Genomic DNA, 72,089 nt, shown 5'->3' on the forward strand with positions numbered 1-72,089 from the left:
GCTCTGTTTTTGCTTATGTTTTTGATAGCCGTTTGTTTGGAGGCTGAGAAATAGTGTTCCCCTTTGTTTCTGTATGTTAGTTCTACCTGGTTGGGCGAGTATGAACATTTTCCCTATTTTTTGAGATGAGGGTTTGGGGTTTTGGGCTGTTATGCTGGCCATTTTTGTATACAGTGTCCGATTCCTTTTATTTTTTGATTTTTGGGGTTTTTGAAATGAAAGGCCAAATGGGTTTTAATTTTGGAATTTTTCTAAAATTTGGAGTTTTTACCTCATTTTATGTGCCGCCCTATTTTCTCGAGTTTTCTTGGCACAATGTGGGTCGTGGACTTGGATGATCCATTTGGATATCAGTCAAACCACTTCTGCACTTTTATGTTGCATTGGGATGCATGTTGCATCCGTACTCCTGACGTTGTGTTTAGTTGAGTGATTTTGTACCTGTTGTTATTATTTCTTTTAGACCTTTCCTTTGTTTCATGGATGCTAGGATTCGTGTAGAATCCATACTCTCAGATTGAGGCCGGTTGAGTAAGTTCATGACTTTTGGTCTTGTTACATCATTGGGATTCATGTAGAATCCATACTCGAAGATTGAGGCTAATTGAGTGATTTTATGATATATGATTTTATTGGCTTTGGAATTTGTGTAGAATCTATTGCTTTCAGTTGGGTGTTTTGTTTTACATTGTGTTCTCATTCCTGTCCTTTTGTTATGATCTTCGTGATGGTGGTGCACCACACAAGAGTACGTGCGTGTACATTTGTTGGGTGACTTGCGAGGCCCGATCTTTTGTGGATTTTCCGAAAGTTATGATCATTAGGGTTGGGATGGGAGTATGCATGCCCACAGCCACTTTTTGTAGGATAAGCATGGGTAGGGTAGGGTAGCATATGGAAGGGGCTTCTATCTCGCAACCCAATGATCATGATGCCATGCGTATGGCTAAGAGGAGCTTGATTAAGTGATAACTAAAGAAAACATGTGAATGGTAATAAAACTTAAGATAATAAAACTTCGTGTGATAGTTCCAAGGGAGTACCTCGAGAGGGAAGTACCTTGTGAGAGTTTTCACACGTGATCCAAGATTGGGGTTGTTGATGCCAATTGACTCTCCATGATGTCAGCCCCTACTTAGTAGCCTTTTGAGTGTTTGACTAGGACTTGTACTGCTTGCATTATCTTAGGTTCTTGGCTACAACCATCATACTGTTTGGCGTAAGTGTTAGCCATGGATGTTGTTTTGTGTTTTTTGTGGTTGGATCTTTATCTCCATCAACACAATGGGTGTGGACCTATGGGTGCCACATGGTTGGGAGGCATAGCTACCTACACCACTACTAGGGACCAGTGTATAGAGATGGTCTTTTGTCCTAGTGCAACCATTGCTAGATGTTTTCACTTGGTACTTCGGGTTCCAGAGTATGATTTCTTGTGATTTATGCTTTCATTGGAATTCTTGGATATCATGTTTAGATGATGTTAGTTTATTTGATGCATTCCCATATTATGATGTTTAGCATATGATTAGATGATGTGAATTGTTGTAGTAGCATATCTATTGCTTATTGATGTTTAGCATGCGATAAGTGATGTTATCTACTATAGGATTATCTTATGCTTTCCTACTAGCATGTTAGATTTCCTTATACTTTTGGTTATTTGCATGTTTAGTAGTGACATCCCTATTATGACAGTACCGATGATCTAATCGGTGACTTGGGATGTTACGCATGGGCGATGGCTAGGATCCATGTTGGTCTTATGATTCTATTGGCGGTTGGGAGGAACCATGCACTTAGTTAGTTTGTTTAGTTCATTGCGATGTTTCTTATGTTCATTGTGATGTTCCTTCCACTCTTTTGTGCTATAGTTTTAGATGGATAGATGTATCTCCTTCTAGGCATCTTGTTGTTTATGCACTCGAGTGTTTGATCCTCGAATTGTGGTTCTAGTACTCCCTGGTGTGGAGGTTCTAACTCTATTTGGCTTAATGTTCTTCCTTTGTAGTCTTCTTGTCTTTTCTTGGGTGACAATGTGTCAGCATGGTGCAATACAATAAAGTGTCACACGCCCATTTAAACTGTGTTGTGCACACTCTGTTTGTGTTGCATGCCTCTTGGAGTTTTTTCGTGTGATACTTCACAATATTGCACTCCCTTTGAAGAAATATTATATGATACACTTCTAGTATCGCATGCCCTTTGGAGAAGTATCACCCAACCCTTGATTTTGTCACCCTCCTTTTGGAGAAATGTCACACGACACTGGTAAAGTATCGCATAATGCTGATAAAGTTTTGCACAATTTTTATGAAACCTGCACGGGTGGGTAGTAGGCACTTATCGGTCTGATCTAAACTTTTCAGGGATGGTTTGGGGTACCCTCTTAGGTGTTCTTCTATCCCTTGGTGTTGCTTTTTGATTTCCATTGTGTGTATTTCTGTAGTTAGTTTGTTGGGGTTTAAAATATATCATTTAAGTATAAGTTGATGTATATTTAATTTCTTATACTTAAGATATATTATAATATATGTGACAAATCTTTTGAGATAGGTTTCAGACCTCTTGGAGACAAGTTAAGGATTCTAGGAAATTTTAGGGCTTCGAAAATCTAGACTTAGCCAATTTTTAGGGCTTCAGGATTTCAAGCTTAGCTAGATTTCAAGATTCTACATTTTACCCCAGCTTGGTGTTTTGTCGATAAGTGGTCATTTCTTGAGCCCTCATCTTGTTTGTGGTGGTTTTTGGCTTTCGTTCGTGTGTGTCAGTTTGGTAGTGGCATTTGGAGATCTGTTGGTTGCCAAGATTGTGGCGAAGTCTTCCATTGTGATCTTTGTGATCCCTGTATGATTTTGTCATGTGCATTTAAATATCTTGGCTTGATTTGAATCCTTGTTTCCAAGGATCTTCGAGTGGGGCATTACATCTGGTATCAGAGCCCATGTTCAAAAATTAGGATCTCTTTGTTTATGTTGCCCTTGTAGTTTTTACTACGTTGGTTGAGTGCGAGTGTCCTAGTGAGAACTCGTGATCTTTATTGCTTTGGTATCTACTTGGGATGGATTTTCTTGTCCAGTAGATGTGACTAGAGCAGTATATGGAGAAGGAAGTGAGACTTCCTAGGTTGGTAAGCAAAATCAATGTGCCTTGGTTGGTTGGTTTCTTGTGTGACCCTTTGGATGGAACCACTAATTTTTGTCCATATGTTGGCTTTGAGTGCCTCTTTTTGTTTCTCCTTGTGGAGTAGGTGCATTATTTCCCTATTTTCTTCTAATTGCAAGTAAATAGATTAATCTTATTGTGATTCTTTATTTTGTTATAATAATGAAATGGTTCTTTTCATTGAAAATGAGTATTATTGTGAATCATTACAAAGTAGTAGTTTTGCATTATATCCTTGGGTTAATGACTTAAGTCCCCAATCTGATTGCTTCTTAAGCTTATGTAAAATTGTATTAATTTGATGGATATCTAAATATTGAATTTCATGGAAAATAATTAAGGAAATTATTGTTGTTTGGATATGCATGAGGTTACTGATGGTATATTCTTGATGTATGTGAGTGTGTTCTCTAACATTGCTAGGATGATGTATCCCTTAGCATTGTATGGTGATTTATACCTTTTGTGTGACTGTTCTTAGTCATCACCTGTAATGTGATTTTTTTGATGCCTTATTTTATTTGGCTAGAGGTATTTTCCTCATGTTGTTGGGCTAGCATTGGTTTTCTGTATTTTCCTCTCTTGGGATAGTCATCCTATTTTATCTATCATTCTCTTTGTGGCAGTTGTCACACTTGGATTATTGTTGAAATGAGCTCATTTTTGTTATTTATTGTTGGAATTGAAAATTCCCCAATTTGGGCTTTTAATTTTGGTTCATGATGACTATTTTGAATGTGTTTTAACTACTGCCTAGTTGTGTGTTGTGACTCTATCATGTTCATCTCAAACCTCTGGTAGTACATATAAGGGATAATATCACAGACAACATGCTATTGTGCATGTAGTAAATGTAAAGTTAAAGTAATTAAATGGTTTAAATGGTGATTAAACTTAATGTTAATTCTTGAAAGGTATGTACTTGTATTATGATGAGTCTTGGACCCTTGCTTGAAAATCTTTCAGTTTCATTATGCATTAGTGCTTATATTATGTTTAATTAATGAAATTATGAAAGAAGAGTAATGATGGTTTCAATTTGTGAACTACCTTTCATTCCATGTCTTATGTTGGTTGGGCATGTGTACTCTTGTGTGGATTTGGATGTTTTATCCATCGCTTGTCTTGGTGGCCAAGACTGTTATTTTTTCCTTTGTGGTTTTGTTTTGAGTAGTGACTCAATCATAGGTCTTGGGTCTCTCTTAGTTTCTTCTTGTTGTAGTCCTTGTCGATATATTTTTGATGCTTTTCAAATGGATTCAATCCGAGTCCAAACGTGAAAGCTATGGCTTTTAGAGTTGCTGATCAATGTCTCGAGTACCTTTTTGAGTAGAGGCCAATTCAATCATGACATATCATATTTATGGCCATTGGATAAGTTTAACTCTTCATGTTATTCATAATGGAAGAGTTATCTTGTCTTCATAATCTACTAGGTACTTGTTGGGGTTCATGCTTAGGTTTTTGTGTTTCCTATTGCACTAACCCACCCTTGTGAGGTGTAGTGTGGTTGTGAGCATTCCTTTCTCTTGGATGATGTTGCCTTGTCATTTGGGAGTGACTCAGTTCTTTGATGAGTCTAGATTCTCCCTTTTTGGATTTTTTCTTTGGTGCATCTCCGTAATCTTTCTCTCTTGAGAGAGTAGGCTAGTGTGGTTATGCCACTAGCTCAGTTAGTGTTTTCTATTGAGTATGTTGATGGTTGGTGGAATTGTGAGGTTCCCTAATGTGTCTTGGGCTGATTTTGTGCAAAGGTTGAGAGTTACTCCTTCTCAATCCTAATACTCTATAGTATCCTTCTCTCCAAGCTTATATCTTCATGTGGACTGTCTCAGTAAGGCTTTCTCTTAAACCATTGACTTGAGGCGGGAGATTGAGTTTAGCGGTAAGTTGGGTGTAGTTTTTCTAGCATGGTGCTGGAGGGACATGGTATTGATGGGCACATGTTACCATCCTTTGAGTTGGTATGCAGGGTATGTGCAGGATCATGGTGTGCCAAAAAGTGGCAATGTGAAAAAAATAAAGTTTGAACACGTCTAAAAGTGCTTCAAAATCCGCTCTGACTTTTTTTCAGCTATCCAGGTACCAAACCTGGAAAGTAAGGCCCAAGCCTTATCGGATATCCGATATGAGATCAGATATCGGATCTCATATCGGATATCTAATATGAGATCCGATATCCGATATCGGTGGCATAAAAATTGGAGGGAAAAGGGACAAAAGTTAGAGGGAAAAACAAATTTGTAAGTGATATAACTAATTTGAGTTATGAAATATGTAAAGATATAATATATAATCTATAAATATATAATATAATAACATAACTATTATATATAAAATAATATATAATCTATATATTATATAATAATATAAGATAATATTATATATATATAACGTAATGTAAAGATATAATATATAATCTATTAATATATAATAATATATAATCTATTAATATATAATAATATATTATGTTATTATTATTATTATTATCTATAAATATAATATATATTATTATAATATATTATTATAATATATTATTATAATATATTATTATTATATTTACTATATTTTTATTATATATAATAACGTAATATATTATATATATGTTATTAATACATATTATTATTATTATCATATATAAATTATAATCTATGATATATTATTATTATTATTATCATATGTAAATTATAATATATAATATATTATGTTATTATTATTATAATCTATAAATTATATATATATATATATGATTGTTATACTATATTATTATTATTTTTACTATATTATTTCTAGTGGAGTCATTTATATGGGTCAAAAGGGCTCACATGATGACCTATGACCTCTTTCAACACATTCCATGATGACATATGTCCCTAAGGGATCCTAGGACCCCTAGGGACATATTAGAATAGTTTATATGGGTCGAAGGGGGTCACAGGATGACCTATGAACCCTTTCGACATATTACAAGATGACATTTGTCCCTAGGGGTCCTAGGACCCTTAGGGACATATTAGAATCATTCATATGGGTCAAAGGGGGTCATAGGGTGACCAATGACCACCTTCAACACATTCCACGATGACATATGTCCTTAGGGGTCCTAAGACCCCTAGGGACATATTAGAATCATTCATATGGGTCGAAGGGAATCATAGGGTGACATATGACCCCCTTCGACACATTCCACGATGACATATGTCCCTAAGGGTCCTAAGACCCCTAGGGACATATTAGAATCTTTCATATGGTTTGAAGGGGGTCATAGGGTGAACTATGACCCCCTTTGACACATTACATGATGACATATGTCCCTAGGGGTCCTAGGACACCTAGGGACATATTAGAATACTTCATGTGGGTCAAAGGGGGTCATAGGTTGACCTATGACCCTCTTTGACCCATTAAATAATGACATATGTCTGTAGGGGTCCTAGGACCCCTAGCGACATATTAGAATCATTCTTATGGGTCAAAGGGGCTCATAGGGTGACCTATGACCCCCTTCGACCCATTAGATGACGACAAATGTCCCTAGGGGTCCTAGGACCCCTAAGGACATATTAGAATCGTTCTTATGGGTCAAATGGGGTCATATGTTGATATATGACCCTCTTTGACACATTACATGATGACATATGTCCCTAGAGGTCCTAGGACACCTAGGGACATATTAGAATGCTTCATTTGGGTCAAACGGTGTCATAGGTTAACCTATGACCCCCTTCGACCCATTAAATGATGACATATATAGCTAGGGGTCCTAGGACCCCTAGGGACATATTACAATCATTCTTATGGGTCACAGGGGGTCATAGGTTGACCTCTAACCCCCTCTGACCCATTACATGATGACATATGTACCTAGGGGTCCTAGGACCCCTAGGGACATATTAGAATGTTTCATATGGGTCAAAGGGGGTCATAGGTTGACCTATGACCCCCTTCGACCCATTAAATGACAACATATATCCCTAGGGGTCCTAGGACCCTTAGGGATATATTAGAATCTTCAACCCATTACATGATGACATATGTCCCTAGGGGTCCATTCATATGGGTTAAAGGGGGTCATAGATTGACCTATGATCCTGTTCGACCCATTACATGATGACATATGTCCCCAGGGGTCCTAGGATCCCTCAGGACATATTAGAATCGTTCATATGGGTCAAAGGAGGTCATAGGTTTACCAATGACCCCCTTTGACCTACTAAATGACAACATATGTCCGTACCGATCCTAGAACCCCTAGGGACATATTAGAACTGTTCTTATGGATCAACGGGACCCATTAAATGATGACATTTGTCCCTGGGGGTGCTAGCACCCCTAAGGACATATTACAATCATTCTTATGGGTCAAAGGGGGTCATAGGTTGACCTATAACACCCTTTGACCCATTACATGACTACATATGTCCCTAGGGGTCCTAAGACCCCTAGGGACATATTAGAATCCTTCTAATCGGTCAAAGGGAGTCATAGGGTGACCTATGACCCCCTTCGACCCATTACCTGATGACATATGTCCATAGGGGTCCCAGGACCCCTAGGGACATATTAGAATACTTCATATGGGTCAAAGCAGGTCATAGGTTGACATATGACCCTCTTCAACCCATCAAATGACGACATATCTCCCTAGGGGTCCTAGGACCCCTAGGGACATATTAGAATCATTTTTATGGCTCAAAGGAGGTCACAGGTTAATCTCTAACCTCCTTCGACATATTACATGACGACGTATGTCTCTAGGGGTCTTAGGACCCCTAAGAACATATTAGATTCATTCATATGGGTCAAAGGGGGTCATAGGTTGACCTATGACCCCCTTCGAACCATTAAATGATGACATATGTCCCTAGGGGTCCTAGGAGCCCTAGGGACATATTATAATCATTCTTATGAGTCAAAGGGGGTCATAGGTTGACCTATGACCCCCTTTGACCAATTACATGATGACTAGGACCCCTAAGAACGTCTTAGAATTGTTCACGACCCATTACATGATGACATAGTCCCTAGGGGTCCTAGGACCCCTAGGGACATATTAGAATCTTTCATATGGGTGTAAGGGGGTCATAGGTTGACCTATGACCCCCTTCGACCCATTATATGATGACATATGTCCCTAGGGGTCCTAGGACCCGTAGGGACATATTAGAATCATTCATATGGATCAAAGGGGGTCATAGGTTGACCTATGACCCCCTTCGACCCATTAAATGATGATATATGTTCTTAGGGGTCTTAGGACCCGTAGGGACATATTAGAATCGTTCATATGGGTCAAAAGGAGTCATAGGTTGACCTATGACCACCTTCGACATATTACATGATGACATATGTCTCTAGGGGTCCTAAGACCCTTAGGGACATATTAGAATGCTTCATATGGGTCAAATGGGGTCATATGATGACCTATGACCCCCTTTTACCCATTAAATGAAAAGATATGTCCCTAGGGGTCGTAGGGGTCCTAGGGACATATTAGAATTGTTTTTATGGGTCAAAGGGGGTCATAGGGTGACCTATGACCCCCCTCAAACCATTACATGATGACATATGTCCTTAGGGATCCTAGGACCCCTACGAACATATTAGAATGCTTCATATGGGTCAAAGGGAGTCATAGGTTGACCTATGACCCCCTTCGACCCATTAAATGATGACATATGTCCCTAGGGATCCTAGGACCCCTAGGGACATATTAGAATCATTCTTATGGGTCAAAGGGGGTCATAGGTTGACCTATGACCCCCTTCGACCAATTACATGATGACATATGTCCCTAGGGGTCCTAGGACCCCCAAGGAGATATTAGAATCGTTCTTATGGGTCAAAGGGGGTCATAGTTCACCCTATGACCCCCATCAATCCATTAAATGATGACATATGTCCCTAAGGGTCCTAGGACACCTAGGGACATATTAGAATCCTTCATATAGGTCAAAGGGTGTCATAGGTTGACCTATGACCCCCTTCGACCCATTAAATGATGACATATATTCCTAAGAACATATTAGAATCATTCTTATGGGTCAAAGGGGGTCATAGGTTGACCTATGACCACCTTCGACACATTACATAATGACATATGTCCCTAGGGGTCCTAAGACCCTTAGGGACATATTAGAATGCTTCATATGGGTCAAACGGGGTCATATGATGACCTATGACCCCTTTTTACCCATTAAATGACAAGATATGTCCCTAGGAGTCCTAGGACCCCTAGGGACATATTAGAATTGTTCTTATGGGTCAAAGGGGGTCATAGGGTGACCTATGACCGCCTTTGAACCATTAAATGATGACATATGTCCTTAGGGATCCTAGGACCCCTACGAACATATTAGAAGGCTTCATATGGGTCAAAGGGGGTCATATGTTGACCTATGATTCCCTTTGACCCATTAAATGATGACATATGTACCTAGCGGTCCTAGGACCCCTAGAGACATATTAGAATCATTCTTATAGGTCAAAGGGGGTCATACGTTGTCCTATGACTGCCTTTGACCCTTTAAATGATGACATATGTCCCTAGCGGTCCTAGGACCCCTAGAGACATATTAGAATCATTCTTATGGGTTCAAGGGCTTCATAGGTTGAACTATGACCCCTATGATCCCCTTCGACAAATTACATGATGACATATGTCCCTAGGTGTCCTAGGACCCCTAGGGACATATTAGAATTGTTCATATGGGTCAAATGGAGTCATAGTTTGACCTATGACCCCCTTCGACCCATTACATGATGACATATGTCCCTAGGGGTCTTACGATCCCTAGGGACATATTAGAATCGTTCATATGGGTCAAAGTGGCTCATAGGTTGATTTATGACCCTCTTCAACCCATAAAAATGATTCTAATATCTACTTAGGGGTCCTAGGACCCCTAAGAACATATGTCATCATTTAATAGGTCGAAAGGTATCATAGGTACCCCTATGGGCCCCATTGACCCATAAGAACGATTCTAATATGTCCCTAGGGTTCCTAGGACCCCTTAGGGACATATGTCATCATGTAATGGATCGAAGGGGGTCATAGCTCAACCTATGACCCCCTTAGACCCATAAGAACGATTCTTATATGTCCCTAGGGGTCGTAGGAACCCTAGGGACATATGTCGTCATGTAATTGGTTGAAGGGGGCGATAGGTCACCCTATGACCCCTTTTGACCCATATGAACGATTCTAATACGTCCCTAGGGGTCCTAGGACCCCTTGCTATATATGTCATCATTTAAGGGGTCGAAGGAGGTCATAGGTCAACCTATGACACCCTTTGACCCATATGAAGCATTCTAATATGTCCCTAGGTGTCCTAGGAACCCTAGGGACATATGTCATCATGTAATGTGCCAAAGAGGGTCATAAGTCAACCTATGACCCCCTTTGACCGATAAGGACATATGTCATCATCTAATGGGTCGAAGGGGGTCATAGGTCACCCTATGAGCCCCTTTGACCCATAAGAACGATTCTAATATGTCCCTAGGGGTCCTAGGACCCCTAGGGACATATGTGGTCATGTAATTGGTCGAAGGGGGTCATAGGTCAACCTATGACCCCCTTTGACCCATAAAAATGATTCTAATATGTCCTTGGGGGTCCTAGGACCTCTAGGAACATATGTTATCATTATTGGGTCAAAGAGGATCATAGGTCAACCTATGACCGCCTTTGACCCATAAGAATGATTGCAATATGTCCCTAGGTGTTCTGGGACTCCTATGTACATATGTCATCTTTTAATGGGTTGAAGAGCGTCATAGGTAAACCTATGACACCCTTTGATCCATATGATGCATTCTTACATGTTCTTAGGGGTCCTAGGACCCCTATGGACATATGTCATCATGTAATGTGTCGAACTGGGTCAATTATCAACCTATGACCCCCTTTGACCCATAAGAATAATTCTAATATGTCCCTAGGGTTTCGAGGACCCCTAGAGACATATGTCATCATGTAATGTGTCGAAGCGGGTCATAGGTCAACCTATGACCCCCTTCGACCCATAAGAATGATTTTAATATGTCCCTAGGGGTCCTAGGACCTCTAGTGACATATGTCATTATGTAATGGGTCGAAGGGGATCATAAGTCAACCTATGAGCCCCTTCAACCCATATGAATGATTCTAATATGTCCCTAGGGGTGCTAGGACCCCTAGGGACATATGTCATCATGTAATGGGTCAAAGGGGGTCATAAGTCAACCTATGATGCCCTTTGACCCATATGGACAGGACATATGTCATCATTTAATGGGTCAAAGGGGGTCATAGGTCAACCTATAACCCCCTTTGACCCATAAGAACGATTCTAATATGTCCCTATGGGTCCTAGACCCCTAGGGACATATGTCATCATTTAATGGGTTGAATGAGGTCATAGGTCAACCTATGACCCCCTTTGACCCATAAGAACGATTCTAATATGTCCTTAGGGGTCCTAGGACCCCTAGGGACATATGTCGTAATTTAATGCATTGAAAGGGTTCATAGGTCAACCTATGACCTCCTTCGACCCATAAGAACGATTCTAATATGTCACTAGGGTCCCTAGGACCCCTAGGGACATATGTTGTTATGTAATGGGTCGAAGAGGGTCATAGGTCAACCTATGACCCCCTTTGACTCATATATATTAATAATATACATATATATTAATAGCATACATATTAATATAATAATATATATTAATAACACACACACACACACACACATATATATCTATATATTTATGGTTATTATATTTAATAAAAATATTACGTTATTATCTTTAGTAAGAATAATAATAATATAAATTATATTTATAGATTATAATGAGAATAACATAATATATTATTATATATTAATATATTATATGTTATATCTTTACATTACGTTATTATATATATATATATATATATATATATATATATATTATAATACATATTTACATAGTAATATAAATTTTTTTTTTTTAAAATTATAAGCTATAAAATATTATGTTATAATATATATTACGTTATTATATATATTAATAACACACACACACACACACACACACACACACACACACACACATATAACTTTATTATATTTAATAAAAATATTACGTTATTATATATATATTAATAACATACTTTATATATATATATATATATATATATATATATATATATATATATATATATATTACGTTATTATATATATTAATAACATATATATATATATATAAGGTTATTATATTTAATAAAAATATTATGTTATAATATATATATATATATATATATATATTACTTTATTATATTTAATAAAAATATTACGTTATTATATATATATTACATTATTATATTTAGTAAAAGTAATAATAATATAAATTATATTTATAGATTATAATGAGAATAACATAATATATTATTATATATTAATATATTATATGTTATATCTTTACATTACGTTATAATATATATATATAATATTATAATACATATTTACATAGTAATATAACAAAAATATTTTATAAATCATAAGCTATAAGTCTTAAATCCGGTTTTCCTTCCAAAATGTGTTGGGATTTCAAATTTCCCACCAAAATTCACCTAGCCATATCGGATATCCGATTTGAAATCCGATATCGGATTTCAAATCTGATATCCGATTAGGCTTGGTATTTACCAAGCCTACCTGGTCAACCCAAAAGACGTGTTTGAAGAGGGTTTTAGTGATACTCAGACTTCGGGTAGTCGTCTGACAATGTTATTTTGATTGAAATTGAATGAAATGAAAAGGGTTTTTTAATATCGCTCTGAAGATTCCATCAATATAATTTTTTTCAAATTCTGAGATCGATAACTATTTATTAGTTAATTATCAATGAAGATTATTGTAAAGTGCTAATTGACATACTGATTGAAAAACAGCTATAATTTTCAAACGGTATAACATTTTTTAAATCTAAAAGTTGCGTCACATTCTATGCTTCGCCTAGTATAAGAAAAAATTAAATTAAATTAAATTCGATAAAATTTTCTATTAATTAAGGTGGTTAGACACGGGAATTTTTTTTTTCAAAAATGTTTTGGTAAAAAATTCATATTTAATTATTTATTTGGAATAAAAATACCAAAAAATATGCGTCACATCCGGGCATGAGTCTACTTTTCATATCTATAATTATATTAAAAAAATATTATCATTTGATTTTGATTAAGGTGGTCAGACATACACCTACTTTTTATTTTTGCCCTGAAATTTTTGTAGTACTGCATTAAAATTCAACCTTTTGACCAATCAATTATTTTTTTCTCCTGATAAGGCCTAGTAGTTTAGAAACTACATTCAATTTATTACAGATTATTTTCTTACAACTTTTTGATATAAAGTCCATAACCACTTTAAAATTATGTGTCAAGTTGACATAACCTTGATTTTTTGATTTTTCACTGCCACTTAAGGCCATAGTTTGGTACACCATGATCCTGCACATAACCTGCATATAAATTGCATGATTGTGTCCACTGACAAAAGTCTTTGAACCTTGTGAGAAGGTGATATCTTGTCTGGTTGGGTTATGTTACCCTAGTTTCCAGTGGTATTGAGCTTTTGTGCCATGGTGAGGAATCGTGCTCCTACCCTTGGTGGTGAGTAGTCTTTTGGAGTGTGTCCTTTTGTTGGTAAACTTTCTTTCGCTTTGTTCTAAGGGTGAGTTGATGTGGACTCCAGAATGATCATGTGTAACATGATAGTATTCTTGGGAATTTGGGATGGTTATTCCCCACGATTCCAACTCTTGTTGGAAGTGTGTTATGTTTTGACCTTGTTTTGTGGTCATGTGGTAGGTGCATGTCATAGTTGGGCACCTGTTGACGAGGTAGAGAGGGTTTTTCCTTACCTAGTATTGTTGACTTTATTGCTATATGGGTTTTTCCTAGCACATAGAAGGTTCCTTGTTGGAGGACCTTGTGTTTGTGTGACACCCATTCTCTTGTGGTTAACTTATTTGGGGGTTAACGTGATTGTTTGAGAATGCTGGAGTGATTTGGTTTGACTTGTGGAGAGTTTCTTGAGTCATTCCTATTGCTTGCTTTGTAATTTTGGTTCTTGTGTGTTTTGGTTTCTATTCTTGGATTGCGGGTTTCCAGGAGTAAGCCTAGTCTATGGGGGGGATGATGTAGTGCCTCTCCCATTTGACTTTTGTAAGTCATCCTGATAGATGCAACCTTGCTGATATTTTGTTGTGATGGGATTAGGATTGTTACCCTGAGTGGTCTACACCGTCGAGGTGTTTGGATTTATGTTTCTGTATCAGTTGCTTTGATTATACTTTTGATTGATCTATGAGATTATATTGAGATTTTTGGTTCACTGAGGTTTTTGTCAGTGGTTACTAGGATCAATGTGGTATCATGAGGTTATTCTGTGATTACCCTGAGATGTGTGCAGAGATTGTGCTATGTTCTATTACCATGCTACGCTAGACTAGGTTCCTGTAGCAGTGGTTAGTCATGTTTTTTACTGTGTTTGCTTATGTGTTTTAAGTGATTTTTTGTTGATTCTTTAAATAATCATTATTAAATGCTTAAGTAATTTAAATGGATTGTCCATGTTGGATTATTTGGTTATGTGCTGCAGACATTTACCTTGTTATATTTTGATCTGAGAGATATATGTTCTCATGTGATGATTTACATTTGAGATGACCCGAGGGTCAGATGTTATACTTTGATTTCAGTATCATAGATATTACACTACTATGTTGTTCAATTAATCATATTGCATGATGATGCCATTTTGAGATGACAGTGTGTTTTATGATGATATTTGGTTATTTGGTATTTGGACATACCTCTAATTATGTTAGGTGATGGATTTAATGCTATGGTTATTTACTTCATTCTTGACATGTTGTTATGCTTTATGCGAACATGAGTGATGTAAATAGATTATTTTAATATAATTAAATAAATGGTTAAATTAGGTGATTTAATACATTTATTGCTTTGGCTATGTTATTATATGCAATTGCGCTTGATCGTGTTGTCTAGTGTGCAGGATTTATATCCCTGGCAATGGCACATGGAGTTAGTGATTCAACCATTCATATTTTACCAATGTCATCTTTATATGGTTGACGTATCCTTTAATTCAATGTTTAAGTTACACCTTTTAGTGATTATTAAATTTGAACTCATTTGCATTATGTGATTAGACTAGTGAGCGTGTCTATGCATTTAGAGTTTTGCATTGTCATGAAAGTGGTTAAGGAGATTTCTATGTTTTTGAGTTTTTGGGCTTTTAAATTATTTTATTTTATTTTTGGTAGTTTTTCCATAGATGAATTTCTATTTATAGGAATAGCCTATTTTCATTTGGGTCGATTTGGGTTTTAATTAGGTTGGCTAGTTATTTGCCCTAATCGATTATTTATTCAAAAAGTGAATAAGTATCCAAAAAGGAATTTAATTCCTCACTTTTCACTTTTGAATTGGAAAGTTGGAGAATAAAACCCAAAATCCTCTTCATGAGGATTTACTATTTTGTTCATTGTGGGAGCTATGGGTGTTGGATCGTCACGAGGTTGGGCTCGTTGGATCCAGCTCGGGGAAACCTTGGATTGTCATGATTTTCAGCGACTTCTATGAGATATTTATTTTATGGTTCAAATTTCTGTTTTGCCCTTTTTGCTGTGAGGTAGGGCTTTCCTGTTTTATTATTTCTGCTTCTATTTTTGGTAGCCATTTGTTTAGAGGCTGAGAACTAGTGTTCCCCTCCATTTCTGTATGTTAGTAATACCCAGTTGGGCGGGTATGAAAATTTCCCTATTTTTCGAGATGAGGGTTTGGGGTTTTGCACCGTTATGCTAGCCATTTTTGCATACGGTGTCCAATTCTTTTTATTTTTGGATTTTTGGGGTTTTTGAACCCAAAGGTCAAATGGGTTTTAATTTTGGAATTTTTTTTTAAATTTGGAGTTTTTACCTTATTTTGTGTGTCACCCTGTTTTTTCAAGTTTTCTTGGCACAATGTGGGTCATGGACTTGAATGATCCATTTGGATATTAGTCAGACCACTTCTGCACTTTTATGTTGCATCCATACTCCCAATGTTGTGTTTGGTTGAGTGATTTTATACCTATTATTATTGTTTCTTTTAGACGTTTGCTTTGTTTCATGGACACTAGGATTCGTGTAGAATCCATACTCTCGGATTGAGGCCGATTGAGTAAGTCCTTGACTTTTGGTCTTGTTACATCATTGGGATTTTTTTAGAATCCATACTCTCAGATTGAGGCCGATTGAGTGATTTTATGATATATGATTTTATTGGCTTTGGGATTCGTGTAGAATTCGTCCTCTTGAGTTGCTTTCAATTGGGTGTTTTGTTTTGCATTGTGTTCTCATTCATGTCCTTGTGTTATGATCTTTGTGATGGTGGTGCGCCACACATGAGTACGTGCTCGTACATTTGTTGGGTGACTTGTGAGGCTCGATCTTTCATAGATTTGTCAGAAGTTATGATTATTGGAGTTGGGATGGGATTATGCATGCCCACGGGAACTTGTCATAGGATGAGCATGGGTAGGGTAGGGTAGCATATGAAGGGGGCTTCTATCTTGCAGCCCGGTGATCATGATGCCATGGGTATGGCTGAGAGGAGCTTGATTAAGTGATAACTAAAGAAAATGTGTGAATGGTAATAAAACTTCATATGATGGTTTCAAGGGAGTACCTCGATAGGGAAGTATCTTGCGAGAGTTTCCACACATGATTTGAGCTTGGGCTTGTTGATGCCAAGTGACTCTCCATGATGTCAGCCCCTACTTAGTAGCCTTTTGAGTGTCTGACTAGGACCTATACTCCTTGCATTGTCTTAGGTTCTTGGTTATAGCCATCATACTATTTGGCATGAGTGTTAGCCATGGATGTTGTTTTGTGTGTTTTGTGGTTGGATCTTTATCTCCATCAACACGGTGGGTGTGGACCTATGGGTGTCATGTGGTTGGGAGGTGTAGCTACCTACACCACTACTAGGGACTAGTGTAAAGAGATGATCTTTTGTCCTAGTATGACTGTTGCTGGAAGTTTTCACTTGGTACTTCGAGTTTCAGAGTATGTTTTCATTGGAATGTTTGGATATCATGCTTAGATGATGTTAGTTTATTTGATGCATTCTTGTATTATGATGTTTAGCATATGATTAGATGATGTGAATTGTTGTAGTGGCATATCTATTTTTATTGATGTTTAGCATGTAATAGGTGATGTTATCTACTGTAGGATTATCTTATGCTTTTCTACTAGCATGTTAGATTCCTTATGCTCTTGGTTATTTGCATCTTTAGTAGTGACGTCCCTATTATGATAGTACTAATGATCCGATCGGTGACATGGGATGTTATGTGCAGGAGATGCCTAGGATGCATGATGGTCTTATGATGCTATTGACAGTTGGGAGGAACCATGTACTTTGTTTGTTTAGTTCATTGCAATGTTTCTTATGTTCATTGTGATGTTCCTTCCACTCTTTTTTGCTGTAGTTTTAGATGGATAGATGTATCTCCTGCTTAGCATCTTGTTGTTTATGCACTCGAGTGTTTGCTCCTTGAATTATGGTTTTGGTACTCCCCAGTGTGGAGGTTCTAACTCTATTTGCTTAACATTCTTCCTTTTTAGTCTTCTTGTCTTTTCCTAGGTGACCATGTGTCAGCATGGTGCAATAAAATAAAGTGTCGCACACCCATTTGAACTCTGTCGTGCACACCCTGTTTGTGTCGTACGCCTCTTGGAGTTTTGTTGTGCAATACTTCACAGTATCACACTCCCTTTGAAGAAATGTCGTACGATACACTTCTAGTATCACATGCCCTTTGGAGAAGTATCAGCCAACCCCTGATTGTGTCACCCTCCTTCTAGAGAAATATCGCATGACACTGGTAAAGTATTGCACAGTGCTAATAAAGTGTTGCATGGTTTTTATGAAAACTGCGCAGGTAGGCAGCGGGCACTTTTCGATCTGATCTAAACTTTTCAAGGATGGTTTGAGGTACCCTCTTAAGTGTTCTTCTATCCCTTGGTGTTACTTTTTTATTTTTGTTGTGTGTGTTTTTGTAGTTAGTCTCTTGGGGTTTAAAATATATCGTTCAAGTATATATACATCAACTTATACCTAAGATATATTTTAATATATGCAAAAAATCTTTTGAGATAGGTTTCAGATCTCTTGGAGACAAGTTAAGGATTTTAAGAAATTTTAAGGCTTTAGAAATCTAGACTTAGCCAATTTTTAGGGTTTCAAGATTTTAGGATTCTACATTTTACCCCAGCTTGGTGTTTTGTTGATGAGTGGTCATTTCTTGAGCCCTCATCTTGTTTGTGGTGGTTTTTGGCTTTCGTTCATGTGTGTCAATTTGGTAGTGGCATTTGGAAATCTATTGGTTGCAGAGATTGTGGTGAAGTCTTCTGTTGCGATCTTTATGATCCCTGTATGATGTTGTCATGTGCATTCATACTTGTAAAAAAAAAAATCTTGACTTGATTTGAATCTTTGTTTCCAAAGATCTCTAAATGGGACATTATATATGTGTGTGTGTGTGTGTGTGTGTGTGTGTGTGTGTATGTATGTATGTATATATATGTATGTATATATATATATGTATACATATATGTATGTATGTATATATATGTATGTATATATATATATATGTATACATATATGTATATATGTATACATATATGTATATATGTATATATATATGTATATATATGTATACATACACACATATATATAGAAACACACATATACATACATATATATATATATACATATACATACATATATATACATATATGTATACATATCCACACACACACACACACACACACACACACATATATATATATATATATACACATATATATATACACACAAACACACACATACACATATATATATATATATATATATGCATCTATACATATATACATCTATACATATATACATATGTATCAATGTATATATCTATATATATATGTGTGTGTGTGTGTGTGTGTGTGTGTGTGTGTGTGTGTGTGTGTGTGTGTACACACACACACAGACACACACACACATATAAATTTAAACAATTATTAAAGTTTTTGTTAGTTGTGTCTTAACATTTTTGGTAACTTTAATCTCATATGTAATTTTGTTTTTGAATTTGATTGTGTGTTGTTTTCATTGATCTAAATAATAATAAAATAATTAGCTGTGTGTGTGTGTGTGTGTGTGTGTGTGTGTGTGTGTGTGTGTGTGTACATACATACAAAAAGTCTATATATATCGAGGCTTTAATGTAAGTTATTAAAAAATGTGAATTCATTCATTATATACTATAATCTTATTTTATTAAATAGTATTAGTCTCTATCAATTTGTTTTAACAATTGTGTTATGATAAGATTTGGGTAATGGTTAGGGTGTAAAAGGAATTTTTTAATGTTTTATTTGATGCAATGGTTAGGTTTAGATTATAGTTTGTCTGAATATTTACTTGTGAAAAGGGTAGATTACATTCACATTTTCATGTTCATATTTTGATAAGATTTGGTTTACCATTATGGTACAATTTGGTATTTTTGTAATGCTACATTTGAGTTGATGGTTAGGTTTAGGTTATAATTTAGCTTATTATTCAATTATAAATAGAAATATAATTTATTTTCATTTACAATTATGATTTTAAGTCAAAATTTATGTACAACTATGTTGATTTAAGTTCAAAATGTTGGGATTTACAAGTGGGAAGATTTACTTCTTGGGAGGGGAGGGTGAATTAGAAGTAACAAACTTTAACCTCTAAAATTTTTAACTTTGATCAATAACATGCATCTAATATCTCTAATAAACATGAAATTAAAGATATGCATGAGAATAAATAACATGAGATTTTGATCACCCAAAAACCCTCCAAAATGAGAAAGGCCTACCCTGTTAAAGGCTTTACACCTTATTAAAAGTGACCTAGTTAAAAGATTTACAAACACTCACTTGGAATGTTACCTTACTAAGGATCTACAATATGGATGCTAAACCAACCTATCATCATAGGATTTTCATTCTTCGAATACAATGGTTAGAAAGTATAGTAGAATGTCTTGACTTGATAACTTATAATCTTTAATTGTTGATTCCAGATCCTTGTTCTACTCAATCTGATTTGATCCTTCTTGATCTGATATAACTCTATTCATAGTGTTGATACTCTATTCTGATCAACTGAATTTTGTAGTGCTACTCTTCCTCTAAGTCCTTACACCCCTTTTTCTCCCTTCAATACTTTGCTAGCATTCTCTTGTGCATTCCCACACAACCTCTTTTTCATTTATGAATTAAGGGGTTTTGACCTCCTTATAAAGGCTTTGAGACTTAGGGTTAGGTATGAATCTACGATCGAGATTCATCCTTCTTTTCCTGCTCAATTCTTTACACTTTTCCTATTAGTTGCATGCTTTCTCCATTTTTCTAATTGGTTTCATGCTGATTTCATAGAAAATGTAATAGATTTGATCTTATCTTTTAGATCTTTTGATATTCATCTTGAGTCATCTCAAAAATAGTTTACATCTGAGTTTTTGAAGGCACAAACTCATATGTTGATTCTGTGTTACTCGACACTTATTGATTATTGATGCTGGACACATATAGGATTTTGTCTTGCTCAAATCCTATAGTAACTTTGTCTCACTCGACATCTATACTTTTCTTGGCACCTATTATCACTCAGCACTTGAAACTTGCTCAACACCTGAAGTTCACTCGGCACCTTTTGAATTTTTGGCTCAGCACATACTATAGCTTAGCATCTATATCATACTCAGCATCAACCTTAGAATTTTCTTAAGTGTGTTGACACTCAATTGTCGAAACCAACTTGAGACCAACAATATCCCCCTTTGACATGAGTGTAAAAAGAACTTAACTAAGCATTATGAATTTGATCTTTATGAGTATAATACACATCTTGTTCGGCATATGTACAAAACTTCAAAAACTTGTTCAAAATTTTGTAGAAGACTATATACCTCAAATACTTGTAACTCCCCCTGAGTTGATGTGCCATTTCTCTATTCAAAATCCCTTATGCTGGATTTGTCTCATGCTAATTATTCCAATACTCTTTATCTTTTCCTTATCATTCCTTTCCTTTTCTGCTTTGTTTCTATCCACTTTATTTTTGCTCACCCCTTTTACACATCTTCCCTTCTAGTTTTTGTATCCTTTTGGCTTTATCTCCTTAGCTCTCTTTAGCTCTCCTCAAAATTTTATAATCTCTCCCTTTGGGTTATTATCTCCCCCAATTTATTAAATCTCCTTGGAATTATTAAATATCCTTGGGTATCTCCCCCTTTTTGACACTTATGTCAAAGGTTTCTATGAATGAATTGAATATTTATCCAAAAAGAGTTATTTACCTCCATAATAATCTTCAGAGCAGCATCCCAATTGTCTAATGCAATTTCTAGTGCTTTATGCTGGATGGTTGTCTCTGATGCAAGGTGTACTAGGCCTTCCAATGTAGATAGATTGGGATCTTTCTTCAAGACATTCTCTACATAAGTCATCTCTTTGTGCAAAACTTCCATGTGAGGGGTTATGGTAGACTGTATTTGTATTAATTTGACCTTGGTGTTAGCCTCATCTGCTGTAAGTACAACTAATTCCTTTTGTGTGTGAAGCATTGTGGAAAAATTCTTCTCACTTTGAGCTAGATGTTTTGGTAGCTATGTGCTAGATACCTTGAGGTTCCTTTCCAAGATAAATATCCTTTGGCTTGTTTCTTGTGTGAAGTATGAGGAATCACACAATTTGGAGTATAATGAGAATATGTTCTCAACTACTACTTTTACTTTTTTAACCATTTTAGCCAGTTCTACTTGTGATAGTGCTATCTCACCAGATATTTTCTCATTTACCTTCATCTAGAACATCTTCTCAAACCATTCAAGCAATTTAGCATTGGTATCTAGGTCTTCATTCTGTGTCTGATCCACTATGTTGGATAGTTGCTCCATGATGGGCTTTGTTTCATTAGGTACTTTCAAGATGAAAGCATCTAAAAAGATGTTTTTGATTTCAATTAGTGCTTGCCTTTTCCTATACTCATTCCTCAGTATCTCTTGCTTTTTCTTCTTCTCCAATGCCTCTTGCACTTCATTAATCTATTCTATGTTCATTGTTTCGTAGTCATAGCTTGGTATGACTATCTCCTCATCAAGTGCAAGGTCTCGATAGTGAATTACCCTTGGTACCTTGGTAGAACTTGAGCTTGGTGTTAATATTTGCAGTGGTACTACATCAGTGCTCAACCACTCTATAGTTCCAGTAAGAGTCCTTGTAGTAGGAAAATTGACTAATGTTTGGATTTCCTCTTGTTCCTTCTCCTTAGGGCTCTCCTCCTTGGCTTCTTCAGTTTTCCCTTGATCAATTATTATAATTAGAGGAGGTGTACCTTGACTTTGTGCTATAGGAGTAGAGGCATCCTTTTGTCCTATTTTCTCCTTTTCTTACTCCTTAGCAGTCAAAGTTACTATAAATATGGAATTAACCTTAGCAAATACATCTTGTGAGTGTTTCTCTTGTGGTTGTCCATTTGTAGTTGTTGGATTTTGTGAAGGTGGTTCTTATGAATTCAACTTCTCCTTGGTTATCTCAACTATTTCCTTCTAAAGTTATTCTACACTCACCAAGATTGGATTTGTACATAATTGTGCTTGTAGTGTATTCTGGTGAAGGATCTTTTTGAGATCCTCTACAGTCAATGGGTTTTTGTTCTGACCAAAGGTTTTAGCAACATCCTTCACAATAATTGTCTCTACAGATGTAGGTATTGCATGTGGAGGACTAGGTGGTGGCAGTTCTGTGTCTTGCACACTTTGTTCCTATTGTTGCTCTTTAGTTGTTGCTATATCACCTTTCTGTGTTTCCTTCTCCATTGTAACTTCTTCCTTTTCTTTCTCTCCTTCTTCCCCCTTTTCATTTTCCTCTTCTTCCTTATCATTATTTCTTTCCTTAAAGGGATCTTCTTGTCCTTCCTTCACTATAGTCAGCCCATAAATCAATTTCCACATTTTCATGGAACTTTTTACAACATCTTAAATTTTATTTTCCAAAATGTTGAAGGCTCTATAATGGAGTATAACTCTTTAGGCATAGTATTATCAAGTTCAAGTGGAGTATTCTTGAACTTGGCCATCATAGTGTAGACTGATTCTTCCACTATGTTTTTCTCCTCTCTACTTAACTTATTGAAATCAATAGTTTTCAATCCAGAAAAGTCTGCACTATCCCTAATATTGTCACAAATATTTTCTAAATCAGATTTAGTGGTGTGACTAACCACTCTAAATTGTTCATTATTATCAAACTCTATCCTCTCCTCATCTGATTCTAGGGGTGACATATATTTTCTTCTCTTTTTCTCTATTAGCCCTTCTTGTTGTGTATCTTTCTTCTTTTCATGTTCCTTGGCTACCTTTGTTGTAGCCCTTCTAACTGCCCTTGTGGTAGGCTTGGCTTGGCTATTTTCTTCTTGCCTTTAGGCTGTGTAGCAGGCTACTTTTATGCTTTCCTCTTTTTGGGCTCTACCTTAGGTTCTTCTTATTTTTGCTTCTTCTTTTTGCTCGGTACCTTCTTTTTCTTCAGCATCCTCACCCATTCCTTGAGTGAATGCTAGTGGTCCTTGCCCCTATTCCTCTTCATCATCATCTTCTTCCTCCTTTGCAACCCCTTCTCCAAATTTTGCTTTGAGTTTCTTTAATAATTTGTCCTTTTTCTTCAATGTGGAGGCAGTTTTTAGCCCCATATTCACTTTGGATCTCACCACATCATATGTGCCAAAATGTGGGGCACTCTTATCTACTTCCTCTACTAATAATGTTGTTATTGCTATAGATGCCTCATAAATATGTATCTCATATCCAAGAGGTCTAAGCCATCTTACCCTTGGTATGGCTACTTGGATGTAGGTGTAATGAATGTCAACAAGAAAAAAAATCTCATTTGTATGCTACTCCACAAGTGAGACTGGAATCCTAAGTCTCTGCTTCATTGAATTCTTGAAATCTTCAAAATAGCTAGTCATTAATGTCTCAAAATTTTCCCCCATTTGCTCAATATATTCATTCACTTGGGCTACTATAGACCTGTTTTTCTTCTAGCTAACCTTTCCAAAATATGGGAATTCATTCTGTATATAGAAAAATATACATATCAAAATTGCACCAAATTTACATTGTGCTCCCTTTGTTCTTCTTATAGCTCTAATATTTTCATTGATTTGTTGTAGTTGCAGTTTAGCTAGATCATAAGTATGATCCTTTTTAACAAGTTTGTAGCCAACATCTACTGTAATGCATGCAACATTGTTGAGTCTGCTAGATTGATAAAACTTGTGGGATATGACTCTAATAAAAAAATCAACAAGAGGATCCCGAATGGTATCTATGGTCATGCCTCTCTTGTTCCACTTGGCTCTTGTATTCTTCTCAATCACTTCCTTGGAGTCACTCCCTAGGGTTTTAGGCCAATCTAGGGTTGGACACCCTATTACCTTGTGAACAATCCTTTTTGATATTTTGACTAGGTCATCTTCTAACCACAAACTACCATCATGTATCCTACTCAACACAATTCTAATCCATTCGGTCTTAAAGATAGTAGGGAACTCTAGGACACGAGTTAAGCCCTTTCTCTCAATGATTTGGAATTCTTCCTTCAAAACTCTATTTTCATACAACTTATCATATGCTTTCCCAATTTTCATGTCTCTAATAGAATCTATTTTGCAGTCGTAACATCTCCTAACATCTTGCACAAATTACTACCTTAGGAGGAATTACACATAGAGCTCCGCTTGGGTCATTCTTGTAAGAAACTTCAGGGATAGGTCAAAAATCAAGTTGCTTACTTCATTTGGGATAGGTCAAAAATCAAGTTGCTTAACTTCATTTGATACTAGTTGAAATTCAAATGGATATTTCTCCTAAGGTTTCATAGAATTGGAGGCCATTTGTGCAATCTAAGGTTTCAACACAAAGAAATTTCAAAACTGTGTAGCTCAACACAAGTATAAATACCTTGATATTGATGAAACTATGTTGAATCTTTGTAGAAATCTACTTAAATGCTTCAAACTCTGCTTGGAAATTATTTTTCTCTCTTCTCATTTTTTCCCTTTTTCTCATGATGGTGAAAAATGATTCAAAATGTGAACATATACCCTTATTTCATAGAATTTAATGATTAGTGCATTTATAGTTGCCCACTCAGCTACTTAAGCAATTCTACTTTACTCAGCCTCCATTGTCTTTCCACCACTGAGCATATACTGGAGTTTCCTTTACTTGGCTTCAACTAGAATTTCCCTTCACTCAGCATCCATTACTAACTTGGTTGCAACTAACCACTTGGCTTCTACTGATTTTGGTAGACAATTTGGCATGTACTAGGATTTTACTCGACATCTGAAGGCAAGTCAACAACACTTGCAAAAACTTGACATTTTAACTTTGCATCTCTATTCATGCTAATCTTTCCTCTTCAATACTTACTTGTCTTAGAACTGATGTATGATAAAATATTGTATATCAATTCCACATGCCTGCTTTTGCATAGTTGGATGAAGTGTGACCACTTGACCTTTTGGGTGAAGTTATCCCTTCATTGGATATGCTACTTCCATCTTTCTTCTTCCATGTCTTATTCATTTATCCTCTGATGTGTTCAACATCTACCTTCTCTTTTCCTTTGTTGAACTCTAAGTTGGGTGCCTTTGACCTTGTTGGACAATTTCTACTGATATGACCAGTCTTCAAACAACTAAAGCATGTAGTTTGTCTCAACCATCTACTCTAGTTTCCATTGAAATGTGTTCTTATGCAATTTTTAGGGATGTGTTCATATTCTTGACAGTAGTGACAACTATGTCTGGTATTGTAGCCCCAATTGTAGTGATGTCCATAATTATTTCCCCTTGCTAGTTGATTAGATGTCCACATAGGCTTTGCTCTACACTCAAAAGCTCTATCTCCATACTTCTTGCAATTGTAGTAGTGACCTTCAAATCTTGGTGTCCTGATAGTTCTAGTCCTACAATCATGTGCTTGATGCCCTTTCTTATTGCACTTCTAACAATGAACCATATTCTTAGGTTTGTCATGCTAATGGGTGTTCTTGCTCCTACACACATTAGAGGCATGTCCTTTTTTGCCACAAAAATGACAAGTAGGTTTAGTGTTCTTACATTTTTCACTTCTTTCTTCTACAGTCTTGGATGAATCACCTTTTTTAGTGTTGGTGTATCTTAGTGCTGAAGTATCATTGCTAGCTCTTGGTGATTCCAATAGCTATTCAAAGTACTTGATAGCCTCATTGGGTTTGTTGAAGCTCTTTGCAATCTCCTTCTCTCTTTTCAAGTCATTTTGTAGTTGTTCATTTTTCATCTTCAATGTGGAAATCTCAATGTCCTTGACATTCAGTTCATGATGTGCATTCATCATCCGGCTTATGGTGTGTAGTTGCATGTTGGAAATTCTTGCAAGCTCAATTAACTTTTCTTCCAACTGGTTAGCAAGGTTTCTCTTGTCTTCTTCTAACATAGCCTTATCTTCAATAGCTCTTTTCTTCTATTCAGTCACTTCACAAAGCATCATGGCTTGAGATTCTTGTTCAATCTTGAGAGTTCTAATCTCTTCTTCTTGGCCTCTATTGTTTTCCATCAGGTCTTCTATTGCTACATTAAACTCCTTGGAATCTCCATTTGCAAATACTTTTGAGCTATCAATCTTCTTGTATTGTGTATCATTCTTAGCTATGGCAATCTCTCTTCTTCTCTTTAAGGATTTCCTCAATTTTTCCCCCTGGCTTCCTCCAAATAATCCAAAATGAGATGTATCTCAATTCCTCACTTTCTATGATCTTCCCAAGTTTTTAGACTTCCATTTTCATATCTTTTTCTCCAAGCTATAAGGCTTCTTCTTGTGATAACTTGGCTCTAATACTAATTTTTGAAATCTACAAGTGGTAAGATTTACTTCTAAGTGGGGGGGTTGAATCAAAAGTAACAAATTTTAACCTCTAAAACTTTTAACTATGATCAATAAAATGCATCTAATATCTCTAATAAACATGAAAGTAAAGACATGCATGAGAATACACAACAGAAGATTTTGATCATCTAGAAACCCTCTAAAATGAGAAGGTAAAACTGGGGTGGGGATGACACCCACAAATTATAATTACAAAAATATGTAATTGGTTAAGGTTACAAAGTTTGACCACTATCAATGGTCTACCCTGTTAAAGGCTTTACACCCTATTAAAAGTGACCTGGTTAAAGGATTTACAAATACTCACTTGGAATGTTACCCTATTAAAGAATTTACAACCTTGTTAAGGATCTACAATATGAATACTAAACCAACCTATCATCATAGGATTTTCGTTCTCCTAATACAATGGTTAAAAAGTATAGTAGAGTGTCTTGACTTGATAACTTACAATCTTCAATTGTTGATTCTAGATCCTTGTTCTACTCAATCTGATCTGATCCTTCTTGATTTGATATAACTCTGTTCATAGTGTTGATACTCTATTTTGATCAACTTGATTCTGTAGTGTTTCTCATCCTCTAAGTCCTTACACTCCTTTTGATTCCTTCAATACTTTGCTAGCATTCTCTTGTGCATTCCCACACAATCTCTTTTTCATTTATGAATTAAGGGGTTTCAACCTCCTTATAAAGGCTTTGAGACTTAGGGTTAGGTATGAATCCACGATCAAGATTCATCCTTCTTTTCTCGCTCAATTCTTTACACTTTTCCTATGGGTTGCATGCTTTCTCCATTTTTTTGATTGGTTGCATGTTGATTTCATAGAAAATGAAATAGATAAAATCTTATCTTTTAGATCCTTCGAGATTCATCTTGAGTCAGCTCAAAAAAAGTTTACATTTTAGTTTGTGAAGGCAAAAACTCATATGTTGATTCTGTGTTACTCGATACTTACTAATTACTGATGCTCGACACATATAGGATTTTGTTTTGGTTGGCTCCTATAGTAACTCAGTCTCGCTTGGCACCTATACTTTGCTCAACACCTGTTATCACTCAACATCACTTGTCACTCGGCACTTGAAACTTGCTTGGCAGCTGAAGTTCACTTGACACCTATTGAATTTTTGTCTCAACACATACTATAGCATGACATCTGTATTATACTTGGCACCAACCTTAGAATTTTCTTAAGTGTGTTAACACTCAATTATCAAAACCAGCTTGAGACCAACACAAAATTAGGGTACAATAGGATTTATGGCCAGTTTTCACATTTATTTAATATTAGGGACTCTTAATGGATTTAGTCTAGCTCATTTATTGCCCTTTATTTACCTTTTGACTATATATGACATGTGTGTCTTTGTCTCCCCCTTTTCCTACTCCTTTATAGATGTCCCCTACCTACTCTCACCATGCCCACTCTCACCATCTCTTCTGCCAATTTACCCTCTATATGTACCTCATGCCTCTCTCTCTCACACTCTCTCATTTCCTTTAGTTATTTTATGTTTGACTTGAGTATCTTCCATTTAATTAAAATTTTCATGTATTTTTTAATATGGTTTGCTATTTTGAAAAATATTGCATTCGGTATATGATATAGGGTAATTTAGTTTAGTGTAAAGTTAATGTTAACATAATGTGTGTGTGTGTGTGTGTGTGTGTGTGTGTGTGTGTGTGTGTGTGTGTGTGTGTGTGTGCACGCACACACACACACATGTATGCATATATGTGCATTTATACATCTCTCTCTCTCTCTCTCTCTCTCTCTCACACACACACACACACACACACACACACACACACACACACACACACACACCCCACTATATAAGCCTATATTTCAAGCTCTAATTATCCCCTATCTTTAGCTATATGTAATCTCTCTAGCCCATTTTTTCTCTAGCCCATCTATCCCCTCTCACTTTACCCTTTATCATGAGGTTATGAGAAAAGTGTAAGAATCTCTCTCTCTCTCTCTCTCTCTCTCTCTCTCTCTCTCTCTCTCTCTCTCTCTCTCTCTCTCTCTCTCTCACACACACACACACACACACACACACACACACACACACACACACACACACACACACACACACACGCGTGCGCGCGCGTCCTTTATGTTATATTCTCAATATGGTATCTAGTATTCAATTAAATTTATAATTGCAGATTCATATTAAATATTATAAGGAATAATATTTTATTTAATTTCATATAAATAGTAAACATGCTTAGTGTAGATTCAGTTTAACATGAGAGCTAAAATTTGGTATATTGTATTTATTAAACATACAAATTAATAACCAAATTCAATTTTTGAAATATAGTTATATAATATATTTTGATACTACATATATTAACATTAAAAGTTATAAATATACAAAAAATTAGAATAAATTTATGTAATAATATTCTTGTATCAAATATTTTAAAATAGCTTATCTTACATAATAATATTTTATCTATTTCTCAATGGCTAAAAAATATTGAACCTTTTTTAAAAAAATTTAATAATTTAAATTACTTTTTATATTTATTTATATTTAATAAAAATATAGTTTAATTATTAAAACATTTTAAAAAAATATTAATCATATATTATTAAATATTTTTGATTATTTTAAAGTTACAAAGTAAATTTTTTTTTAGATAGTAGTGTGATGTGAAACATTGATGAAAAAACTAGAACAAAATCTACCCAAAAAGTACAACAAAAAATAAACATAATGAGGTTAAATCAATAAATAAATATATTTATAATAAAACTTAATTGTAGATCTGATTATATTAGCAAACAATTATTTTTAGTCAAAAATAATGAGGTATAACTAATAAAACACATATATTAAAGAAAAGGGATACAATTTACAATTGAAAGAATAAGGAAAAACATATTGTGCTTGGTATAATAAAAGTCTATAATAGTTTATATAATGTCAATAAAGTTTTTGTGCATGAATAAAATCATATTTTTATTAACAATGACTAATTTTATTGATGCAAAGGCCTTATAAAATTATCACTGATGAGATAAGTATTGTGACCTCCATTTTCTTCATGGTCAGATTTGGCTTCTTCCAGAACATCTGGAAAATAAGTTATTCTATTAAATGTCTCCCTTACTTTTTCTATACCATTTCCCATTCTCAAAAAATTTATATCAAAGACAAAATCAATTCCTCTTATTGCATTTTCAAAATGTAGAAGCAATTTATAACAACTCATCGATGTAGATTTTTTGCATTTACCAATAATGGTTTGAGGGGATCCATTAGAGTTCATTGAGCCAACTAGGCTTGGCATAATGATTTCAGACTAATTGTTAGAGTGGTCTAGTATATTAATTTTATATCCTATAAAAAACACAAAAGGTTGTAAATAAACAATTATTACATGTAATTTATCATATATGGTGTCCATGAAATATATAGAACATGTATATGGAAGAAAATATGACTTGTGATAAGGGTAAGTGCACAAAGTTGTGGTGCCAAATGGGGGGTATAAGTGGACACCTTTTTCCTAAAATCTGCAAATTTTGAACTTAAACAAGAATTTGAAGATAGTTACACTCAAAATTTTCAGATATGACAAAAAAAAAAGTCATAGTCCTTTGAATCTAGTTTCTAAACTATTAATTTTTTTTCAAAATGGTTTAGTTTTAGGTCCTCAAAAAAGGGGGCCACAAAAAGTGGTATTGTTTATTCCAAAAAAATATAACATAGTACAAAGTGTGGCCCCGCAAAAATTTTAACTTTTTTTTTGAAATTTTTTAATCACTCTAGTCAAAAGTTACTTAACACTATGTAGTTTATCCCAGATTTTTTGGGTAATTTTATAATGTGTATTTTTTTTTTTAATGAATTTTTTAACTAGACACATCCCAAAAACATGAAATATCTGTGTGCTCCCCCTAGAAATAATTGAAAACTAATCTAAAATCAAAACTTCTTTTTTTCAAAGTGTGTAGAATGGAGTCTAGTTTCCAAAAAACTAAGTTGTTACAAAATTCGATCAATGAGCTAAAATCTATAGCCCAATTAGTACATGGAAGTTTTTGACAAAAAATGAAAATACATTCAAAAGAAATTACAGATGAAAGGCTTGAAATAGTTCTAATTAAAAATAAATTATATGGTTAGATAGGTAACACAGAGACCTATAATGCTATGTAACTTGATCTTATCGATACCCAACCACAAGAAATCTTGAAGGGGAGCATAGAAGAAAAAACAATCATTTTTTGTATGTTTTCTAGAAAACACATCTCAGGCATGTTCATCAAATCCAAACCTTTGGGTTGGATCTCCAAGGCAAAACCAAGCCTTAGGCTTGGGTTTGATTAAGGTTTAAATAGCACGTGCGCCCTATAGCGCGCATGTGCTATAGCGTGCATGTGCTATTTAAACTTCAGTTCTAAATAGCATGTGCGCGCTATAGGGCGCACACACTATAGTGCACACACACTATTAAGATGTAAGTTGCAAAAGAGAACTAGTTGAGGGGGGATAGGGGAATGGCTATGTGTGTGCATGAAAGAGATAGAGAGAAAGTAGGGGATAGGAGAGGGGAGAGAGTACAGGATGGGAGAGAGAAAGTGAGAAAGAGTAGGAGTGGCAAAGAGAGTATAGGATGAGAGAGAGAGAGAGAGAGAGAGTAGTGGTGGCAAAGAGAGGAAGTGTGAGAGAGAATAAGGGTGGAAAAGAGAGAGTGCAGGATGGGGGAAAGAGATTTAAAGTAGGGGATGGGAGAGAGAGGAAGTGTGAGAGAGAGTACAGGTTGGGAGAGAGAGTAAGAGTAGGGGATGGGGGAGAGAGAGAGTAGGCAATGGGAGATGAAGTGGGAGAGGAAGAACTTGAGAGAGAGGAGGATGGGAGTGCATGTGTGTGAAAGAGAGAGAGTATGGAATGGGAGAGGGGGAAGAAAAAGTATCTCAAGAGAGAATAGGGGATGGAAGAGAGAGTAGGCAATGGGAGAGTGAGTGGGAGAGGGGGAGACAGGGGGGAATAGAAATGTGTGTGTGTGTGTGTGTCTGTGAGAGAGAGAGAGAGAGAGAGTAGGGGATAGGAGAGAGTGTGAAAATTTATGAGAGACTAGAGGGTAGTGGGAGAGGGAGAGAAAGTGAGAGAAAAAGTAGGGGATGGAAGAGGAGAGAGGGGGGATGGGTGTGTGTGTGTGTGAAAGAGAGAGAGTCAAGAATGAGAGAGGGGAGAAAGAGATAGAGAGAGTAGGCAATGGTAGAGGGATGGGAGAGAGAGGGAGAGAGAGAGAGAGAGAGAGAGAGAGAGAGAGAGAGAGAGAGAGAGAGAGATAGTAGGTGGTGGGAGAGGGAGTAGGAGGGAGATAGAGGTGGAATGGAAGCATTTAAGAGAGATAGAGTAGGGGATGGGAGAGAGTAGGTAGTGGGACAAGGATTGCAAGAGAGAGAGAGGGGGGAATGGGAATGTGTATCTGTTTATAAGAGAGATAGAGTAAAGGAAGGGAGAGAGTGTGAGAGTTTGAGAGAAAGTAGTAGGGGATGGGAGAGAGAGTGAGAGTAAGGGATGGGAGAGAGAGAGAGAGAGAGTAGAGAGGAATAAAGAGAACTTGAGAGAGATAGATAGTAGGCGGTAGGAGAGGGAGTAGGAGAGGGAGAGGGAGAGGAAGAGGAAGAGGGGAATGGGAGTGTGTGTGACAAATGTAGAGAGTAGGGGATGGGAGAGAAGAAGAAGAGTGGGGGGATAAGAGTGTGTGTATCTATGAAAGTGAGAGAGTAGGGGATGGGAGAGAGTGTGAAAGTGTGAAAGTAGGGGGTGGTAGAGAGAGAGTACAATGATAGGGGAGAGAAAGTAGGCGGTGGGAGAGGAAAAGAGAGAGGGGGGATGGGAGTGTGTGTGTAAGAAAGATAGAGCAGGGGATGGAAGAGAGTGTGAGAGTAGGTGGTGGTAGAGAGAGATAGTACAATGATGGGGGAAAGAAAGTAGGCGGTGGGAGAGGGAAAGAGAGAGGGGGGATGGGGGTGTATGCGAAAAAGAGATAGAGTAGGGGATGGGAGAGAGTGAGAGTGTAAGAGTAGGGGATGGGAGAGGAGAGAGAGAGTAGGGGATGGGGGAGAGTGTGAGAGTGTGAGAGAGTAGGGGATGGGAGACGAGAGAGAGAGAGAGCAGGGGATGGGGGAGAGAAAGTAGGCAATGGGAGAGAGAGTGGGAGAGGTAGAGAGAGCTTATATAAGATGGGGGAGAGAGAGTAGAGAGGGAGAGAGAGAACTTGAGAGAGAGAGAGATAGTAGGTAGTAGTACTATAAGTGTGAGAGAGAGTAGGGGTGGTAGAGAGAGTACGACGATGGGGGAGAGAAAGTAGGTGGTGGGAGAGGGAGAGAGAGGGGGAATGGGAATGTGTCAAAGAAAGACAAAGTAGGGGATGGGAGAGAAGAGAGAGAGTAGGGGATGGGGGAGAGAAATTAGGTGGTAGGAGAGGGAGAGGGAGAGAGATAGGGGGGATAAGAGTGTGTGTGAGAGATCTAAAGAGCCAGGGATTAGAGAGGAGGGGGGTGAGAGAGATAGAGAGAGTAGGTGGTGGGAGAGGGAGAGTGAGAGAGAGGGAGGGGATGGGAGAGAGAGTAGGGAGGATGGGGAGTGATGTGTTTTGAGAAAGTAGGGGGTGGAAGAGAGAGAGTACAATGATGGGGGAGAGAAAGTAGGCAGTGGGAGAGGAAAAGAGAGAGGGGGGATGGGAGTGTGTGTAAGAGAGATAGAGCAGGGGATGAGAGAGAGTGTGAGAGTGTGAGAGTAGGGGGTGGCAGAGAGAGAGAGTACAACGATGGGAGAGAGAAAGTAGGCAGTGGGAGAGGGAAAGAGAGAGGGGGGATGGGGGTGTATGTGTAAGAGAGATAGAGTAGGGGATGGGAGAGAGTGAGAGTGTGAGAGAGTAGGGGATGGGAGAGGAGAGAGAGTAGGGGATGGGGGAGAGTGTGAGAGTGTGAGAGAGTAGGGGATGGGAGACAAGAGAGAGAGCAGGGGATGGGGGAGAGAAAGTAGGCAATGGGAGAGAGAGTGGGAGAAGCAGAGAGAGCTTGTACAAGATGGGAGAGAGAGAGTAGAGAGGGAGAGAGAGAACTTGAGAGAGAGAGATAGTAGGTAGTAGTAGTGTGAGTGTGAGAGAGAGTAGGGGTGGTAGAGAGAGTACAATAATGGGGAAGAGAAAGTAGGCGGTGGGAGAGGGAGAGAGAGGGGGAATGGGAATGTGTGTAAGAGAGACAAAGTAGGGGATGGGAGAGAAGAGAGAGAGTAGGGGATGGGGGAGAGAAATTAGGTGGTAGGAGAGGGAGAGGGAGAGAGATAGGGGGGATAAGAGTGTGTGTGAGAGATCTAAAGAGTTGGGGATGGGAGAGGAGAGGGGGTGAGAGAGGTAGAGAGAGTAGGTGGTGGGAGAGGGAGAGTGAGAGAGAGTAAAGGATGGGAGAGAGTAGGAAGAGAGAGAGGGAGGGGATGGGAGAGAGAGTAGGGAGGATGGGGAGTGATGTGTTTTGAGATAGTGCATATGCACTATAGTGTGTATGCGCTTTATAGTGCATACGCGCTATAGTGCATATGCACTATCTCAAATCACCAAAAAATGGTCAAAAACCAACCTTATGGAATCAACTTTGATTTTTTGTTATCACATTGGTTTGATGCTTGTATTACTGGATTAGTTGATTGGATGCTAAGATTTGATGATTGTGAATTTTAAGATATAATATTTTTTAAAATCAAGAAATTTCATAATGCATATTACCTTAGACCCATACAAATCTTTTTATATTTAAAGATCAATAGTTATCCATAGCTCACAAAGTTTATCACCTTTATGTTGGTTGAATTCTTTGTTGAAATTTGTGACTATGGCTACATGAATGGTTTGAACGTATGATTTTATCACATGTTCTAGATGTTTTTTCATGTGAATGGTTTTATGCCACTTTAATTTTATGCCTATAAAACACTATATACAATGATGCTTCTTGTTAGCTTCAATAAGACCCTATCTTGCGCAACATGCTAAAACCTCAATAATGATGTTTTTTTTGTTCATAGTTTGAATACCCATGTTTGTAGATTTTGATTCTATTAGTTTGATTTTATTAATAGCCCCATGATATATTTTTAAATATTCCACATGTTTGGTTTTATATTCAATCAATCAACATATTTTCCTTTTAATTCTTCCACATTTGGCATATCCATCTAACAATGAACTTATGATACTCCCATCAAGAAGTGCATGATTGCATGGTTTTATGGTGGATTTCCCTCTCTTATTTAAATTCCAATTTTATATATCTACATGAGTAAGGGAGATTAATTCCATTTCTTTCAATTTTATTTAAAGGTCATTAAAGTTTTTTCAAACAATGTGATTAAAGAAATATTATTCAGCATTTACCTCTATCATCAAGGTTGATTCATTCCTTCTCTTATTTTACCAAATAATTTGGATGAATCACCCATGGCTCCTTACATTTCTTGAAGAAAATTTTCAAAGAATTTGCAACATGTCTTCTCTTCTTCCATATAGTTCATGTTCATTGAAGACATTTGGTCAAACAATATATATGCTTTGTATCTTCTCACAACACCAATAGTCATGGTCCAATGCTTACAAGATTCATAGTTGAAGAGAAGCTATGTGAAGCTTCTAGAACCATGGACCTATACTTAATTTAGTATTATTTCATCCATGTTACTTATGAAAGTGGAACTTTCACATAGATAAGTAGGGAAACCAAAATTGAAAGCCAAACTTAACATAGAAAAGTAAAGCAAGCCTCAACTATATTCTCATTAAACACTGTGAATTCAAATATCTTTGACGGGGCATATCTCAGAGCTCGTGCAAGATATGGATGAGGTTATAGTTCCTACAAGACCATGTTGTAGAGACCTACAATAACCTTGCTCACTTTTTGGAGATCGCATTGCATTTTCATTCTACAACACCATCTCGGGTGATGCTGAAACTTGTAGTGTTGGCAAGTACAGAGTTGCCACCTGCCAAATCTCTCTCATCTTTCATCATGGGATCAAACTATCTACTCAATTAGCTCCAAGTGTCTGGGTAAACCCTATCCCCAACCTCATCTTTTCCCCTTCATTGCTCGAACATTCTCAGGCGCACTGAACCGGAATGTCCCTAAGGGTCACTAAATGCCACAAGGCTACAATCTTTGACAGGGCATATCTTAAAGCTCATGTGAGATATGGATGAGATTCTAGTTCCTACAAGACTATGTTGTAGAGACCTACAATAACCTCTCTTTCTTTTTGGAGATCACATTCTATTTTCATTCTACAATGCCATGTCGGGTGATGCTGAAACTTGCAGTGTTGGCTAGTACAAAGTTGCCACCTACCAAATCTCTCTCATCTTTCATCATGGGATCAAACTATCTACTCCATTAGCTCTGAGTGGTCGAGTAAACCCTATCCCCAACCTTGTCTTGTCCCCTTCAGTGCTCAAATGTTCTCAGGCGTGCTGAATCGAAATGTCCCTAAGGGTCACTAAATGCCATAGGGCTGCAATCTTTGATGGGGCATATCTCAGAGCTCGTGCGAGATATGGATGAGATTCCTATTCCTATAGGACCGTGTTGTAGAGACCTACAATAACCTCTCTCTCTTTTTGGAGATCACATTTCATTTTCATTCTACAACGCCATCTCGGGTGATGCTGAAACTTGCAGTGTGTGATGGAAGGATCTTAATTATATTGTTGGAAAGTGTATCTAGCATGTCATTTTTGGAAAGACAAATCATGGAACTTGGTAAATGTTTCATAAGTTAATGAAATTTTTTACTACCAAATTATGTAAATTTAGGATTATATGATCTCCAAGAGTTTGGTTATGTTCTTTAGTGCACCTTGGACGCAAGGTAGTGTGTAACTTCTACTCCCTTTTTGTGAGTAATGTTAGTCACTTTGTATATGTAAATTGGTTTTCAATTGGGTATGTTATTTTCAACCTTAATGGTGATGAGGGATTAGCCTGAATCAGCTTGTAACTATCTAGCCACCAAATTTTATGTGATTCCATCAAATGTGGGTTTTGTTCGTATTTATTTATTTATTTTTATTTGTTGTGCTCTTGACCTTTGAGGCTTTGAATTTAAACTTGTGCACTTTGGTTTTTGAAATTTTATGTTCTTGAGGTGGCTAGGAGGTATGTTCTATGTTGCTAGTTATGTGTTGTGATGTTCTCTATCAGGTTCAATGTGGAACATTGATAGAATGTATAAGGGAGTAGATTGCGAAGAAAATACCATTCTCCTTTTTGTAATACACTATTTATTATGTTTTAATTTCACTTGGACCCATTCCTCTTTTGGCAACCCCTGAGATTGCCAATTCTTATTAATTCAAGTAGAGACAAGATGAACTAGATTAATACAGTGACCTATAGATCGAAGGAGGATGGTTAAGAAATGGTCTACCAAAGATCAGCCAAGGATAAGGATAGCATAGTAAGAAAATGATTATTTATTTGGTGGATATAATTCTTTTATATAACAAACCATTTATATGCATAGTAAAGGAACTAAATATAGATTTGAGACATATTGATCACCTGCAGTTTGATCATCTTCACAAGTATGTAACTTTTGTTTCACTGTTTCATGCGGGTTTATTGAACTTTTTTTATGAGGTCATTTATAGATGGGATGTTCAACGGTTGATTTCCTATGGGCTGTCAATACTTTGACTATACTTTAAGTCAACGATTATCAATATGGGAAAAAATGGAACTCGTTGTATTTTGAAGTACTGAGAAGATGGCCTTGCCCTTCCCCAGGAGTTTCAAAAATGGGAGACATTAGGTAAGAGAGTGAAAATGTTACTATCGCTTCAATGCACATGACACAATTGGAAATTTCAAATTTTGATGGTAATCATTTTGTGATAAGGGAGAGACTAGGGATGATCATTGTTACTATCTCTTTAGTAGTGTATTTTTGTTTTCTCTTGAATTTGGTGTTGAGGGATCAATGGTAAGTCTCCTTGGATATTCCTTCTTATGATGTTAGTGACAAGTGTTTCTCTTTGAAAACACTTGTACAATCTTTTTTAAATTATTAGATAAAAATAGAGAATTGTAAGTATTAAACATGATTAGCCTTTAGTTCCTAGAAGATCTTTATTTCCCCATCAATGCATTTAGAAAGTTAAGTTTTAAGAAGATCATAAATAGAAAAAATTAGAGAAGTGATTTAAACATTTATATTGATTGGAATCATGTGAGTCTTGAGTTTCCTCTACCTTTTAAAGAACGTTCCTTAGCTAGCATACCTAATTCCACATTCCATAAGAGTGTCATTGCGCTAAAGATTTAGGAAACCAACTATTCTAAGATAAAGCTTCCCGGTCAATAATAATCTAGCCTATTGAGGTACATAATACTTCTCAATTAAACTTGTGTTAATTCAGTATTAATTTTGTAATTAACTAAAATTTTAGTATCTGTGTATAGGGGGTGATTGAGAAAACTATTTGAGGTCCAATTTGAAAATATATTTGTAAGGATCTCGACCAAGGTTCACAACTTCGATGATTAATACATTCATTCAGGCTAGAACTTGACTACAAAAAAATAATATATAAAAAAGGTAGTGAATAATGTCATGTCTAGACCCAAATCAACCAATGAAAGTAAAATCAACATAATGTGGAACAACAATGTATGCATTGAGTGGGTTGTCATAAAAAAGCTTTAGAATAAAATTCATGTCTAGAATTAAAAGACCTTAAAGAACATTTATGCTTGTAACACAAATGGCCATTCAAAATTGAATATGATTAGAATATGTGAAATAGCATTACAAGAACTTGTAATGCTATTGTGAACATCATGTTAATTCTTGTAAGAATCCCTAAGATGCTTGTTATACTCAAAATTTTGTTGAAATTGAATTAATTTTTATCATGTCGATTAATTGGCTTAGGGTGATATATGCTTCTTGGATGGAATAATGAGTTCGTGATTAACCCTGTATTAAGATTCATAGCATCTTCTAGTTATTTGCAAAGGAAATTTATAAATTAAGCTAATGTCATATGGCTTGCTTGAGAAAGATGTCCATGTTCTTATTGATGGGTACTAATGGCTATCCACATTTAGTTCTTCAATATCCTATTTGACAAGCTTTCCATAGACATTTCTTTGTCATACTAAGTATTTTTGAGAACATATTTGAGTAGAAGCACTACAGTAGATACTACATGATGTTTTAACAAATAAAGTAATGGGTTAAAGACTATTATTTCCAAGGTATTATGTCATAGTATTTTAATTGTAATGATCTTAGACTAATGATATTCTTGAAGGTAACTTTGACATGCAGCAAGAAAGACAACCTATAGCCAAGGCTATATTGTGCCTACAACCAAAGCCATAAATGCTCACAGACAAAGCCACTAGTGCACATAGCCAAAGTCATGGATGCTTATAGCCAAAGTTAAGAGTGTTCGCAGCCAAAGCCATGAGTACATGAAGTCAATGATCACAATTGTTTACAACTATTCACTAGAAACAGCTTCTTTGCAGTTTTTGAGAAATACTAATAAAGCAAAAAAGAACATCTACTGGTTGGTAGACATAATGGAAACTCTCTAGCAATTGAATTTAATTTCATACATGTGCACATATCTAATTTAATGTCATACACGAACATATCTAATTTAACGTCATACATGAACAAACATATAATATAAAATGATAACCAATAATGTCATATACATTAACAAACACATAATATATTACGATAACCAATAATGTCGTATAATAACAAACATATCATATATTAACCAATAATGTCATACATCAAATATAGAATGTCATATGTACATCAAATATATGTCAAATATGACTCTTTGATGCCTATATATATACATGGGGAAGGAAACAAGTCTCTCTCTCTCTCTCTCTCTCTCTCTCTCTCTATATATATATATATATATATATATATATATATATATATATATATATATATATATATATATATATATATATATATATCGAATATCTCAACTACATCTTTTCCTTCCCACAAGGAGAAGGAAACAAGTCTCTTGACATCCTCTGTTGTCGTGTGGAGGGAGACAGTGGAGATGATGGGGCCCTCCTGACACACTCACTTGACCTCTTGTTGAGGCTCTTCTCTAGGTCCAACTGACACAAGGAAAGTAGATATGAATCAATATTTATTATACATTGAAATCAAATATATGTACATACAAAATCAATTATTTTCTTACCACCAACAAATAGTCACTCTGTAAGTCCACCTCAAACGCTCGTGGATGATCAGGCATGACAAGACCCTACAAAAATTCAATAAATATAATCACTTATAAATAACATTAGAAATTTTGAGATTAACTATTATAAACAAAAACCCAAATGAAGAAAATTCTTTCATACCTCCATCAGTGTCTGTGAGCTAGCCACAACTGCGGCCACTCCACTATCAACTGACTGTCGCAGATGAGGAGGTGTGTCCAACATCATGAGCTGCATGTCATACAATACACGTTATATCTAACATCAAACATGGAATAAATATAATCAAATGAATTAAATTAACATGAAACAACTGTACCTGTGTGAAGCTCATACGATGTCTCTGCTCTGTGTCTATGGTAAAGGTTGAGGGTCCTATGGACAACTGATGCACATGCATAATTTTTTTTGGCAATCCTTAATATGATTGCTTAATAAATATATGTATTAATTAAAATTATTAAATTGATACATACCTCAGGACTCATTGAAGGGACAAAAAATGGGCCTGGAGGATTGCTGCTAGGCCCAACAACACTTTGACCCTAAATTTTGAACAATATCAATAAATGCTAATTAATTAATCATTCAATATACATATGAAATGTGATCAAATTAGTAATTTACCTATGTGTCAGTGCCAAATGTCTCGTTTAGGAACTGATCGGTGACAAGCCCATCATCCGCACCATCTCCGACATGAGTGCCAAATGTGCATAGGGATCCGCATGAAGTGCACATGTTACCACAATGCATAGAAGACTCCCCCTCAACTAATGGGCTCATGGAATGGATGAGGGTCTGTGTCAAAGCATTAATGGTCCCTAGAGTGCTGGCCTCTACATGTTCCTTCGCAACTAAAGGAATAATCACATGCTTGTGCTATGGATGGACCATAGGTGCCCTAACTATATTAGGGTCACGACGTGTTCCTAGCCTCTCAAATGATGACCCCCCACCTCTACCCTGGGAGTCTAACATATTAAAAATAATTGGGGATCTCCCCAAGGACAAACTCACAATATAATTTCTTCAAAAAATACATGGGGACCTCGTGATTGTTGCAAGGAGGGGCATCAAAAACCATCCATCATCTATCCCAAAAATTATTTCTAATAGCATCGTGTATGCACCAATGGATGGGGAATCATTTAGTACCCTCTCTAACAGTATTTTTCTCACTGGGTTTTCTAAATAATGCACATATACTACCTTTTGGTATTTCTTTTTTTTTAACTTCTTCATATGACAATTTATTTGCATAAAATATTTTTTGTTCATCCCTCTTAGCCCGCCAAATATCTAACTGACCACTAATTGAGGCTATCTGAGTGTTAATGGATTTGAGGGATGATGTCAATTGAGCCCTCATTGGATTGGTTTGTTCAAATTCTTTCAATCGAGCAATGAGTCTTTCTAATTCAGTTTTTCCTCTCTCTATTTCATTTATTATATTTTCTTGTGTGCCTGGCAGAGGTCTTGCAATTGGTTCGAGTTGTGGAATTTGTTGTTCTTCTTGAAGAGGGTTTTGATTTTGAGGTTCTTGAGGGTTTTGTGGATTATCCTATTGATTATGGACATTTCCTGATAAAAAATCAATTGAAATTCAACTAAATAAACAAATCTAAATGAAATTTGTAAAAACCCTACAAAAGAATATCTAAAACCAATAAAACAATATGAAAAACATATTAAACAATGAAAAGTTAAGTTTATATCACTTACCTCATTGTCGTGGGTCTGCTCGTTGTCTTGGATTTTTTCGGTGAGGAGGCATTTTGGCAAATGGTGGTGAAATTTTGCTGTCAAACCCGCATATGTGTTGTTGGAGAGCAAAAAAACAAAATGAAAATGATGGGTCGTGGGTCTGCAGCCCATCATATAACTTTTTGGTCACAGAATAGTGCGTACACGCTATTGAAAATTAGAAGAAAAAAAATACTTGTCATCTTTTTGGCACCACAACTCGGTGCATATGCCCATAAAGAGAAAATATTATATTCATTTTAATATAAACTAAAAAAAAAAAAAATTCATTATAGAAGTGTAATAATGTATCAATATTCTTAATTTCTACTAATACATTGTAGAGTGTGTGGTAATCTAAAAGTATAATTATATTTCATAAAAATATCTAAAAGCTTTAATTTTAAATTATAAATTATCAAAATTTGTTAATTAAATATGAAATATATTAAATAATTAGAAATAAATAAAAATATTATATATATTCTAATATGAGTTACAACTCAAGTAAATTCAAATATGAATGATAATTTATTTTTTAATTTGTAACTATTTGATTGAATATTGAAATTGTCATGGAATTATTTTAAATATGATATTGAAATTGATTACAATAGTATTAAGAATGAATCATTTGAATTGAATCACTACGAGATTCATTACAATGAATCATGTTTCATTAAAGTAGGTCATATCTATCAAGATCCAACACATCAAACTAACATGGGTTCCCAAAGGTTCTTCAGCTCATATATGAAGTACCATTATTTGAATGCCTCAATATAGAAAATTTACAAATTGATTATGTCCATGTAGGTATACATTCTATTACATTTTTTCTTATTCTTTCATGAAATGAAAGATTCAAAAGAAAGCGATGAGGCCCCCATCTTTGAACCACATGCAGATTCAAAGGCATATCCAGTAATCCAACAAATTGTATGCGAAAAATCTGGTCATGATAGTGAAATTTCTCTAGACCTTGAGTACTAATTTGTGAAGCTTGAAGCATTATTTTCAACCAATGAGAGTCATTTTCATTTGAATATGTGGCATAAGGAGCTTGTTCTAAATAGATCTCTGTAGGAATAAAGTACAATTCGATGGGATCACACTCCTCACAACAAACCAATTTATGAAAAATAGGATATCTATAGAAATGGTTTAGATTTCAAAGAGTTGGAGGATGAAATCTAAGAAAACTTGCATCCAGAAGATTTCATTTTGAAGATAAATATTTTACCCTTTCTTCTGTATGAATTCTTCTAAGATCAACATGCTCGTAGAAATCATACATTCTAATTGTTCTTTGACTTAAATTTTCTTTTTGAAATATCTAAAAAAAAATTAAAAAATAACTTCATAAAAGAGAATTAAATCTAAAAAAAAAGTTTATTAAAAAGATAAAAAAGAGTACATTTGTAAAGTAGAATAATTTAATAAAAATAATTCAAAATATTTTCTTTTAAAAGAATTATAATTTGTAATATAACTGGTACCAATATCAAAGAAAGATTTAAAAAAAAATTTCTAGTCCTTCCAAGAAAAAGAACACATACAACCTCTTAGTAATTGATCCATATTATATTTTCATAGAACAACTATTTATGAATGATTTTATTATTGCATTACAATAAAAGAAAAATATAATTATTGCAGTCAAAGTTATTATAATATTATAGAGAAATGTTTTATGACATATTTTCTATTTATCTAAGCCTCATTTCTTCTTCTTTTCTTTTTTCAAGTTTTTTTCCCTTTTTCATTTTCTCATAGCAATCATAGGAAAATGGTGGCATTATCCTCAATCCTTGCAGTGACTTTACATGAGAAATTACAACAAATGTCATTGTTATTCTCTTTTTTGGACCTATATCAATTGTTGTTTTTTCAAGTGTCGAGCCTTGATATTTGTATTGTTAATGCCCAAGTCAATCATAATGGTATTTGAGTTGTACAACCTCTTTGTGCGAGATATATTAGAAATAATTTTGGATTTTCTTCATTGAAAGGGAATCCATAGTAGGTGTCAAATTTCACCAATACATACAAGGGTAATTTTGGTGGCATGATTCATTGCTTGTACACAATCTCATGAACAAAACCTAGAGCACCATTTACAAGTCATGCTTCTATCCATAAATTGGAAGTCAACATTACTCTTGCATTCTTTGAGTTCAACAATTCCATATCTAGTTCATCTTTACAATTATCATATGCTCTAGTAACATTTGATGTTTTAGTTGCAATAACACATGCAACTGGTTCTCTAAGAGAATGTAACATACTTCTATTATGAATGCCAACATTATCATTTTTTGAAATAAATAAAGATTTTTATCAAAATCATCATTTATTTCTGGAATAATATTACTCCTTGTTTTCAACATCAATAAATTCCAATCCACAATTGTTGGATTTGCACGTCTAAGATTATTGAGTAACTAACAAATTTTTTTTGTTCTACGTCTTCTTCATCTTGCCTAAAAATCTTTTCTAATGTGACCACATTTTTGAATTCTTCCCATAGTAACTTTTCTCTTCTAAAATTTGCATATGGTACTTTTTCTTTTATTGGAGGCTATTTTCTGAGGCCTAGCTAAAATGATTGACATTACTAGGAAAATAAAAAAACATATATCATTTCATTAGATTTTTCAATGTAATATTTTTATATATCATGAATAATATTAATCAAAATTTAACAAATAAAAATAGATGAACACCTCCAAAGTTGAGATTAGATTTATGAGGAAATGCATGATGAAGCCTTTAGTCAATACTCTCAAGTAGCTTATCCCCAATAAAGCTCATTTCATCTATCAATAGTATTTAATATGTCTCATTTCCTCTTGAAAACTTGTCAAACATGTTCCTTCTAGTTGCATGAATTCCTTAACTAGAATTTTCAGCTTTGAATGTATTGTTGATCCACCAATGTTAAATCTTGCTACAAAGTCAATGCGAGGAGCAATAGAGGTGAGTGATTTGGCATTGTAGCTTGTTTTAGATATTCACTAATTCCACCAATCAAATATGACTTTCCCATACCTACTATTCCTTGAACAAACATATACAATAGATCCACACTTTCACCTACTTGATAGTGTGTCATAATGATGTCGAATGCCTTCTTCTGTCTCTCGCTAAAACATTTTGTGTAGATATTTTTCTCTATGGTGGAATCTAAAATCAATCCATTTTCTCTCATTATACTAATAAAATTCATTTCCACACTACTTTCTTCTTCTGGCCTATACATGAATTTGACCAATTATATTGTTGATCCATATCCCTTTATCCCAACATATCAATTTCAAAAACTTGCATTTCTTGTCCATGATGCAACTATGAAATTATTTCCCATTCATGCTTTAGACTATTAACTTGACCAATAATATTATATTCTCTTTCTGAGTCACTGACATCCTCACTATCTTCTTATTCCATTACTCGTTTTACATGACATTGAACATAGTTAAATCACTCTCAATTTGAAATGATGGTGTTACTATCTTCACTTTGAATTACAATTTCTCTGAATGATTTGTACAAAAAAAACTCTAACAAACAAAAAAAAAAATTTAGGACTAGTGAGTTGGAATAGTTACAAATCTTGGATATACCCTAACAATTGCATTCTTTGTCTTCTTTTCCATTTATTTTCATTTTTTCTATCCTTGTTAAATTTCCATGATCTTGAGGCATCAGTCAATGACAAATTTTCTATACAGTTGGGTCTCCTTCTATATGCATCAATAAATGATTATGTTGGCTCTTCACTTTCACCTTCATTTGTTTTTTTTAATGGTTTAAATTTTTTGCATGAAACATTTAGATTAACAAATTTTCTACTACATTCAACCAATGGAAGTTCTAATAGCATATAACATATCTCTTGAGCTCTAACATCTCTTTCAATTATAGTTTTAGTTAAAATTTTCCTATACACCTTTGAGGAAAAGCCATTAGGATTCTCTATATTCCAAACACATCAGCATTTGATGGTAGGTTTATGAGTTTCTCTCTACCTTTGCTACATATTTTGCAATGTACCTAATAAATGCATGCTCTGACAGAACTAGCTACTAATCAATATTGGCTCTCCAAAACTAGAGTATGTAACAATTGTGTGAGTTATCTCTATCATCATTTCTAGTAGGGTCAAAAAAAAATTGGCATTTTCAATGTCCTCATATAACTTTGAACAGTTCAAATTTAGAGGCCAATGGGAATTATACATATACATTTGAAAAAACAATTTAATATTACACTAAATAGTCAATAAATTTATTTTCTATATGAAATAAACAATTGAAATGGTTTTTACCTCCGAGCCATTTGTCCTTTTTTTCACTAAGACATGCACCCTCCTCACACATTGTATGTCTTTAAATAGTATTTAGAATTTCCTCATAATATCAATCAAAGTCTACATCCACAAGTTGTCTCCTATCTCTTAAGCATGGATGTTGTGAAATTTTTTGAAATGCTTGAAGCAAATCACTTCTAGTTTAAAAATTGTTCAATGTTAAAATTAAATAACTCTATATTAAAGATAAATAAATTTTTTAAACTTATTGTAGATATACCTGCATGTTATGTTGGCGAACATTAGCTCATAGATTCCATGCATTTAAAAAATCTTGAGAAAAAAATTTCTAGCTTCATTTACCTGCTCTTCATTATTCCAATCTATTAAATCTATATTTGGAGAGCCATGAAGCCATAAAAACCATGTACATTTAGAGAACCCCTATGTTGTCATTCATATCTAGATCAAAAGTATTTAACATTCAATCCCTTTTCTAATATCTCCTTTCAAAACATAGTATGTCTAAGGTGCATGTATTGAGTGGCAATGTGAGGGTGGTCAATAAAATTGTCTTCTCTAATCTTGGGCTTCTCTTGGGTTAGTTGATGGAGTTTTTGGAATTAGCACATGTGGATCAAGCCGATACATATCAATTACACTTAATGTAAAGAAAATTGTATGCATCCCTAATTGTCTAAGTATGTCACAAAATTCTCCTCGATTCTTAGTCCAATATGACTTGTGCCTTGCAAAGTTATGCCAAATCACATCAATTTTTCAGCAAGATGAGAATTCGGTACATGTTCCATATGTTTTCTTAATTCATCTATGGTCATTGGCAATTCTTGGATATGTCTTTTTGCAAATATAGATGTGGAATTTTGTGCTTGGTGTCTCATTATCATGTTCATCATGTAATACCAAAATCTAGAATGGTTTCCAAATCTATTATCTCTAAATTGAATTAAATGTTTCACATATTCATCTAGATATACTCATTTCACTCATGAATCTATCCAATCACATTCTACTTTAGGAAATAATGTAGGAAAATCCACATCCAAAAATCACAATGTTACATATTTGTTCACTAGAGATGCACCAATTGATGACCAATCAATCAACCTCAAAGGATCAATATTTGGATTTTTAACCCATACCTGGATAAATTCCATTTCTCTTTGAATTTTTGGTGGTTGTGTTTCCATAAATGTCATGTGATTTCTATTATCATTATCTTTCTCTATTTCAAGTTCTACTAACAACATATCATTTGATTCTAAGTCAAATTTAACATGATATATCTTTATCTTATTGAAAATATTTTAGTCTCTATCTTGTTCAATATCATCCAAAGAATGATCATCGAATTTGAAATTAGAATATAATTTATTATTAATAATCTTATACTTGTGTGCCTGACATACCCAATATCTTTTGAATGTAAAGTCCTAATTTGTACCTCATTGATCCTTTTTTCAAATAGTGATTATTGGAAATTCTTTAATTAGATATGGAAGAGTTTTATATTATCTTTCTATATCTTGGGGAAAGCTTATTGTGTGTCCTTTGTATTTATAGTGTCCCCCTATTGTATGTGTCACCTACAATATTAGACTTATACATGAAATCAATATTTCTTCTACTTGAGTCAAATTTGTAAGTTCCTCTAGTTGTGAGCCTAGATCCATATTGTTTGATGTAGAGAAATTGTTATTTCCTTTTTCCTGTTGACATCTTGAACATAGTAGACCTTCTGTTATACATCTTACTTTTATGCTAGGATAACATTCTTGACACATGTAATACATTTCTAGGTGTACCAAACGATCAAGTTGATGTGAAAAAAGTAATTAAAGGTTATGAAAACTATTCCCAAAGAATTCATGATAATTCTCATACATTTGCGCGTTACAACTATGAATTGTTTCATTTATTTTTTGAAGTTACAATCATTGTACTATAGTGTTTGCCCTTCTTTTATCACTTCTCTATATTTCTTGTTGGTTTCAGTTCATCATTTTTCCTTCCTTTTCTATACCATTCATTTGTTCATGGCATCTCTTTCTATATGCTCTTTGATACTTGCTTCTATATTCTCTTCCCTCTATGGCAGATTGAATATTTATATTTCTATGATAGTTATGTTAATTAATTTCTATTTGAGGCATTGTGTGTTTTTGTGGAACTATTTTATACTCCATGTCACTCATGTTTCCATCTAATGAGTTGTCAGTATTCATTCCTACAACATTTGTTTCTTCACTTTATTTTTCAATTTGGTTGATAGGGTACATACTTTGAATTTCTCCTTCAGTTTCATTCCTTTGATCTTGTTCTCTTCTCTTATACTCTCCTTCATATTGCCTTATACATTTCATTTCATTTCTAGGAGAATTAGAGTCACAACTAATTCTTTGCAAATGATTCCCATTTTCTTCTTCAATGGAAACCAATTCTTTTGGACATATATTATTAGGCATAGTATCTATATTTCTTTGAACAATGTATCATGTAATTCTTCATGTAGTCCTAAACTATTTGTCTTCTAGTCTATGTTCCCTGTCTTGTTCATTAAAAATGAGACATTAGTTTTCCCATTCTATAATACTCATTTGTTCTTATTTTCTTTTTCTATACTCTCTTTGATACTCCCTTCTATGTTGTCTTCATTATTCATTAGTTGTAACATGTTCAAAGCTCCTCGTGTCATTACTATGAACATCAAATAATTAAATGAGAATATTTCTGATAAAAGATCAAATAATATGATATTGTGATGATAAGGATCCTCCTCCCTTGGCTAGCACTGCACTGGTAGCATGAGGATTTCTTTATTTTCTGATGTTTTCTAAAAGCTTTTATATTTTAAAAAAAAATATAAGAAAGGGACTATTCATCAAAAAAAAATTTAAAAATATAGATTATTTGAAAAATTAAGTTTTTAAAAAATACTATTAGATAATTGTACACAAATTTAGAATGTGGATGTTATCAACAACAATTAATATGACATGAGAACATAAACTCAAATTTGATACATGATTTATATTGTATTGAAATATTCTTTACAACATACTACTGATTGTTCTAACCCTTGTGTCATATAAATCATTTTAAACGTTAGTATTCTATTATTCATGCAATTAATAAATAATGGTAATTTATTAACACCCAATTTTTTAATTGGAAAAATAATCAGCATATAAAATTAAACATAGAAAGCATGTTGAATTTATTCACATGATATACAAAATTGACATATAAACATATCTAATGTACAAAAAATACATTTTTTTTCTTGAAACAAAATAAATTGTTACATTGTAAAAGACATGTTTTGAATGAAATGTATTGCATAAAAATATCTTTCCAAGATAGTGTATATGAACAACATGCCTCCATAAAAGCATTTAAAAATTCTCTATAAATAAATAAAAAAGATATAACACCACTATGTCTATTTCAATTTAGCAAAATTTCTACATAGGAACTACATTCTATGATTTTTGTGTAGTTTTAGCCTCATTGGTCCTAATAATCTTATATTATTTCATCTTCTTCTAGTCCTAGATGATACTTAATCTTCACTTGTATAAATGCAATAGCTCTTTTCATTTTTTTGGTCGTTTCTTGTATTTGTACACAATCTTTTCGAAATTGATTGATAGTAAACTTCTTTTCCATCAAATTGTCAATGCCCTCTTTACATGAAAACTTTTGAATTGAGTTTGAAAATTGTTGAAAAATGTTTTCTTTAGATCGAATGTTCAATGAACATTCCCAAAAAAGACACCTGAGATCTTCTCCAAACATCTAAATCAGTGACAAACTATTTTTTGACATATCCTTAAATGCATCTATTTTCTTGTTGCAAGTTAAAAGTATCATTTTCCTCATGTTAAGTGTTGTAAGCCACTCTAAAAGAACCATTTTTCTATGTAAAATACCCAAATCTTATAGATGGACATGGGAGAATCTTGTCAATGCTCTTAAAATTAGAATTTTTTGTGTACAAACCAATAGCTCTTTTCTAGATTTTTCATCTACATCCACCCCATCATTTGTAGTCTCCATAATATACTCATAAAAATTTAGCCCCCTATTTATGAACTAACTACCTAAACAGTGAAGCTCACATTTCCATTCTATAAATGCAAAACATATCACTTTAGTATCTGGATTCTGAGGCAATGAGAAGGAATGCAAAGGAGAAGACATAGTATAATAGACAACTTCAACTAAGTTGAAACTTGGAGACTGTTGAGGTGAAATTTTAGGATGAGAGTTAGAATTTAGATGTATAAAATGTGATCAATGGGAAGTTGATTCTTATAATGTAGTCATAGTAACATATTCTTCTTCTAGTATTTTCCTTTTCAATAGATCTATACCATCACTGTCATTTCCATGCATGCCATGAAAAATGTGCCATTTGAAGAAACTAGATCAACCTCATTTACTTTCCTTGAAGTGATCCATTTTTCATCATTGATCATAATTGCATCAATTAGATTAGATCCCTCTATAATATGTGATGCAAGTTGATAACTCAATGTACGTGTTGAATTTAAAGGATATGGCCTTTGTAACCACTCCAGGGACATAAGAATGACACCAATCATCCTATTTTCAATTGATGTATCCTCAATAATGCAACAATTAACTCTTGGAATATTTTGAAATCTTTTCTATAGGAAATAGTGGACTTAATAGATTCCCATCCTCTTTCATCTCTTCATCTATATACTTAAATTTGCATGCTCTCATCAGATCAATGCTTAATCTACAATTTTCTTAAATCCAAATTTCTAAATCATTTTGATAGTTTTTCTAGTGGTCTTCCAAACATGGTAAATTCTTGTAATTACTCCCCAAAGATAGACTTAAAGTACCTAATGGGTCAAAATTACATCTTCCATTTCCAAATTTATAGATATAAAAAGGGGATAGATCTCTTCTATTATTTCATAAACATTTTTATCTGTACATGAATAATGACCAACTATAATTGGGAGATCAAAAAATTTGGTTACCTTTTCACCATAATTTTCCATGACATCTAGAATTTATCTACATAATTCAACTAACAAGATTCTATTTGAAAGATACCTTGATAATTTCAATGAATTACCATGGTAACCAGAAACTCTTTGTATGAAAAAGTTTGAAATTGAACATACCAATTTTCCAAGCTTTATTATTTCATTGCATTCTTCTATTGATATCCTTTTCCCTGCATCATTTTCAAGTTTTCTTACTATGAAATATAAGAATGCATCATTGACTCTGCAAAAATTCCTTTCACTTTCTATAAGTTCTAACTATGGGAAACATTCATACACCCTTGGTTTTCTATCACTAATATATCCAACCCTTGTGCGACTTGGGTATTTCCCCTCCAAAGAAAACATATACACCAAATAGGATGTCATGTAGAATTTCTTACTCAATAAAAATTTCGCTAATTTCTTGTTTAGGTTATCACTAATTGTTGTAGCCCAATCTATTTCTTTTCCTTTTATCATTTTGATGATAAACATGTACATCCATGGTTGAAATTTGTTGGCCTTTTTATTTTTGTGCACCCTATGCAAGAGTGTGATGTAAGGTTTTGTCTCTTCTCTAAATTGTATTTATGCTACCCTCTTGACATCTTATTAGCATTTATATTTTTTTGAAGCAACATTTTTTCATTAACAAAGAAAATAGATTTTTTAGATTTTTTCATATAATACTCATTACCTATGTGCAAATCCATCATCATGTATTCAGAATGCTCTTGTATGGAGAATTTTTTTCCTATCATTATAGGGCTAACTTTCAAAATGGTTTCTCCATGTGCAGTGAAGATCTTTCTTTGCTTTTCATCATAACATTGTACAAATTGTAGAACCAAATCCACTGATAGCAAAAAAAATTGGGAATGTTGATGCTTCAACCAAACCATAAGCTACTATGCCTTGTGAAAAAATTGAAGTCTGCCCCCCTTGCTTATTCTTTCAAAAAATTCTAAAATATCAATATGACCTAAGTTTGTATCCCCTATCTCCTCAAACTTAGAAGAAAATAAAGATTGACAAATTCTTTTGTTATATTTGAACTTCCTTATAGATAATAGTACTTTTTCTTGGAGAAAAAAGAAAATATTAGATTTATAAAACAAAATATACTAAAATGATAAATCAAACTGAAATTTAAAAGTAAAAATATATTTTTATTACATTAACTTAAAACATTCTCATGAATTACGTTGTAACATAAGTTTTAATCAATTATCATTGTAAAAGTTAAAAATATTTGAGACTTTAAATAAAATATAATTATTCATTTTTCAATAGTATAAAATACCTTAATATACCAGTAGTGGTGATAATTACGGAGCAATCCAACAAGTATCGAGATTACCTATTTGAGAATAGATCAAAGGAATAATTTTCAATTTAAAAAGAGTTTATAATATACATCTAAATATCTTCTCAAAGTTAATAACGATCTAAAGTTATTTTCTAAGAAAGAGTATGATTTTCAAAAATAGATAGATTCATATAAGTGTAACCATAACTTTAAAATATTCACACCAAAATAGAGAGATATATATATTTTTTTAAAAGCTAAACTATTTTTTTTATAAATTGATAAAGTTTTCTTGATTTGTTAAAGTTCACTTAATATTATTCATGTTTATATCAATTCTAGCTTCAAGTTTAAAATTACAATACTAATTCATTTAAATTTAAGTGACTAAAATGTAAGTGTGAAAACTATAGAGAAAGTTGTTTTGATAAATTGTTCAACATGAAGATAGTTTCACATAAATTGGGACAATTATTTCATTTATAAAACTAAAATGCAAGATCATAAGAAATGTTCAAAATTGATGCATCTCATTTAAGAGTGAGGAAAAGAGATTTCAAAAAATAATTTCAATATTTGTAACTACATTATCCATTAAATATAGAGTTAAAAATGTCTTTCCTATTTCGAAGTCTATTTAAGAACATTTCTAGCATTGTAAAAGGCAATTCGGAGTGGAGTTTGAGAGGAGGTACTAAAAGGAGAAATTATCTCCAAACTTATACTGTTGTAAGCCCTTAGGGCATGTTTTGAAGTCTATTTTCTCTGTACTGAATGTATTAGCTATTTACAAAGTTAATAAAATTTTCCCTTTCCTATTGTGTCCATTTTGTGCTTGGGTTGTGTCCCCATCAAGTGGTATTAGAGCAGGTTTTCCTAAGTGTGTAGACAGAGCACTGACTATGAGGCAGTTTGCACCAGGACTGTTTGGTTGTGGGTTTGAGTTAAGAAGATGCCTCCACAAAGAGAGCATGGTGGAAGGGCTAGAGCTATTAATCTTGAGGAGGTTAGAGCCCTCCAAAGGAAGGTACAAGCATTGCAGGAGGAGCTCCATAGAGGAAAAAATGTTGCTGAAGGTGATGAAAGTGAGGATGACAATGAACAAGAAGAAATTAGACCAGAAGGGGAATTTGATGGGGAAGTTCTGAATCAGGTAGAGGAAAGGATTTTTAGGGCCATTACTAAGTTTTAGAAAAGACCTACAATTGATGTGGGTGTATTTTCAAGAAATCTGAAACCAGATGAGTTGATCGAATGGATCAATGAACTGGAAGAGTACTTTGAGTATGAGGATATCAAGGATCCAGATAGGGTTAAGTTTGCAAAGGCCAAACTAAAAGGACATGCCAAAATCTGGTGGCAAGAGGTTTAATTGGAATGAAATAGAAGAGGAAAGGAGAAGATCATAAGGTGGGATCATATGGTGGAAAAATTGAAGAAGCAATTCATTCCTGTTGATTATGACCTTGATTTTTTTAAGAAGATGCATGGGTTAAAGCAAGTAGGAAAATAAGTCCAAGAATACACAAAGGAGTTTTACCGACTTTTGATTAGAGCAGGGCATGCATAAGCAAATAAGGAGAAGGTTCCTCATTATATCAGTGGGTTGCAACCTAGAATCTAGGAGGAATTAAGTTTGGTAAGAATGACCAGCGTTGAAGAGGCATACCAGTTTTCCCTACGAGTTGAAGAGAAGCTAAATAAGAGGTTTGAAGGGAGACAAAGAGGGTGTGGTCAAGGAGGAAGGGGTAGTAGTAGGTCATCTAGAGGTCAAAATGAAACCCAAAAGAAAAATGAAGATGCGGGTACTAGCAGGAACCAAAGGACCGAGGGTTTCAACTACTCCCGTGATCAAGCCTTTGGAAATCAGAGAGGAAGAGGTAGAGGACATGGAAAAAGAAGAGGAGGCTTCTATGGTACCTATTTCCATTGCAATGAAGAAGGTCATCGTGCCTTTGAATTCTCTCAACAATAAGGAAGGATAGATAGGAGAGCTGAGTGTCAAGCTAGGTTTGCTCATGTGGATGAGGATGCACAATCATCACATTCAAAGGATACAGAAAGAGGAGAGACTTTAGTAAATGAAAGGGTCCTACTAAGTGGCGAGATTGAACCAGGACAAAAGAGGAGTTTATTTTGTACCAGGTGCAAGTGTGAGGATAAATTTTGTGATGTGATCATTGATGGTGGTAGTACTGATAACTTGGTATCAGAAGAGATGGTCTCTAGGCTGAAGCTCAAAAGGGAGAAACACCCCCAGCCCTATCAAATTTCTTGGGTGAAGGATGATCATAAGGTCCTGGTAAGTGAGCAATGTTTAGTGAAGTTTAAAATTGGGAGTTACCATGATGAAGTTCTTTGTGATGTTATTCCAATGGATGTTTTCCATCTATTGTTGGGTAGACTATGGCAGTTTGATAAACATGCAGTACATGATGGTCATGCAAACACATACTCTCTAACAAAGGATGGAGTTTTCCACAAACTAAAGCCCATGAAAAAAGAAGGCAAAAAGGTATGTAGAAGTGCTAGGATTTGTCTTGTTGATGGAAGGAAGTTTTTAGATGGCATGAAACATTAGCGTATGTGCTATGCTTTGATTCCTAGGAAAGATAAAGAAGGTAGTAGTGAAATACCACTTGAAGTTTTAGATTTACTAGGTGAGTTTGGAGATATCATATCTAATAATGTTCTAGAAGGATTGCCACTAGTAAGGAAAATCAGTCATCAGATAGATTTAATCCTAGGAGCTAGTTTGCCCAACAAGGCTGCTCACAGGATGACTCCTACTGAAACTAAGGAGCTAAATAGACAGGTTTAGGAGCTATTGAGGAAGGGCTTGATTCGGGAGAGCCTGAGTCCATGTGTAGTACCTGTAGTACTAGCACCAAAGAAGGATGGAGAGTGGAGGATGTGTACAGACTCTTGAGCTATAAATAGGATAATCATCAAGTATCAGTTTCCTTTGCCAAGAATGGATTATCTTATGGATTGCTTGAGAAGAGCTCAGTAAATCACAAAGATAGATCTCAAGAGTGGCTATCATCATATACAGATTCGAGAAGGAGATGAGTGGAAAATAGCCTTCAAGACCAAGGAGGGTCTTTATGAGTGGTTAGTCATGTTGTAAAATAGAGATGGAGTAACTGAGAGGGGAGGGGTGAATTAGTTACCACAAAAATAAATCCATAGATCCTAAGATGTCTTAAAATATAGTTTCTCCTGATACTCAGTAACCACACAAATGAATGCTAAAACTTGATAGATGTTATGTTAACTTATTGAGCATTTTAAGTGATTAACATGAATGCATAAAGAAATAACATGAACACAAGAGACACCAGATTTAATGTGGAAACCCAATTTGGGAAAAACCACCAAGTAACTAGTTACCAATTTTCACTCTTCTAAAGTGACCCCTATTAGGAGCCAACCCTATTAAAGGTTACAAAAAACACTATTAGGTGTGACCCTATTAGAGGATTTAATCACCCTGTTAGAAGTGGCCTTGTCAGAGGTCTTTAAAACAATTCAATTGAATTGTCACCTTGTTAGAGGATTTACAAAATGGCTATCAAACCAACTCTATTAAGGCATTTTGAATTAGTGTTATAATGATTAGAAAGCAACAATGAAGTGATCTAAAATATATGCAACTTAACTTTGCTGAATACAGATCTTTGTTCTACTTCACTAGATCCTCACTGATCGAGTACAACTTTGTAGCTCCATAAGCATATCTAATCCTTCTTCAACATTTGCTCATATATTCAATATTCTCTCATTCCATATCCATACATTCGCACTCTTATTCATTCACACTCTTACATCTTATGAATTCACATCTTGACCTTTTATATATACCTTATAGATTGTCAAGTTGGCTCAATTACAAGTTATAACAACTGAAAAATATTAAATCAGTCAGCTGCACAAAACAATTAAACTTAATTCTTTAGAATAATAAAATTCTTCGCTGCTCGACCCAGCTCAGTGACCACTGCTCATGAATGCTTTCCCCTGTATTAACCAAGTGAATCTTGATAAACATTGCAAACCTTGCAACTTCCTTCGAAGACTGAGTTAACTCGGTAAACACTGACCTTCCTTCGCTTACTGAGTGAGCTCGGTAAAAGCTAACCTTCCTTCGCTTATCGAGTGAGCTTGGTAAAAGCTAACTTTTTCTTTGATGACCGAGTGAACTCGGTAGATATTGAACTTGGTAAACATTGAATTTTCCTTTATTAACCTTGGGAGCTCAGTTAACATTAAATTTTTTCTACAAGATCCTTTGATGCTCGAGTGAGCTCGGTAAGGGCTAACTTACTGTGTAATGTTCAGGAATGTTTGATAGACACTGTAAATTGCTTTGCTGACTGTCTGAGCTCGGTAGACTCTATCTGATGGCTGATATGACATTTGTGTAACATCAAAGATAATACACAATTAACAATTGTATCCAACACGGCATGCCCTTTGGATTGATGAATTCCCCAAGCACCTTCATGTGGCTTATGAATGAGGTACTTAAGAAGTTCTTGGAAAAATTTGTTATTGTCTATTTGGATGATATTTTAATTTTCAGCAAGACTTTGGAAGAAAATTTATTGCATATTTGTAGTGTCCTTGAAAGGTTAAGGGAAGAGAAACAGTTAATTAATCGGAGGAAGTGTATCTTTGCAAAAAGGGAATTATTCTACTTGGGGTTTGTTATATCACCTGAAGGTCTCAAAATGGATCCAGAGAAGGTAAAAGCCATCTTGGAATGGCTTAATCCAAGGTCTTCTACTGAGGTAAGATCATTTCATGGTCTAGTTAGTTTTTACAAGAAGTTCATTAAGAATTTTAGTGGCATATGTGCACCCCTAACTGACACAATAAGAGGGGATAGAAAAGAGTTCAAATGGACTGTAGTAGTTGCGAGAAGTTTTGAATTGCTGAAGAAGAAGGTTATAGAACAACCTGTATTGGCACTTCCAGATTTTAGGAAGGTGTTCTAGGTGGATTGTGATGCTAGTGGCAGTGCTATTGGAGCTGTATTGAGTCAAGAAGGTAAGCCTATTTCATATTTCAGTGAAAAATTGAATGATGCAAAAAAGAAGTATTCTATTTATGATCAAGAGTTCTATACAATAGTTCAAGCCTTAAAAAAATAGAGGCATTATTTATTTCCAAAGGAATTTTTTTTGTATACTGATCATCAGGCATTACAGTACTTAAATAGCCAAGGTAAATTGAATCAAAGGCATATGAAGTGGGTAGAGTTCTTGTAGAGCTATAGATTTGTGTTGAAGCATAGAAGTGAAAAATCTAACAGGGTTGCAAATGCACTAAGTAGGAGATAGTTGTTGCTTAGAGTAATGTAGGTTGAAGTAGTTGGGTTTGATGAACTCAAGAATTTGTACCCTGAGGATCCTGATTTTGTTGAAGTGTGGAAAGCTTGTAAGGATCCTATTGCTGTAGACAGAACTAAGTGGTTAGACTATCTAATTCAAGATGGTATGTTATTCAAGGGCAGTCAATTATGCATTCCAAGGAGTTCCATGAGGGAAAATTTGATTAAGGAGAAACATAGTGGAAGAATGGCAAGACATTTTGGTCGAGATAAGACCATTGCCATTCTTAGAGAACATTATTTTTGGCCTCAAATTTCATAGGATGTGAAGAAGTTTGTACAGAGTTGTCAGATTTGTCAAGTTGCCAAGGGATTTAGTCACAACATTTATACTATATCAACCATTGCCTACTACATCAAAGCCATGGGAGGACATAAGTATGGATTTTGTTCTTGGATTTCCAAGGAAACAAAGGGGTAATGACTCAGTATTTGTGGTGGTTGATAGGTTCTCCAAAATGGCACATTTTATTCCATGCCACAAAACTCATGATGATGTCCATATTGCAGACTTGTTTTTCAGAGAGGTGGTAAGACTACATGGTCTTCCAAGGAGTATAGTTTCTGACAGAGATACTAAATTTATAAGGTATTTCTGGAGAACATTGTGGAAGAAGTTGAGAATAGACTTGAAATTCAGTTCCACACATCACCCATAGACTGGCGGCCAAACAGAAGTGGTAAACAGAAGTCTGGGAAATTTGATGAGATGTTTAGTTGGGGATAAACCCAAGGGGTGGGATTTGATTCTATCACAAGAAGAGTTTTCTTACAATAACTCTATAAACAAGAGTACTACTAGATCACCATTCCAAATTGTATATGGAAGTAGCCCAAGGACTGCACCAGAGTTGAGGAGGATAGAGCAAGGGGAGAGGACAAGTGCTGAAGTTGAAGAATTTGCTGAACATATCAAGCGTCTACATGAGGAGGTTTAGGCACACATTAGCAAGATGAATCAAGAGTATAAAGCTAGGGATGATCAAAGGAGAAGACATAAGGAATTCCAAGTAGGGGATCTAGTCATGGTACACTTACAGAAAGAAATATTTCCATTCGGTACTTACAACAAGCAGAAAATGAAGAAATTTGGTCCCTACAAAATTTTGAAAAAACATGACTCGAGAAATGCATATGAGGTGGAGTTGCCAGATGGAATTCACATTTCTCCTATTTTCAACATTGTGGACTTAACAGAGTATCATGATGATGGTGCAGATGAGGAGCTGATGTTAGAGCCATGTCCAATTCCTACTTCTAAGAAGGAGGAGATAGAGGAGATTCTAGATAGTCATGTGGGTAGGAGTACCAGAAATAGGCAGTATGAAAAGTATTTGGTCAAGTGGAAAGGACGGCTGATAGAGGACTCAACTTGAATTTCAACAGCTGAGGTTTCCCATTTGGGATTTCCTCTACCATTCATGAAGTGATAGGGTCACTTTTCAATCTACCCTGGGTGTCTGATGCAGGAGCATCCAAAGGTATAAGGGCAATCCTGTGTCAACCAAAAAAAATGTCCTTAGACTTAGTTTCTATTTCATGTTTTTTTCATTTTTGGATACCCATTTGGGTCAAATAAAGGTTCCAACTCTCATAGTTCCACTATCAGTGTTCTAGGATAGAGTATTTGAACACCTTGGGATACGTGTAAATGCCAAAAAAATAGGATTATGTAATTGAGCCATCATTTTGGTGAACTAGAAGGTGTAAATTGGTTGAAATATTTTAATTGTAATTTAGATCATTCTAGAAAAAGAATCAAGTCAAAAGGCCCCACGGTTTGAAAGTTATCGCAATTTTTTAATTTCTAGACACATCCTAAGAATGCTTCAAAGTTAGGATAGGGGCATTAAATGACCTTGAACAGGGCCAAAAATGGGGGATGAGCAAAGCTTGTCCATAGGGCTATAGAGCACTTTGAGAGCTTTCCAGAAATGCAAACGGTTCGTCAATCATAGCTACGGTTCAAAAGTTATGCCTCTTGGAAGTTTAGTTACCATTTTTTGATTCTTCTAATTTTGTGCCAACTTCTAATGTGACTTCTAGAGCCTTCTATTTGGTCAGTGGATGCCTACAAGCACTTTCTAGAATTTATTCCTAATCCTTAACCCTCCAGGGTCTATTTAAGAACATTTCTGGTATTGTAAAAGGCAGTTCAGAGTGGAGTTTGAGAGAAGGTACTAAAAGGAGAAATTATCTCCAGACTTATACTATTGTAGGCCCTTAGGGCATGTTTTGAAGTCTATTTTCTCTATACTAAATGTATTAGCTATTTACAAAGTTAATAAAATTTTCCCTTTCTTGTTGTGTCCATTCTGTGCTTGGGTTGTGTCCCCATTAGTATCTAATGCTTGAAGGGAGGTATATTGTTTGCTATTACTATCATTTTCCCCTACTAAATTGTTATAGGCACTATGATAGCCTTTCCATTCCTTTCTTTCTATTGCATGAATTGGTTGATACTATTGTAGATGTGAGGGAAAAAATGAAAAAAGGTGCCAATTATATTATCCTTCATGAAGGGTTAACAGTCCACCTATACCATTTTCACTTGGCCCTTTTACCTCCTAGAATTGTGGAGATTGATATCACTGCTATCCATAACCCCCATCCCCTTCAAGTCCCTCTGAGAATTACTAGACCTAGGGCCCCCACCTTCTAACCCTCACCTAGGGGGTCCCCTAAGGGGAGAAAGAAAACCTCACCTTGCAAAAAGGTGAATTTGGAGAAAGGGAAAGAAAAGGAACTGGTGGATTAATAGGAGAAAGTCAGAGAGGGTAGAAGGAGGTTTGAGAGACTAGAAAAAATGAATTCCAAATGGAAAATGATAACAACTACCTCACAAGAGGAGAATGAATCAAGCTTAGAGGATATGGTCCCCCAAAGTAGAAAATGAAAGAAAAGATGTTGAATTACAATAGGAGAAAGGATGATGATAGAGATATGGAAGTGAAGGTTTCTGATTCATCTATGTTGTGCTTGAGAGAAGAGGATAAGGATGTAACCTCTGTCTCTGAGTCCCTCACAATTAATATAGTGGACCTCATGCAAGAGCAGTTCTCAGAGATTGTGGATAAAACCACCTCTCCTATAATGGTGTCCTCCCCAAATTGGATGACTCCCATTGGTAAAGTTATTTCTAACTCTCCATTTTTGTAGGTTGGCAATGTGGGTAGGGAGATGGACAAGTTAGGAGGAAAAATGAAGGAAATAGTGGAAGCCCTAAATTTGGGGGGTTAAAGAGCTGAGAGACAAAGTTTAGGTTCTGGAGGATAGGTTCAGCGTATTTTCTAAGTTCACTATCAAGGTGACTCATGACACATCCACTACCCTACATCTTTTGAAGGATAGCCAAGAGGAGGACCTAATCCAAGAGGATGCCAAGTTATTGTTTGGGTTCTTGGCTGAAGATTGGTTGAGCATCCTCCTCAAGGGAAAAAATGAGAGAAAGCCTAGTTATTGCCTTGTTTCCTTATAGTTTTGTGTTCTTATTTTTGCTAGTATTTGGACATGGTCAAGTTTAAGGCTATGATGCCTTTGTTTAAAAAAAAATTAATTTAGCAGTTTGGTTATAGGTTATCTTATATGGATGCTTGTTAGTTTATTTACTTATTTGTATGTTGTTACTTTGTTGTTTTGATTAAGTAAAATTAGGTTTTAAGGACTTGAAACCGTAGTACAACAAGTTAAGCTAGAAAAAGATAGAGGAAGTAGAAGCATACATGAAATAGACCTTTAGAAATAAAACAAAAGAGGTCGTTACTTTGTTGTTGGTTGATGTTTATGGAGTGTTAAGGTAGGTTAGGGGTTGATCCTTTATATGGATAGTAATGTTGGTAGTCTGCAAGTTTTTTTAGAAATGAACAACCCCCTTGTTTTGGCTACTTAGTATTTCAAAAACAAAATATTACTTTGAATAACATAAAAATGGTAAATGGTAAATGATTACCTAACAATGTGATGCCTGCAAACTTCGGGTGTTGAAAAGGCATACAACAACTTTAGAACCAAATTGTAGAATTTTCAATTTCTTTCAAATAGAACCTTTATGCTTATCTATAGGTTATCATCTATTTCCTAAAAATATGTCACAAACAGACTATAAAATTTCAATAGGATTTAATTACAAAGTATGAGTCAAAATGATTGATCGATATATCATGATTAGTGGTATGCACAAACATATGTTCTAATAATGATTTTTTAACATAACATATAATGCATCTAAGCATTCTCATATTGTGATAGGGCCAATTTATATCCTCAGAATGCAATCACTTTATTGATTGATGGAAATTTAGCTAATTTAAAAATCTAAATAATTAATTTGAATTCTTAAGACCTTTAATATCTAAATTGTGTTATATTTTATAATGAAAAGAGAACATCTATTTGGAATTCCTAATATTTTACTTGAAATTAGAAACAACAATTTTGAAATTCTAAAATCTTCAATATAAACTATAAATTTTTTTTTTAAAAGTCTTAAAGTTTTACTCAAAACTCTAAAAAATTCTCTAATATTTCCAATTGAAACATCAACTATTTTGAAACCTTAAATTATAAATTAAGAAATTTTAAATTTTAAATTTTAAATTTTAAAATCTTAATATATTTAATTGAAAGCCTTAGAAACTATGTTGAAACTCTAAAATCTTCCATTTGAAAGATTAAAAATATTTGGTTGAAACCATTTGTGATTATTTTGAACTCCAATGCTCTCATGAAACCCTCATTATCCTGGAATATGATATACTTTCTCTTTTAACATATGAAATTGACATAAGAACTTTAGATCTATATCTTTCATTCTAGGATTGTAACCTAGAATATTGAAATTATTTTCAAAATTTTCAAAAAAAATCTTAATATCTGTAACTAAATTATCGATTAAATACATAGTGTTAAAAATTTCTTTCCTATTTTAATTTTTTATTGGCTGCTTATGAAATATATGATATTTTTAAATGGATACAATATAATAAACACTTGATGTACTACAATTAAAAGTGAACAATTAAATTGATGGGAGAAAAAGCTATGCTTCAGAGAAAAGGTAGTAATGGGAAATTTAGGAGGAATAAGATTTTACAATTATATATTCAAATAAATGTGTAAAAATTGCGAAGAAAGTTTTTTTAGTAAATTGTTCTCAATAGATCTCAACAATAGAATAAAGGGAGCTTGTTCTAGCTATTTTAACCAAAAATGGACTACTTAAAGGAGGACTAGGATAAAGGGCAGCAAAGGAACACGAGGTTGAGGAAAAGAGGCATGCTCATAGCCATTATAACCTTAAATGTAAACATATTTTTGAAAATCAAAACTTATGAGATGTTTTTACTAAAAATTGTAAATACAAGTGGGTCTTTCAAATAGATCATGTGCATAAAAAATTTACACTTACCAGTAACAAGGTCTCCTCCTCTAAAATTTCTATTTCTTTAACTTTCTGAGTAGCAATCGCAACCTAGGAAAGAAAAACTATGAGACATTCAAATGTGTTATAATAAAATAAAACTTTGCATAACATAATTTAAATGGAAAATGGTAAATGATTACCTATAGTTTGTATAACAATGTGACTACGACACCTTTAGAACCAAATTGCAGATTTTTTAATTCCATTCAAATAGAGCCTCTTTACTAATCAATAGGTATTATCTATTTCTTAAAAAAATGTTACAAAAAAATTATAAAATTTCAATAGGATTCAAATAAAAAGTACGAGTCAAAGATATGCATAGACATATGTTCTAATAATGAGATTTTAACATAATATATAATACATCTAAGCATTCTCACATTGTGATAGGGCAATTTATATCCTTAGAATGCAATACAATGCATCACTTTATTGATTGATAAAAATTTAACTAATTTTAAAATTTTAAAATCTAAATTGTATTATATTCTATACATCTAATTTTAATTCCTATAATTTGAATTGAAATTAGAAACAACAATTTTGAAATTCTAAATTATTCAAATTAAACAATAAAAAATATATTTTAAAAGTCTTAAATTTTTACTCTAAACTCTAAACCAATTGAAACATTAACTATTTTGAAACCTTTAATTATTAATTAAGATAATTTAAATTTTAAATTTTAAAATCTTAAAATATTTAATTGAAAGTGTTAGAAACTATGTTGAAACTCTAAAATCTTCCATCTAAAAGCTCTAAAATATTTTGATTGAAACCATTTGCGATTATTTTGAACTCTAAATGTTCTCTCATTATCCTAGAATATGATTTACTTTCTCTCTTAACATATGATTGATATAAGAGCTTTAGATCTATATTTTTAATTCTAGGATTGCAACCTAGAATAAAATCTAAATTATGGTGTTTAAGAGTGAATTAGATATTTTATTTTTTTAAAGATATGATGTATAGAAAAATTTAGTAGAGTGGATACTCCTTAATCTTTAAACATTACAAAACCTCCAAAAAAATATACACTTTCTAATTGCAAATCACAGCTTTCCCTTTTGTACAAGCTATTTTCAAATATTAGATTATTAATTTGGTTCAACTTACTTTTGGTGGCAACCCTTAAAAATGAGTAGCCTGCATATAGGACTATTTTTTTTTTTTGAAAAAGATGGGTAAAATTTTATTAAGATAGAAAGAAATACAACAAGGAGAGCTCAACAAGGAGCTCTATCCTAAGCAACAAGTTCATCAAATTCTTACACCATTTGAAAGGGAAGTTGCCCTCTATCCATAATATTCCAGCTAGAAGCATGCCTAGTTGCCCATTTGGCTAAACAATTAGCAGCTTTGTTCCATTCATGAGGAATGTAAGTAAACCTAATGAACTCAAAAGAGGTACAAAAGAGAATAATCTAATTAACAATAGCGGCCAACTGTCAACTAAAATCCTCAAGCTCCTATGAGGAAAGAAAGTTCACCACCACTTGAGAATTAGACTCACATATTATCTTGCTCCATCCCCAGAAGCAACATTGTTCCACAACATATAAAATAGCTTGAGCCTCCATGAGATTGTTAGTGTAATCACCCTTATGTACTAAGAAAAACAATTTAACATCACTAGAATTGCACCGAGCCATCCCTCAATATCGACAGGGCTTGGATTCCCTTGAGAAGAACCATCAATGTTAATTTTTAGAACTCCATGGGGAGGAGGAGTCCAATGCCCATCCTGACTCACTCAACCTTTCCTTTGATGTCGAGGATGCCTGGTCACTCTTGGATACCTTTGAGCTGCAACCCCATCTTGAAGATGAAAATTGAGGCAATTACATATAGCAAGATCAACTGGATCCATACCCCCATCTAGTGCACACTTCACTTGAATAGTTTGCTGAAGAGAATGTGAGATCTTCCACCAAATATGCATAGTGCCAAGTTGAACATCTTGGAAGATTCAACAATTCCTCTCCAACCAGATATGCCAGAGTATAAATGATGGGCCAACAATCCAAGTAGCATGGAGAGGAGAAGACTTGGAGGGAGCACTACCCAAATGGGCCCAAAACTCAGGCAAATAGGAGGCATGCCTACAAGAGCAACCTCAAGAACTCCACCAAAGGTGTCATAGCTGAGTAGAAAAGGAGCAATGGAAGAACAAATGGAAAATAGACTCCTCCCCATTACCACACAAAACACAATAAGAGGGGCCTAAAATCCATGTTTACAAAGATTATCCCATGTAAGACAGTGATTGTGAGCCACTAGCCACATGAAAAAATTGCACTTGGACCAAGAAACTTTACTCCAAACTTGCTTCCACCAAGGGACCTCAACATCCCCAAATAATTTTCTAGTTATCTATTGATACCTAGCAGAGAGATGATATTTACTGGACAAGGTACCTCCCCAAGCAAAAACATTTGGACCTAGCAAAGAGGAACACTCTCTAGAGGCTAGAATCTTAGAAAGATCTTGATCATCCATGTATGTGCCTCTAGGAGGCCAATCAGAAGAGTGCTTCCATTTGTAACCAAAAATAGGTCCCAATTGACAAGGAGTCTTGCAATGTGCCACTTTATCCCATCTAGTTGTATGAAAAGAATCACAAAGACTTTGAAGATGAGGGTACATGGATAATATGGATGGGAATCCATCCCAAGCATCAAACCAAAACAAAGCCTCAGAACCTCCCTTACATATCTAGAACAGACCTCTCTTGACTAACATAGCACTAGTCTTCAGAATATGCCATACCATTAAGCCACAACCTTCAAGAGGAAATGCAAAAATAGAGCAAGGATCAACACCATGAAAATATAGATGGGTGATAATATGAGCCCAAATTTGATGTTGTCCAAAGCACCATTTCCAATCAAGCTTAGCAGCCAATGCTTGACTACTCAAGACAGCTGATCAAAGACCAAGACCACCCTCCTTTTTAGGCCTACAAATAGTCTCCTAGCTAATCAAGCTCCATTTAGTGCTACAAAAATTCCATTCCAAAGGAATTGAAGAAAGAGCATCAAACTCCTTAAGAAAGTAAACAGGAGTAGCCTAAGCCATGCTTCTATAAGTAGGAAAAGCTTAGATAACATATTGAAGAAGAGTAACCTGAGCAGTAGTAGAAAGCCATCTATGAGTCCAATGACTTACCTTATCGTCAAGCTTGATAATCATTTTTTTCCAGAAGAGACATGTCTACCTACAAATAGCAACAGGGATGCCAAGATAAGTCAAAGGAAGTGACCCAATCTAAAACCGTAGGATACCAACAATCCTGTGATGAATAGAATTAGGAGTGTCAAAAAAGTAAATGGAGGATTTCTGCTCATTAAATTTTCAGCTTGAAGCTGCCAAATAAACATCTAGAGTATGTCAAAAGGCTTTAGCTTCTTTGATCCTAGCAAGACTTGCAAGAGTAGAATCATCAACAAATTGAAGGTGGGAAAGAGTAGGTAAACCATTGCCCCACCGCCACCCTTGAATAGAATTCTAGGACACCTAATAATTAATGAATCTATCCAAGCCCTAATCCATGTTGATGAATAGATATTGGGAGAGAGGGTCACCTTGGAAGAGGCCTCTAGAGGCATCAAATAGCTAAGAAAGTTGACCATTAAGAAGAATAGAAAAAGATGTAGAAGGAGCACAACTCATAGTGCAACTCACCAAGTCAGAGCTAAAGCCAAAGGTAAGAATAATAATCCTTAGGAAACTCCATTCAACTCTATTGTAGGCCTTAGCCATATCCAGATTAACAAACATTTCTCTCTCCCTTGAAGTAGCCATAGAGTGAATAGTCTTAGTAGTAATAACCACCTCATCCAAAATTTGTCTTCCAGCAATAAAACCACCTTGTTCTTCTGAGATAATAATGGGGAGAAACTTTTTAATTCTCTCAACAATCAACATATTAATAACTTTGTAAACCACATTACATAATGCAATTGGTCTAAAAAACTCTAATTGATTAGCACCCTCTCTTTTTTGAATAAGAGTCAAGAAAGTAGATTTCAATGCCCAAAGCATCTACTTGCTAAAATAGGATTCCTTAACCACCTCCAACAAATCATGATAAATGATGTCCCAAAATTCCTAAAAGAATTCATCTAGAAAGCCATTAGGACCAAGAGCCTTCCCCTTAGGCATGCCAAAGACCACCTCCTCTAGCTCTTCCAAAGATATTGGTCACATGAGATAATCATTCATTTCCTGAGTGATAAGGGAAGGAATACAAGACAAAATAATATTTTATTCATTATCAGTAGGAGGAGAGTCCTCAAAGAAGAGGGTAGACAATTACCAAGTAGCCCCCTTGAACAAAGCTGGCAAGGAAGTCAATTGGATACCTTGAGAATTAACCAAAGAAGAGATATTGCTCTGATTCTGGCTAGATTGCACCATTTTATGGAAAAAATTAGTGTTCCAATCACCTTCTTGGAGCCAATCAATTCTATCCTTTTTCTTCCAAAAAATTTCCTCTCAAAGTTCCCACTCTTCTAGAGCTCTAGAAGCAAAGGATTTATCCCTTCCAAGATCCTCTAAGAAACCTTGACCTCTAATCTACCTTGTGATGACAAGTCTCTTCATAGAGTGAAGGTTCCCAAACATTGTCTATTCCATATCCCAAGCTTCCTTATAACATATTGAAGCATTTTAGAAAATGAGAACATAGTAGTACCATATGCAAGAGCACCATCTTTCAATCAACATAAAACAAAATCATGAAGAGAGGAGTCACAAAGCCACATCAACTAGAACTTAAAAGGAGGACACTTTGGAATACAAGCCCCAATGATCAAAACCCCTCCAATCTAGGATTTTTGAAGAGAGAGTAAGGATGCCACTAACCTAGAAACAAAAAAAAAAAGAAATCTATCTAGACATTTTGACATAGCATCAACCCTAGTTCTTTGATTATTCCAAGTATAGAGACCATTAGAAGGCTTAACATCAAAGAGATGCAAAAGTGATATGTGTTGTTGAAGAAGAGCAGAAGAATGCCCCAATCTAGTGAAACCACCTTACTTCTCCTTTAGAGTTAAAACTAAATTGAAGTCCCCTACTAACACCCAAGGATGAAAAGGGTGACAATTTCTGACATAGTGAATATGACTCCAAAGTTCCTCCTTTCTAACAAAATCACTAGGTGCATACACATTAGTAATCATGATTACCTCTCCTTAGTCTAAAGTAGAAGCCATCATAGAGAGAGTTGAGTGAGAAGACACCTAGCCAAGGGGAGAAATTTTTTGCAAATCCCAAAAGATAGCTAAACCACCAACATTGCCCATAGCCCCAACACATTGGCATTGCCAATGAGTCCAAATACTAAAGACATGTTGGACCATAGACTCCATAGATAACTTAGTCTCTTGGATACAAAAAACATGAGGAGAATGATCAACCACCAAATTCTAAATAGCCTTTTGTCTAGGGATGCTATTCAACCCCTTAACGTTCCATGAGAGAATAATCATCATTGAGTAGAATAGGGAAAAAGAGAATCCAATGGTTTTACTAACCTAGAATCTATCAATATATCTCCTATGAGTTTAATCTTCTCTTGGTCTATTTTGCACCCACCCCTTAGAGGAGGAGTAAAGGAAACCCTCTTAAAGGATGTATGCATCAACCCTAAGGGGAGAGGAGACCCCTTATCTCTACCTGATGCTAGCACATCCTTAACCAAGTCAGCTAGAACAACATCATTATCCTCTGACACTACAGGTGTCACCAAAGCATCTGACATAGGAACTATAGGGACTTCATAGTGCTAATATACCACAACCATCATTAGGTACAAGTCTATCATCTAGTTGAATTGGATCAGAAGAGACAGTAGGAGGAATACCCTCCTCTAGAACCATTCTATCCAACACCTCAAAGCGATTAAAACCCAAATTAGATATTCTATCTTACAAAGGCCTCTTCTAACCATGCCCCTTAGCTTGTGGGAAAGTAGAGGTAAAGCAATCCTTATCCTACATTTGAGCCTTTCCCTTTCCTTTAGCATCTTGTTGATTCTTCCCTTGGGTTGTATTATCCATGTGAGGTTGTCCTTTCCCTATAGTATCTACCAAACCACCAACATTTCCAGTCATAGAACCATTCACTCCTTTGGAGGTCAAGTTACAAGGACATTGATGCTATAAATGACCATACTCATGAAAAATATAACATAAAAAAGGGAGGGATTCATAATCTAACTACTGCACCCAGGAGGAAGCCCTAAGACAAATTTCCAAAGAATTTGGTAATGGGTTATTCAAATTAATTTGAACACAAATTCTAGCATAAGAAATAACCTTTTTATCTAGGGATTGATGTGCAATCATAGTCAGCTTTCCTAATAGAGCATCATTTTGTTGGAGGATGTTTGTTCACCAAAATTCTATGGGAAGGCAAGGCAAGTGAACCAAAACTAGCACTGTTGAAGGGAGATCCTCAGCAGAATTAAATCCTGAATGGTAGGGTTTGACAAATAATCTCACATGGTTGTAGAAATAAGGGCCTCCTTCATAAACATGATCATGATCAAACATGCAAGAGAATACAAAAAAAAAAAAAGTTATTCCCTACCAACATGATCTTCATATTGCCTTCCACTTGCTATGAGCAGTGGATCCATGCCTCAAATGTAGATAGGGAAATCCACATTCCAAGAAATTTGCATATCAAAGCATGCTTGGTCCAATATTTAATGTCCTCCATTATATCCACTAGAGGAATAACCATAATAGAGTGATCATGGCTATGCGGAAAACAACCATTAACTTTTTTCATCTTGGAGCTTTCCCTTGAATAAAAGGATTCAAATCTCATTGCATGCACAGTTTGAGAAGAGCCATCTATCCTTGCCCACACAGAAGAAATCTCGAGCCCTACCATGCAAACAATAACAAACCCCAATCCAAAATTGTCTACAAAAGATTTCCAAAAGACAGAACCACACAAACTTTTTCTAGCAACCAACAATCCAAAAAGAATAGAGAAAAATATTAGTAAAGGGCGGCTAGAGATTGTGCCATGCCTAGCTAGCATCCATTGCTTCTCATCACTCTTGTTTTGGTTCTTCTTCTAGGAATGTTTAATTATTTACATCAATTTATTGTATTTGCATCCATGGTTTGTGCAAATATAGTGCAAACAAATGAATAGGGATAGATAAAATAATTTAATCTAAAATAGTTGGATATTTATGTCATTAATTGTGTAGCTAGTGCAAATTTGAATGACAAATTTAGAGAAATTAACTTTGAACCACATAGACCAATTTTTTAATGGAACAAAGGGGAAAAAAATGAGCCAGATGATTTTCAAAACCTTAATCATTGTTAGATCATATTTGGAAGTCACACAACAAAATAAATGTCTATGCTAAACAAGAACCGTCTTTGACTCTAATAAAAATAAAAATAATCAAAGTACACTATTTTATCCACTATAAATGGTTAAGTAGTTCAAACTAGGACAAATGGAAGGTAAATGAAGAGTTCCATTATCGATATAGAAGTTGACAAATGGAAAGTATAAATAAATGAAGACACTTCATTAACTCTATATAGGCTAATTCTAGAAAAAATTATCATGAGTTCTTATATAGGGAGAAACCAAGGTGTGTAGAGATGTCTTTCAAATAGATCATGTCAATTAAAAGATAAGCATTAAAAATATACACCTACTAGTAGCAAGGTCTTCTCTAAAACTTATGTTTCTGTAACTTTCTCAGCAACTATCGCAATTTAGGAAACAAAAACTATGAGACATTCAAATACATTATAACAAAATAAAACTTTGAATAACATAAAAATGTAAAATGGTAAACCAATTTCTTTCTTTGAAGTTCTCAGTGGTTTCTTCAAGAAATGCTGATTTAGAGTGACCCCTAAATCAATTTTATGTTAGAGTGATCCTTAATTAGGTAGTTAGTTGACTTTGTTGTATTATTTTCATTACATTCTAGTTACAACTGAATTATATATTGTACAAAATCTGAATTTCACATTTTTTCAAGCCTTACATGAATTTTTGATCCTTCATAGACTGAAGAGCCTCTCGATTAATTATATAATTATAAATTTGCAACAATAATAAAAATATAAACTAAACAAAGAAATATAACTTACACTAAATTATATTCCTATTACAAATTTTTAAAAGGAGTGTCTAATTAAAAATATTATTAATTAATATGAATAAATAACTATAAATATAAAAAAAATATGTTAATAATTTTTCAGTAATCTTTATAAAACTAATACAAATAATAACTATATTAAA

This window comes from Cupressus sempervirens, chromosome 5 (genome assembly GCF_028749045.1).
Source record: "Cupressus sempervirens isolate cs-2001-9-10 chromosome 5, ASM2874904v1, whole genome shotgun sequence".
Lineage (NCBI taxonomy): Eukaryota > Viridiplantae > Streptophyta > Pinopsida > Cupressales > Cupressaceae > Cupressus > Cupressus sempervirens.